This window comes from Peromyscus maniculatus, chromosome 5 (genome assembly GCF_049852395.1).
Source record: "Peromyscus maniculatus bairdii isolate BWxNUB_F1_BW_parent chromosome 5, HU_Pman_BW_mat_3.1, whole genome shotgun sequence".
NCBI lineage: Eukaryota > Metazoa > Chordata > Mammalia > Rodentia > Cricetidae > Peromyscus > Peromyscus maniculatus.
In genome coordinates, this window is record NC_134856.1 from 59,284,095 (window position 1) to 59,335,755 (window position 51,661).

At 49.5% G+C, this 51,661-nt stretch overlaps 1 protein-coding gene across 2 annotated transcripts; it reads right to left on the bottom strand.

Moving 5' to 3' along the window:
- Nucleotides 1-14,864: 14,864 nt before the first annotated feature.
- On the bottom strand, nt 14,865-43,394 carry C5H1orf198 (chromosome 5 C1orf198 homolog). 2 transcript variants are annotated; one of them, XM_076572320.1, is made up of 4 exons: nt 43,271-43,394; nt 29,558-29,608; nt 17,957-18,481; nt 14,865-17,304 (listed from the first exon to the last, which is right to left on the bottom strand). In XM_076572320.1, exons 3-4 carry the CDS (start codon nt 18,473-18,475, stop codon nt 17,248-17,250), a joined length of 576 nt encoding a protein of 191 aa, XP_076428435.1. In that variant the 5' UTR covers nt 18,476-18,481; nt 29,558-29,608; nt 43,271-43,394; the 3' UTR covers nt 14,865-17,247. The 2 variants fall into 2 exon arrangements, with proteins under 2 accessions (XP_076428435.1, XP_006992875.3); XM_006992813.4 differs by lacking the exon at nt 43,271-43,394 and adding an exon at nt 42,787-43,158.
- Nucleotides 43,395-51,661: the final 8,267 nt, after the last annotated feature.

A 51,661-nucleotide genomic window follows, 5' to 3' on the forward strand; every position in this document is an offset into this window, starting at 1 on the left:
CTAAGCCATTTTATTTTATTTTTTAAATGAGGCCTGTGTGTAAGAATGTGCACATGACTGCAGGTGTCTGAGAGTCCAGAAGAGGGCACTGGATTCCCTGCAGCTGGAATGAATTACAGGCAACTGTGAACTGCCTGATGTGCATGCTGGGAACTGCAAGAGCAGTATGCACTCTTTTTTTCTTTTCTTTTTAAAGATAAACTCTCACGTATATAGCTCTGGCTGGCCTCAAACTCCAGAGATCTGTTTGTCTTTGCCCTCCCCAGTGCTGGGAAAAGAGCATGTACCACCAGGCCTGGTTAGTGGTATTATTCTTAACCCATGAGCCATCTTTCCAACCGGCACTACTTAAGAAAATTTTTTTCCTCCATTTGGAGAAGTGCCTCCTCAGTGGTTCAGAGCATGAACTGCTCATGTCAGGACCGAAACTAAAGTCTCCACACTCACAACGGTGACTCACAATCACCTGCCACCAACTTGTGTCCCTCAGAGTGGTCTCTAGGCTTGACTCCATCACGGCCCTGTGACACACCTGAGGCATAGAAACTGTCTCTACACGTCCTTAGACTTTCCCCTCTGGGCTCTGCCTGGTGGGACACACAGAACCAACCTCTGGTATTTGAAATTTGGAGCTGGCTCCAAACTCCCCCAAATTCTGTCACCTCAGAGCCTTGTAGTCCACTGGGAGGCCAGAGCTTCAGAAAAACAGGGCATGTGACTTGGGCAAGAGTACCAAGTTCACTGGTGCCAGCCCAATTCAGGGCCCTGGATCTTTTATGAAAACAAAGCGTCATTCTACAGAGAGCCAAGAGTGCCTGCCAACCGCCAGTGTGAGGCTACCCACCACCACAGTTGGGAATCAGAAGTAGGCTGTGCTGGCTACCAGTGTGCCCTGGCATGTTCCCAGCCCCCTGGGCCTTTCAGAATGGAAAAAGGGAAGGAGAGGAGAGAGCTCAAAAGACTTCCAGGGTACCTGAACTGCATTGGAAGACTCCTGGAGACAAAGCCCAGTTCATTGTCTGCAGACTAGGCCGTGAGGGGCGGTTTTGTTCCTTCCAATGAGAGGGAACAGCCAGGCAGGCCCTGGAGCCTCTGGGAACAAACACAAGATAGCATAACAGAAGCAGCTTTGAACTCAGAGTCCCTGTGTGGAGACCTCTGCTGTGCCACTTGCAAGTCCTTGAAGGCCGAGCCGGGGGAGGTGTCTCTTAGTCTAACTGAGCAATGGAGACACTAGAAAGAGGGGGAAGAGAATGGCCCCATCCCCAGACAGCTCAGAGTTCTGACAAGGGAAGATGTCTAAAGAACCGACTCTGCCACACATGACCTAGCTTCCAGAAGCTTCTCAACTTTCTCCTTCCCATCACAATACTGGGAACCGTCATCTTAAGAGTTTGCCAGATCTTACGTACTATATGGTCTTAGCTCTCTTGTCCCCCAGAGTCCACCTCTTTCACTCTGGGATCTTATCCCCATGGTCAGTTCTCAACATACTTCATCAGGACGGTGCCAGCCACTTGCAATAGGAGTGTCACTGAGATCCATGTGAGATCTACAGCCCCAGTCCCTGACCAAGTCTCCTCCTGACACTAGTTCTTTTCACACCCTAGCTGTCCCTTGCCTCCAGCCTGTCTTTATGGTCTCCTTGGCGCGGTCACTTGCCTTTGCTCTGGCTGACTGGGTGCTCCTCTCAGCCCCTCTGCATTCCTGGTTAAGGGTCCTGTAGCTTCAGTCACTATTCTGCTGTTCTCTCTGAGTTTCTGGACTCCTTGTCTACACACCACAGGAGAGGGGGGTGTCTGCATTTCCATCCCTCATCCTGTGGAGTTATACCAAACACCTCTGCCTCAGCCTCTCTCCACCGCGGCTTTTGAGACAGAGGTTATCATTAATTTGGAGCTTTCCAATTGAGCTGGGATGGCAGCATTTGTACGTGTGCTGGGGATCGAACTCAGGTCCTCGGGCTTGCATGGCAAGCACTTTATCACTGAGCCACCTCCCCAGACCCTTCATTTCTACCTTCTTAATACTTTATGGTAAGGATTAAATTTCAACCCCAGAAACCTTGGGGGACACATTGAAACCACAGATTCAATACAAGGTATTACTTTTAGATGGTTCTTTTTTCTTCCAATGTATGGAAGTTGTTGCTCCAGTTTCTTATAGTTCACGGTATTTCCGATGAGAAATCTGTTGTCTCCTTACTTTTTCCTTTGTGTGCACTGTGTTGCTGTGGTCGGGCTTCACTGAACACCTCCACCCTATTGCAGGAGTGAGATTGCTCCTCTGTTCTCTGTACTTGCTGTCCACTGAAGGTCCTGGGGGGTTATTTGTTTTAAATTTGTGGCTCTTATTAAAGTTTGAAATTGGTTATTTCTTTTAAAGTATTTTTTATTATCCCGCTTCTGCTTTGGACAGTTCTGGGTATAGAGATACAGGAAGGCACTTGAATTTATCTGATAGCTTGTAGAGTATCTTATTTATTATTTTATTTTATGCGTGTGAGTGTTTGGCCTGTATTTACATATGTATACATGTAAACAGTGCCTGCAAAGGTTGGAAGAGTGTGTCAGTTCCCCTAGAACGGAAGCGACAGCTGTTATATGATATTTTGTTTGTGTTCTGACAAAGTGTGCTGGGAGTCAGAGGGCAGAGCTAGCCACTAGCTAACCATAGAGGTTTGGAGGACTGTAGAAAGAGGGACAGGAAGTGGTAAGGCGGGGCTGAGACCAGATCTTGGCTCTTTTGGTCAGAGGAACAGAAGAGGTCACTGGTGGCTGCTCCCCTGCTTCTCTGATCTCTCAGGTTTTTACCCTGATCTCTGACTCCTGGTTTTTATTGATAAGATTAATTATATTTGTGCATCAGACAGGTGGTTGCCAGCAACCATGTGCTGGGAACTGAACCTGGGTCCCGTGCAAGAGCAAGTGCTTGGAACCACTGAACCACCTATCTGGCCTTGCATGCTTTTCACTCTTCCTTCCTTCCTTCCTCCTTCCTTCCTTCCTTCCTTCCTTCCTTCCTTCCTTCCTTCCTTCCTTCCTTCCTTCTTTCCTTCCTTCCTTCCTTCCTTCCTTCCTTTTTTTCTGTTGTTGTTTTTTTCTTTTTTAAGATTTACTTTATTATTTTATGTCTTAGTGTTTTGCCTACATGTATGTATGTGGGTGCCTGGTGTGTGCACTTGGAGGTCAGAAGAGAGTTTTGAACCTCCTGGGACTGGAGTCACAGCTGGTTGTGAGCTACCATGTGGGTTATGGGAATTGAACCCCAGTCCTTGGCAAGAACAGCAAGTGCTCTTAACTGCTGAGTCAACACGACTGCCCTCACTTTTTTTTTTTTTCAGGGTTCCATTATATAATCTTTTCTGTTTTCCGTTGTCTTTATCTGCTTCTGATTCCATCCGGTGCATTTTCTCGCCTGAGCCAATATGGTTTCCGTCTCTCCTGGTCAGCTTAGGTTTTCCCTCTTTTCCCTGTCTCTGTTCCATCCTCACTCTGGCTGTGTGTACACATGGAACACTGTAGAACCCTATTTGTGTCCTTGTCTCTTAATCCATGCTCCAGGTCAGTTTAAATGATTGATTTCCCCCTCATTATGGGCTGTGTCTTTCTGCTTTGTCTGCATGACTGAGCATTTTTAATTGATTGTGAATTTTAGCTTGGTTGCTAAATATTTTTGCATTCCCATGAGTGTTCTTTAGCTCCTCAGGGACACAGGTTATTGGAAATCAGTGTGAGCATTCTGCACCTTGATTTTAGGTTTTGCTTCCGGGACCACCACAGCATCTACTGTAGGGTTCATTTCCCCTCTGCTGAATGCACAGAGAAAAATCCAGTATAACCTGTTATTAGTTTTAAGGCCTGTAATCTTCTTGAAAATTATTTTTAAGAATATTTATTTTTTAAATTGTATGTGTATGGGTGTGCTCCTGAGTATATGTATGTGCACCATGTGAGTGCAGGAAACCTTGGAGGCCAGAAGAGGTTGTCAGATCCCCTAGAACTCGAGTTATGGGTATTTGTGAGCCACCATGTGGGTGTTGAAAGCAGAATTTGAGTCTTCTCTAGCATCCCTCTCTCTTTTTTGAAACAGTCTTATGTAGCCAATCTGGAACTAGCTATGTAGCTGATAATGACCTTGAAATGTTGACCCTCTGCTTCTAACTTCTGAATGCTAGGATTACAGACATGCATTACCAAACTTGGGTTCTATGGCATAGGACTCGAACCCAGGGCCACAAGTCAAGCTCTCTCTACCAACTGAGCTACATCTCTTGCCCAAAAGGTCTGTAATTTTAAATCTCTTTTTTCAGGCAATACAACAATGTCAGTGTTCTGGGATTAGAACCTGCGCGCGTGCGCGTGTACACACACACACACACACACACACACACACACACACACACACACACCTGAATTTATTTCTGTCCCCTACATGAGAACCATTGGTATTGATTAGCTCACACTTCTTGCTGCATCGTGAGGAATGGAAACGTCAAACACACTGCCTTTGCTGGGTTCCTAGAGTCCAGACCGGTCCTACCTCTGCTCAATTGCTATGCCACCTCCCCAGCTGTCAACGGCCCCATGGTCAGGTCCAAAATGGGAGCTTTTCTCTGCTTTCTTATTTTTCTCCCAGGGCTTCTCTCTGATTGACAGGCCCTCACAGGGAGCAGGCTGTCAAGGAACCTGTAGTTTATAGAAACCTCACTCAGTCATGCAGAGCATGGAGAGGTGGGTCGGGTTTCGCTTGCCTCTTCTGCCCTCTCAGGAACTTGAAGAGGAATCCACAGACCAAGGGCTGCTGCCAAGTGATGAGCAAAGAGCCGGATGTCATTATTGCTGCGGAGATTCCCTGAAGCACTGTCCAGGTTGGAGCTGTAGAATGCAGCCTCTCTAAAGGAGAAGCCTTCAGGGCGATGCTTTGAGGGCTGAGCAAGCTATGTGCTAGCCTCTGCTACAGTTGTGGGAGAGCACAATGTAGGGGAGAAGAACTGAAGTAGTGTTCTCAAGACCAGCACACGGGCAGGAGGCGGATGGAAAGAAATGAGCCTCCTCCATGGGTCTCTGGACTTTCTTGCTGGTCACTTGATGGCAGAGCCTCGTAAGGGCAACTGGCAAATGGTTTTTGCAGAGAGCATCCCCCACGGGAGCCAGGAGGATATGGAGCTGAGGAAACAAGGCTGAGAGGTGGCTCTTCAGAACCCTCTTCAAAGTGGTGCCTCTAATATTGGGCCTCCATGCTGCTTAGTGTGTCCAGCAAGAACATATTGACCGCCCCTGTATCAGATCAAGTTCCTCCTCTGTTGCCCACTCCCACCAGGGGACATCTGTCCACTCTAGTCTGCTCGCTTCCTTTAGCCAGAGTGCCCCTTCCTGCTAATATTTGCTCTTAGTACTTTTCCAAGTCCTGACCATCCACCCCACTCTACCCCTGGGCTGTGAATGATCCCTTTTCCTTCCCTGAATGCAGAGAGGAGCTCAATGTCCTCTGTAAGGCAGCAGGCCACTGCACAGTCCCTGCAACACCGCCCACATTCCGAGTAGTCTGCTAGGCTGTCTTTAACAAGTGCTGAGGATAGATTTTTCCTTACCTTACCTCCCAGCCAGGCTCCAGCCTTCCCATGCACGTATGTGTGCCCTGATACTGCGCATGCCAGCCTCTCCTCAAAAGAGGAGACACATAGCTGCCTCACTCCTGGACCCTTATTTGTAAAATTTTTGTTTTCCAAACTAAAAGTTTTCCTGAACTAAGCCAAACCCAGACACATGTGGTTTGTTGCATTTGTATTACCATTGTGCCAAAAGGAACATGTAGAGATTTATTGGTGTGTACATGTGACTCGGAACAATCTATATAATCACACTGAATGAGCTCACTCAGAAGGAAGCTGGGACATCATGTGTCTGTTAAATAATGGAAAATGAAATGTGCATTTTGAGAAAAAGCCTTTCAGCAAGACAAATGAGATCATGTCCTAGAAAAAAATTTTGCTGGGGTAGAATGAGGCCCAGGCTTCCTCCTGCCTCTCTGTGTGAGGATGTAGAAAGGCTTAATGGTCCCTTCACCAAGGGTATGGAGCTGGCATCACCCTCTAACAGAAAGAGAAAAGGACAGACATTTGTCTCTTGGTCTGTCCTCCTTACACCTTAACCATCCAGACAAGACAGTGCCTGGACAAAAACTGACCAGTGTTTATTCTGTAAGTCTGGGAATTTTTGAGAGAGGTAAGAATGTCACCAGACTAATGACCCATTAGCTCATCAAAGCCAGTATACAGGAGAGGAGAGCGGGGGAGAATAGAATCTAGGTGATTCAAAGACCAGTGTCTTGGGGAGATGGATGGACTGTTGGCCTTAGAGCTTTACCGTGGGGAGCTGGGGCAGGTGCCTCTAAAGCATGCATGCCCCCCCACCCCCTTTAGCTGCAATATTGCTGTTGACTTTGACTTCTTGGGGCTAGTCCTCAATTTTCTGAAATCAAACATATTACTTCCCATTTTTAGAAAGTACATTTATTGCCAGGCGGTGGTGGCTCATGCCTTTAATCCCAGCACTCGGGAGGCAGAACCAGGTGGATCTCTGTGAGTTTGAGGCCAGCCTGGTCTACAGAGGGAGATCCAGGACAGGAACCAAAACTACATGGAAAAACCCTGTCTCAAAAAAACAGCAACAACAACAAAGAACACTGACTGCTCTTCCAGAGGACCTGGCTTCAATTCCCAGCACCCACATGGTGGCTCACAGCTATAATTCCAGTTCTAGGGGACTGGACACACTCATGCAGACATGCAGGCATGCAAAACATCAATGCCCATAAAATAAAAACAAATTATTTTTTAAAATGAAGATGATAAAATAAGATTAAATAAAATAAGGTGTAGCTAGAGTTTTCCTGCCTTGCCCGCAGTCAGGACAAATCTTTGTCACCCGCCAGTCCCACAGCCACTCAGACCCAACCAAGTAAACACAGAGACTTATATTGCTTACAAACTGTATGGCTGTGGCAGGCTTCTTGCTAACTGTTCTTATAGCTTAAATTAATCCATTTCCATAAATCTATACCCTGCCACGTGGCTCGTGGCTTACCAGCGTCTTCACATGCTGCTCATCCTGGCGGGGGCTGGCAGTGACTCCTTCTGCCTTCCTGTTCTTTCTTTTCTCCTCTCTGTTAGTCCCGCCTATACTTCCTGCCTAGCCATGGGCCAATCAGTGTTTTATTTATTGACCAATCAGAGCAACACATTTGCCATACAGAACATCCCACAGCAATAAGGAACTACCAGAGATGAACAAGAAGGGTCCCAAGGCCTGGGGGCTGGTTGGAGTTGAAGAAAGACATTAAAGCCCTGGTCTATTTAAATCCAAGGCCATGCTTTTCCTTCTCAGCTCCCAGAGTAAAATGGAACCCCTCAACTCAGCTCTTCCCTAGTCTTAGCTAGAGTCTTCCAGAATCTTCAGGGAAAGAACTTACCCAAGGTCACAGACAGGGACCTGAGTGGCCAGTTGTCAAGGCCCAGAGAAAAGTCAAATGGTATGAAGCAGATTGCCTAGTTGTAAGTACATGATTGACAGGTGCTAGCCAGGGACAATGTGAGTCACACATAGTTTCTGGCCTTGGGAGCTGGAACATGGTGGGCAAGAAGGGCCAGGTGTTTAATACTAGGCTGTGCTAGAGGCCCCTCCCTGGGACCTGTTCTCCCTTGGGGCTGTGCATCTGTTCAAGGTGACTTAGGTGCACACAGCTCCACTCTTCATCAGCCAGTTCCTGGGGCTTCCAGCTATCTTAGGAGTAAGCCTGTTCTAGCTCTGGGACCAGCCAGGGGGGCACAGTGGAGAACTGAGGTGGCCTTGTTCTCCCTGGACACTGCCATGGGAACTTGTTCACTCATTTGGCTCTCCTGCCCGGGGAACAGAGTCACCCTAATGTCCCATGCCGGCTGCCTGGATACATGAGCCACTCCAGAGACAGAAGTCTAGTTGGAAGATCCTCAGCCTCTGACCCACAGACAGTGACCTCAATATGCTCGCTTGTTTCTAGCTGTGGGAATCTGGGGGTGGTTTGTGAAGCGCTTTGAGGCACTAGAAATGGATATATTATCTGACTAGGAAGAGATACCATGGTTTCAGTTTATCTCGGAAAGGTAAGAGTGACAAAAACCGGGGGTGGGGAGAAAAGAGTCGGCTTTGCAGACCAGAGCAGGCTGGCAGAAGCGCCAGTGTGCATCAATGGCGTGTGAAGCTCGTGGCCAAGAGGGAAGGTCTGGACGGACCTAGTGGGACTCCTGACTCACCTGGTTCAGGGAACCACAGCCAGCGAGGCTCCAGCTGGCTGCAGGGTATTCGCTGATGGCTCGAGAGCGGAATATGAAACTCCCACCTCCCATCCACAATGGCAATCCAGCAGCCCCGCCTGTTAGAAGTGGGGGAAGCGCTGGCCTGGGGTGGGAACATAACATGTTGTGTATACCGGAATGAGAGCAGGATAGCCCAAGTCTAGTAGAGAGGCTCCCTCAGGCAGCTTGGCCTCAGCTTAGGAAGAGGATCACTGGCCTGTAGTTCTGGAAGTATCCCATGATGAGGTCTAGTATCCCATGATGAGGTCTAGTATCCCATGATGAGGTCTGTGTCTGGGGTCTCACACTTCCCACTTCCCCCCATCCAATTCCAGACTCCTGCCTTTATTTGTCAACACATTCTGTGGCTTGACTCTCCCATGAACAAAGGGGCTGGAGGGAGCCTGGCCTGGAGGTACCGGCCTGGAGGTGCCGGCCTGTCGTTCCAGCTAATCAGGAGACTGAAGCAGGGGGGGGGGGGTCACAAGCTCAAGGCCAGCCTGGATAACTTAGTGAGACCTTGTATCAAAGCTAGAAATAAAAAGAGTTCTGGGAATGTAGCTCAGTTGTAGAGTACCTGCCTAGTGTGCTCCAGGCCCAACAGTCTGCAAAAAACAATGAAGAAAAAGCCATCTGAACTCAAGCCTCATGAGGACAGACTCTTTCCACTGTAGCCACTATGAATAAATCTTTCTCTGCCTTTCACAGGTGTGTGTGTGTGTGTGTGTGTGTGTGTGTGTGTGTGTGTATCTCTGTATGTGTGTGTCTGTGTGTATCCCTGTATGCGTGTGTCTTATGCATGTATCTCTGTGTGTATGTACATAATTTGTGTATCTCTGTGTGTTTGTGTGTCTGTGTGTATCTGTGTGTGTGTGTGTGTGTGTGTTTGTGTATGTGGGTCTGTGTGAATATGAGGAGGTCATAACAGGGTGCCAAGTATCTTCTGTCCATATCTGTGTTATTGTTACGTAACTTGAGGATCACAACCTGTACACCAAGTCAGGTCTGGCCACTCATCCTCAACAAACCAGTTAAAAGAGCCAAATGAAAAGTGGAAAGCAGGAAAAGAAGATGTATTGAAACTGGCTACGCTGGGAAGAGGGACAAAGAGATCCAGCAAGCCCCCTCTCCCCCAAGTCCAGCTTCATGGTCTTGAAATGAGATCAAAGTTTAAACAGAGGGTCTAGGATATGCATGTCTAAGGTGCCCCTGTCAATATGTGGTCCTGCCCACCACTGACCCATCATTGTCCAGATACCAGTCTCGTCCTGTAGGGTGGTCTGATGAGTTATTAGAACTGTGTGAAGCCTCTTTCTGGGAGACAAGCCCTCCTCTAGCTGGTGCCTTTTCTGCCAGGCAGATGACATTATTGCCCTGAGACTCGGCTCCTCTGGCTTGCAAAGCAAGCACTCTTGCCCACTAAGTCAGCTCCCCAACCTCACATCTCATTATTATTGCTTATCTGTTTAATTGGCCTATTGAGGACAAGTGGCTGAGCCTTGTTTATTAGGGCTGCCAGGGCATGGACTGACTGACCTTGACGACTGCCATAGCATTTTGACTCATCTGTGTGGATGATACCCAGGGTCTGGCTGTTACAAGCCTTCTCAAGCCCTAGGTCATAGGCCTGCCTCTTTCCACATGGGCCTTTGACGTTGTCGGGGCAGAGCAGTATCCTGCCTGCCCTGCCTCACGGCTCAGAGGGAAGGAGGGCCAGCTGTATCCCATGTGTGGTCTGCAAAGTGCTGCACGCTCCCTGAGTCACTGGACCTGACACCCTACTAGAACTCTCTCTGGCTTTGGGCATCTCTGAGCAGGGCCAGCTGGTGTGGCATCTACAGCCACCTGTTTCTAGGTACATCTGGCCAAGTTTTGACACCACAAGAGGTGATTGCTGCCAGATCCCCAGGGCCTGTCACAGGGGGAGAAAAAGGCCACTTAAAGCTTTTGTTTTCCACCCTGGTGACACTGTCTGGCTCCTAGACACTCAGGGATGGTTTGTCACTTTTCCCTACAAAAGCTTGTCATTCTCTGTCCTTCAGTACAAGGCAGAAATTCAGGAATAGGCTGTTTGAGGCTGGGAAATTCAGCTTCCCACACTGGGTGAGTTGACATCCGGCTCTAAGGGTGGGGCCCTTGTATTTCTGGGACCTCCCTACTTAAGTCTGTTACCAGCTTTAGCAGCCCTGAAAGACAGGCTCAGCCACCATCCTCAGTTGCCAATGACATGGGCAAGTCATAATGAAATGCATCTAAAGGAAATTTAATCACCATGGCCACATTGGAAGAGGAACAAAAGAGGTCCAGCGACCAAGCCCATCTTTGGACTACTGATGTGAGGTTAAGGTTGAAATTGAGGGCAAGAGCGAAGTCGTCCTGCTCAAGGTGTGGTCCAGCTCATCACTGACCCATCGCTGTCTCAGGCCTAGTCTCTTCCAAGGTGGCCTGACAATTTGTCAGAACTGTGTGAAATCTGAAATCTGTCAAGAGACAAGCTCCCCCTCCACTGGCCCTGGGCTTCATTCAGCCTTTTCCTCCACTTGGCATCAGACTCAGGGAAATGCCAGCTCCTTGGCGTCTTTATTTCAATAGTCTGATAGACAAGAAGAGGGGCACACGTGTCTGTGGAATATCTACATTCCTGCCAACACCAGCAAGAAACCCTTTGAGAATGGGTCCTGTCCTCTGGGAACCGTCGACAGAGAAGCATTCACAGGCCCTTTTTGAGAACTCGGCTGCCCTGACACCCCTGAGGGTGGCAGGTGACCCTGCCTCTGTCCCTTGAGCTGCAGAGAATGGCCTGCTCATCTGCAGGTCAGGACCAGGCCTCGGTCCCCAGTTCTTACCTTTCCCTGCTCAGCACAGGGCTTCAATTGCTTGACTCATCCAGAACCTTCTGGGTCTGGTGACCTGGTGACTCTGACCAGCAGGAACTGTTCTCCACTCAGCTTCAGCCCCTAAGAGACCAGCCATGCCTGCCCCTCCTCCTCTGGGGTCACACTCATGGCTGGTGTACTGAGCCTCCGGGGGGGGGGGGGGGGGCAGCTGGAGGCTTGCTGAGGTCTGGATGCTGGAGGCTGAGACAGCAGCTGTGACTTCTATGGACATCACATCTTAGACAGGCCAAGGGGTTCCCAGGAAGTCCCAAAGTAAATAATAGAGTACTTTTCCGTTTAAACTGAACTGCCAGAGCTGGGTCCCGAGGGAAGCAGAAAAGGGCATTTTTCTCCTCCATTGACTCCACCCCTCAGAGTGGCACTCCCGAGTCCTAACACCTTCTTAGGAGCAGTGACTTGCCTCTCCAGCACACACGGCATTACTCCGAGTATCTGTGAGCCCAGGCACCTTCAGACTCCTGGAATGGAAATGGAGGAGCTCCCTCCCTGTTTTTCCTGCGGCCCCACTGTGGACACAGCCCAGCCAACCTCCACCACACAGGAGGAGGATGGCAACTCATAAAACAGCCTGCAGCAACAAGCCTCGGGACCGTGTGGGATATCATTCTAGTGCCTGATGGAGACCCCAGTCCAGGGGCTCCCATTCCAGTGGGCAAACAGGCAGAGACACTTTTCATCACAGCCAAAGGACAACCATGCCGTCTAACGTGACTCGGTCATTCTGACCCTAAAGCAGAGACGGCTGTCAGTTGGTTTGGGTTAAAATCCAATCCAGAAAATTCAAAAATAGATGCATGAGTCACCCGCGATGTTTGGAGGCAGTTTGCTGAGAAGAGACCCAGATGGCTGGTGACAGGGACCTGGCGAGTTTTGTCCGGCTGCATCGCTAACAGCAATCTGTGCTTCTCACTCGCGCTGGCTGCAAAAGGCGGGTTTGGCTGCAGTGATGCCGTTTCTCTGAAGGCTACTAAGATGGCTGTCACAGAGTCCCAGGGGCAAGAAAGGCTACAGGGAGCCTGACGTCAGGCTGTCTCAGCACCGGGCTGCTCAGGTTGACGTATGAGTCCTACTGTGTGCTGGCCCTGTGTCTGCATTTTAGTTTCATTCCGGTTTCTCATCCTGTCCCATGTCACAGAGCTACTGTTTCACGTGGACTTCAGGTAGGGAGACTAGGGAAGGGAAGCTGAGAGATGGCCCGGGTGACTTACCGAGAAGCAGCAGTCAGAGACCAACACTCATCTATGGGCCACTGAACTCACACTGGCACCTAATGAGGACACGGCCCAGGGCCAGGGCTTTGGTGAGTGCTGAGGTTCCAGCAAACAGAGAGCTCATGGACGACATATTCTCCAAAGTGGCTTTCCAGAGTGGCTGGGCCAGAGTCTCAGAGACCTGGGTCACTGGTGGCAAGGGGTGAAGAGGGAAGTGTTCTAGAAACACAGAATAAATAAATAATAAAACACCCAGTAACGCCACTCATCACAGAATACCAAGTCAGCTCTGGCTGCCTCCATGTAAAGGAGGCTGGCCATGGGGTTCTGAGAGATGGACAGCTTGGCTTGCTTCCGGGGAGCCGTGAAGCCTCGCCATCTCACAAGTGTGTGACAAGCAAGAAAGCCAGGGGTCCCAAGCAGAGCAGAGCTGGAGCACAGGGTTGGAACCCAGACCACAATCTCCCCGAAGCCCTTCCAGCTGCCTGAGGGTCAGTTGGGGCTTCTCTACACTGTACCAGTCCCTCCTTTTACCCTAGTGCTTCAAGGTACAGATATTTTCCTAGGAAGAGCCAGTAGACATGGGGGGACTTGAACCTGGAACCTGTATCCCTCTATATATAGAGTCAACCCTTGGGAAGTCAGGTAACAGAATGGCAGAATGAACAACACACTGCAGGAAGCCTGCAGCCAAGGCCTGCAGAAGACAGCAGGCCTGAAGTAGGGATCAGAGAAGCATGAGTGACATGAACTTCTGAGAGGGGCAGGCAGGACCCTGGAGATGGAAGTGAGGGCTGTCTCATTCCATCTGAGGTGAGAGCTGGACTGTGCATTAATTTAAGTTTATTTGAAAAGTGGCATCTGGCCCGGTGTGGTGGTACGTGCCTTTAATCTCAGCACTTGAAAGGCAGAAACAGTCAGAGCTGAGTTCAAGGCCACCCTGGTCTAGAGAGTGAGTTCCAGGACAGCTGGGGCTACACAAAGAAACTCTGTCTAATAAAAATAAATAAATAAATAAATAAATAAATAAATAAATAAATAAATAAATAAATAAATAAATAAATAAATAAATAAATAAATAAATAAAAAAGTGACATTCAAAATTTTTCTATCTACACTCGGCAATTTACCATTCTGGGTCAACAAACTGGACAAGGCTAGGCTAGTGAATTTCTTCCACACCAAAACAAAGACTCACCTCAACTGTACTCACTCAGTAGGGAGAGTCATGGAATTCAGCATTTGCTCTGGGGTCACTGCACTATGAACCTGTCTTTGAAAAGTCTTTCTGTAGCTCTTGTTCCCTGAGGGCCCTATGACCCTCTGGAAGGTCACAGTGACGGACAGGGGCACTTTGGCTTTCTACATGAAAGGAACATGGATTCTTCATGTGGTAAGGGGGATGTGCATGTCCACATCGTCAGTAGCTCAGCGTGTGCGCACTTCTCTGGTGTGTTTGCTCTGAGTCAACCCCAAGTGTCTCCCTGGGAGGAAAGCAAGGCTCACAGCTGTGGGAGTGTGCAAACCCAGCTGCACAAAGACAATAAGTAGGACCAAGGGCAGGAGACACAATGAGAGGCGCTCCAGCACATGAACCTCAGGGCTGTGGCTGACCGCCTGGCCGGGGTGAAACTAAACATTGTAATAATCGACGGCCTTTGTTCCCACTCCCTCCAAAGTCTGTTGCCTGGAGGTGAGATGGAGGGCAGTTTTTATGGTGTTGGTGCATTGCCTTCTTGGCTCTCTGAACAAGACTCAACTTCAAGATTCATCCCTGCCTCTGCCCGCTGGCATCTGTGATGATGGGCAGCATGAACTCGAACGTTCTGGTTACATCTCCAGGACAGAGTCATCTGTCTGCTGGGCAGGTGCCCCTGAGCCATCACCTCTACTAGCTACACAGGGGATGGTGTAGACTCCGATGGGCTACCTCCACTAGTGACTCTTTCTTTATTGCATTTTGTAGTGGAGCCATCACCTAGGCATGATACGACCATTGATGTCCCAAATCGGAGTTACTGTGGTGCAGAAGACCATGGCTACAGGAAACTAGAACATGGTGGGAGCCAGATACGAGGTCATGACAAAGGGGCAAACTGAGGTTCCCACCGCCACTCCCTCCTGACGCACTTGGTCCTGGAGGTGGCCTAGGATGTATAGGAGGGAGAGGTTGACTTGGGAACTCTCCAGTGGTGGAGCTGCAAGATAAGCCACCATGTTGAGGAAGGGGAGGGACCTCCTGGTTGGAGGGCCCACTTTGGTAAGTAGAACTGGATGGAATCTTCTCTTTGGTCTATTAGTGACCTATCTAGGGTGAGTAGATATTTCATGACATCTTCCTAGGAAACACATCTTGGCATTAAACTCCCACCACCCTGATCAGCTTCCTGAACAGGGCAGAAAACGAAACAGATCTGACTCTCATTTTTAAAATGGCTTTATTAAAGGCTAGTAGTATAAAATAGGACCAAGTTACAAGTTGTCAGTAAGAATTTACCATTTTGAAAATACGTATCAAAGGAGAGAGTGCTGTGAAGAACAGAAGGCCACTCCTGGCCCCGGCATGAGGGGTGCACCTGGCCAGGAGGCCGACTTTTGCCGCTGCTCCTAACAGAAGCACATCCAAGCCTGGAGGGCCTGGGATTCAGGGTCAACCCAGACAGGCAGAGCCTGGGCTCCTGGGAACTTTTGTCAAATACAGCCGCCAAGAGCAAGACACAGAGCCCTGGAGCTGCCTCCCAGGTGTTGAGCCTGGGCATGTGGTGGAGTCCAAATCACACACAGGCTTCAGCCAAACAAGTGCTTTAAAGGAAAATAACGAACGTACTTCATCATGATGACGGAGGGAGGTGGTAAGTAACTGGTCAGTCTGGTCACTGTCACACAGTCCCTGGGGGAGACCAAGAAGCCAGCTTGGTGTGGATCCTGCCCAGGGGCAAGGACAATGCCCAGGTCAGGTGGGTCTGTTAGGATCTCCTAGACTCCTTAGCTGTGACCTCCCACCTGCTCCTGGGAGGTTTCCTTGAGAAACACCACGGTGCCTACACTCAGCCCCTCTCCATGTTTTCACTGGAGAAACAAGAAGGGAATTAGGAGAAAGGGGGGAAATGAAAACGTCGGCAGAGAGCAGACAGGTCACCCTGGTCAGGTGGGCAGGGCGAGGCGTCTGCTTCCTGCTCTGCTAATGCTATGGACCATAGACCTACAGAGAGGAAAATGTGTGCACAGGCTTGAAATCGACCCACCGCCCCGGGGTGGGAGGAGGCCCCTGGTAGCCTGAAGAGTGAGTGCCAGCCTGGGCGGTGCCCATCGTGGCTTGCCTGTGCCAACGGTGACTCGGAAGTTATTTCTTCCTTGTGCCAGAAGCCTCTCTTCCCTTCCCCGTCACCTGCTCTACAACAAACAGTATGGAGAGATGACGGGTCAAAAGTTGATAAAGGAAGGCAAACCCAAACCTAAGGGACCAAGGGAGGTTCAGGACATAAGCGAATTGGCAGGTAGCACATCAATATTGGCTAAGTACAGCTTTGGCATGGTTTCCTAGGAGAGAGGATAAGGGTGGGACAGTTATGTGTGCTTTACCTTGGTGAACGGGGCCTAACAGGATATTCCAGAAGCTATTTCAGACGGTCCTATGACACAAGCATTACACCTTTCAGTACTGAAACCAGGCGCTCGGAGGAGGGGGCTCATGGAGATTAAGGCTTCAGGTGAGGAGAACGGAGTATGGTGAAGGGTAGACCATACCACCCAGAGCTCACAGGTCTGCTTGGCACCTCCGGCAAATGCATGTGGTCTGGGGGCCAGAGCAGGGCGGCAGTGAGGACAGAGCACAGTGGGTCTGGGTGAGGCCCATGCTCCTCACCCAGCCTTGCTGCTGTGAGCTCTCAGGGCTGCAAGGGAAAGTTTCTGGAACCACCAGGAAGGCCTCTTGCACTTGAAGGTGGTCAGGCCCCTGGGGAGAGGCCTTCATGATCCAGCTTGACCAGACCAAGGTGAAGAATGGCCCAGCCTGCCAGTCTCCTACCGGAAGGTTCGAACACAGTGACTCAGCAGTGCCCTGTTCTCCAGCATCGCTGTCACCACCCTGACTGGGACAGCGACCAGGACGGGAACACTAGCAGGACAGTTATAATAACTTCCGGAAGAAAACTCCTACAAAAACCAAGGGAGCTGCTGCAGCTACGTATAAAACAGTGAGAAGCTGAGAGAAAACCTGCCAACAGGTGGTTGCTTTTAAACCATCAAAGCTCTGAGTAAGTCACCAGGCCACCTGCCACCTGCCACGGGTCTGTTTCCTAGAAGTGGGGGAGGGGAAGGACACATAATGCCAACTGTGGCTTCAGCAAAGGAAGGGTACCAGGTGAGCCCATTTTTAAGGATGACTCTCTCACAGCGACAGCCAACAGCCCATATCCATCCCGCCCCCTCCCCCACATGAAAAGGGGTGGGGAGGGTGCAAAGAGAAGAGGGACCCCCCCTTTGCGACCTTTTGTGACTTGGTCAGAGAACCTTCTTGGAGGGAGTAGTGGGGTGGAGTTTTATTTACAAGGCTTACTGGATTCTTAGTCTTTAAAAATCCCAAGTGTAAAACTTGTTATCAAATCCTTGAAAATAGCATATTTATCTATTTGGTTTTACAAAAAAAAAAAAAAAAAAGGAAAACCTGGCAACATTTCCTAGTTCCCCAAAGACTAAGAAAAGAGCAGAGAAAACTGGAAAACACACAGGCAGAGATGCCTTCTCCTCTGAACACCACGTGGGCCGCGCCGGGGCTCTCGGCTGTGTTTCCGGGTAGCACCGTTTACCAGTTGTCCAGAAAATCAAAGCCCGTCTTCAAGAGGGTGTTACTTGAGCTGATCTGCAGAGGGACAGAGGTGACGAAATGAGACATGGACCTCCACTCCAGCCACACACAACCTACCTACGGCACTTCGTTTAAAACGACCCAGGTGAAAGCAGCTGCTTCTGCCTCAGGGGCCCCTGCCCTCAGTTTACCTCAGTGCCAGGGACCAGAAAGCTGCACAAAATCCAGTGCAAATCCCTGTCACATCCAACGCCAGCATGCACAGAGCAGAGGAAAGTGACCTGGTTCTCTACGAGCACCCTCCTGCTTCTGACAGCATTATAAAGTGGACAGACACGTCAGACAATCCATCCTCACCCCCACTTGTGTGTGTGTGTGTGTGTGTGTGTGCTCACCAAAAGACAAGTTTGGGTGTTATATACTTTTTACAGACAGGGTCTACCCCTGGCCTGGAACTCACCAAGTGCGCTAGGTTATCGGGCCACAAAGCCCAAGGATACACTTATCTCCAACTCCGCAGTGTTGGGATTATAAGCATTGCACCATGCCCAGATATGTTTTAACATGGGCTCTAGAAATTGAACTCAGTGGACAGGAAGGAGACCACGGGGACATTGGTGGCTGTCCCATCCTGTGCGCCCTCCTTGGGTATCCATGAAAGAATGTGTACCCCACTTCTGATGTGGGACGTGGCTCCATCACCCACCTGCGCAAGTACAGGCTCTGAGAACAGAGCATCATCTTCTTCATCCTGCTGGGCAGCGGGAGGTGGTGGCTTCTCTGGGGACTTAATCGGGGTGGCCTTGGGCAGCAAGCTGGCAGGGGTTTGCACAGGCTGGGGTGCCTCCTGCTCTGTGCTTACACTGGAGAGGGTTTGCTGTTCTTGGGGCACAGCCTTGACCTCTCTGTCTTTTGTGGTGGGCTCCTGGCGATAGCACGCGGGCATGACTTTTTCTCCCTTCTCCATGGACTTGATCTGGCTGGGTGTCAGCGACTGGAACTCGGCCTCAGGCCCCTCCCGAGAGCGCTCGGCGTTAATCTTCCAGAAGGATGCTTCCTCCTCTTTCCTCGAAGGTCCCAGGGCATCCAGGCTAGAGGATCTGCTGCTTTGGGCAGTCTTGGCAGCCTGTGTGCCCTGAGGAGCCTTGGCCAGGGGCCTGGGATCACTGGTCATGGTGGCAGTGCCGGGCTCCTGGATGGATAAGGATGAGATGCTGAACTCCATCTGACTCTGTGGGGAAACAGAAGAGACAAGTGAGAGCAAGCCTTAGAACCCCCTGGGACAGACAGTCGGCTCACGCATACTCTTCCTCACGCATGTGCAGACACTGTAACAATATAAGGTGATAGCCGTCTGTTGGTTCCAAGTGACGATTGTCACAAAGGTCCTTACTATGTACCTGAAATACACTAGGAGCTATGAGGCCAAGCCCCGTCACAGTGTGCCCTGAACAGCTCTAAGACCAGAATCATAGCAATGATCAAGGATCCCTGTTGGCTATTCGAGCACATGGCTGGGCCCAGCATGGTTCTGACTTTTCCTAAAGGGCTGCTGGAGGCAGGTGAGGAAGGATGTGTGGGCTCTTCGGGGCATCAGAGTCCTCAGAGAGGAGGGAAATCACACAAACACAGTCCATACCCCACGCCACTGTGCACGGACTGACCACTTTCCTGACCCACATCCAGTCAACCACGGTGACCTCTAAAACACTGCCACTGAGCAGTTGTGACAGGAATCATTACCAGGAATTCGGAGCCTTCCATCAAAGGAGAGCTAACTGCAGGCCACATCATCCCCGCTCTACAGAACTCATCATTCTCCATCTCAAAATCAATCCCGCAAATTTCACTTCCCATCACTTCCACCGCTTTCTTGTCAAAATAAAATCACAAATGATATTATAGAAAGATGGGAAAGTAAAGCTCATGAAAATCAGTCATCACCCCTCCCCCCGTAACTGTAATGTTTGTGCCACATTTTCACACGTCAGCTGTGGTCTTGCCAGGTCTGTAATGTGGGATGTCACTTCTTCAATGCATTATGAGCATCATTCAGCTCTTTCTTGGTCTTTACAACTTCTCTCTCTCTCTCTCTCTCTCTCTCTCTCTCTCTCTCTCTCTCTCTCTCTCTCTCTCTCTCTACACATATATGCATGGGTGTATGAACATGTGTAGAGGTGAGAGGATTCCTTCAAGCACATTCCTCGGGTGCCAGTGTTGTACAGTAAATTCCTCTGAGATAAAAGAATTCCATCTTGGAAGGATTCTTCTTGAGACTCAGAAAGTAAACAACTCAATAGCTTTAGGAAATCCCTGAATCCAATCAAATTCACGAGGCTCTTCCCTCCCAAGCATATATAGGCAGCGAGGACTGCTGAGAGACGCTAACCAAAAAGCCCAAGTGGCTCAGACCAACTGAGCTCCATGGAAGACACGTTCTCCGATCCGCTGAGCTGCCTGCGGGCTGTGCAGCATGCTTCCGGGTTCCAGCTTTGGTGATCTGTCACCTATGTCGGGATGGGCTTTTGGTAACGCAGCTGTCTGAGTCATTTCTGCGCTTATAAGTGACCCCCCTCTCCACCCGTACTCCTGTAGATCACCCCCAGTGAAACACACTGGATCACCAAGTTGGACTTTGGTGGTGTCCTGACTCTGTCTGCTGTTGGTTTCCTATCTGGGGTGAGCAGACATCTGTTCACAATTCCCCAATGATAATATTATACAACAGCCGTCCACTTGGTTCTTTGATACAGAGTCTCTCTCACTGGTCAGGAACTCACTTAAGAGGCTAAGCTGGCTGGCCTGCAAGGATCAGTCTGATCTACGCCTTCAATGCTAGGAAAACAGGTGCCTGCCACCATGTCAGAGTTTCTTTCCTGTGTTCTAGGGAATTCCACTCAGGTTCTCACACTTGCAAGGAGAGCAATTTACTGACAGCCATCCTCCCAGCCCACAGCCACTGTGGCTGTGAACACCTCCCTCGGTAGCTGTCCCACAACCTACTTTAACATTCTTCTTGAAAAGTTTACCCCTGCTGACCCTCACTCCTGCAATCCGGATCACTGGGACTATCTTTGTGCACATTAGCTGCCCTGTTCAGGGTTAATTTCTCCAGACTTGCAGAAACAAAATATCAAAAGGTTTAAGCTCTCCATGTGTGGTTTCAGATGCACACTGCCATGCTGCAGATCAGAGTCATTTCTGGTCAACTGAGTTGATCATTTCAACCTGTGTTGACTCAGAAAACACTGGGCACACATGGCATCACCTGGTAAATGGGCCAGTCTGTTTTCTTTTCTTTCTTTCTTCCTTTCTTTTTTGCAGGGGAGGAATGAAGCAACAAATCGTAAATTAACACGGATACTGACACCCCGTGAAAGGACAGGGGAGAGGGAGTGGGGAGAAGATGATCAGTCAGGCTTCCTGTTCCCTAGACACTTAGGTTTTGAATGGCAGGCCCCCAGCAGTCTGGAAGCAACTTGTCTAGCCTCCCAATGAAGCAGGAAGGAGTCAGGGATTGGAGATCAGGATCTTGAAACTCCCAAGATGGCAAGCTAAGAGATGGTTGGCTCCAACAGGGGGACAGAAGGCTAGGAAACCCTAGCACAGGTCTTGCTCAGTGAACCTGGACTGTGCAGAGGTGGTATCCTGGAATGCTCCATGAATTTTCATACAGTCTTGCAAGTCCTAAGACTCTATTGGGGTTCCTATCCATATGCAGGGACCTTAGGACAAAACTCAACACAGCCCTTCTTCCATATAAACTTCAGGCTCAGGACAGTATACCACGTGTTCTCTGAATGTGAAGCCAGCAGCTAGCTGTCTTTTGCCTAGAGATGAAGAACACAAGTCCAAACCAAGAGCCTAGGCAGCCTGGAAATGCAGATTCCCTAAGAAATATCCATCCACACTTCGGCTCTGCAAGGAACCATGGATCTAACATGGTAGGTACATAGGATGGCTGGCCATACTGGTATATGCATGTGGTCCCCGGTGAACTCAGCAGGTCAAGGGAAGATTTTAAGTTCCAGCCTGGGCCTTTATATATTGCCACTTGCACCCTCTCAAGGAAAAATAAAGAAAAAAGGAAGAAGATGGAGATGCCCTGGGTCACTAGTCTACTAGGAGACCCTGCAGCTGGGATTTCAGCTGGGATCAAGAGACTCCAAGGTCTGGGTGCAGGGCTAAAGTACAACGTCATGGAAATGGCAGGGTCCTGTCCATCACATGACCCATCTGTATCCATTCATTAATCTATTCAACTTTTTTGTTTGTTTGTTTGTTTGTTTGTTTGTTTTTTCGAGACAGAATTACTCTGTGTAGCCCTGGCTGTCCTGGAACTCATGCTATAGACCAGGCTGGCCTCAAACTCAGAGACCCACCTGCTGCTGCCTCCCGAGTGCTGGGATTAAAGGCAAGTGCCACCACCACCCAGCAATCTATTTAGCATTTAAAGTACTTTTTTTTTTTTTTTTTGAGACAGAGTCTCACAAAGCCCAAGGTAGCTTCAAACTCTATGTTGCTGAGAGTGCCTTTGAATTCGTGATCCCCCTGCCTCTATCTCCTGAGTGCTGAGATTACAGTGCCACCTCACTTGCCCTCAGGCTCATTTCTAGGTCCAGCATTCTGAACACTGCCTGTTTCCAACTTCCCTAGTAGGACACAAAGGCACTTGGTACAGACAGGCATGATGGTCTCCTTAAGTAAGCAAACTGCTAAAAATAGCTTGGAAATGCCCAAGACAGAGATGGGGTTGACTTTGATCTGGAAATTATCCAGTAAGACACATAGAAACCAGTTTGCCATGCCCAGGCTTTTTTGGGGGGTGGGAGTGGGGATCCCCTCTCTGGTAGGGTCTTTGCTTAGAAAACTGTGGATTGCAAAGCCCGACATCCTGACATGTGGGTGGTCAGATGCTGAGGAGGGAAGCCAGGCTTGGAATCCACAATTGTGTCACTGCTGGAGGGACAGCTGCTTGAATCAACTCAGGGGTAGCCAGATGCTCTGCAGCTTCCCAGTGGGAAGTGACATCAACTTAGAAGGGGCATGCTGCCAGGAACCTGTTTTGGGGACTTTGAAGGCAAACACAAGAAAACATGGTGGTACACCCCTTTTATCCCAACACTAGGGAGGCAAAGGCTGATGGATCTCTGGGAAATTGAGGCTAGCCTGGTCTATATAGTGAGATCCAGGATAGGCAGAGCTACATAATAGAGAGAACCTGTCTCAAAAAGCTAAAAACAAAAAGAAAAGAAATGTAGCCGGAGCCTTTTCTCTGTCCCACTTGGTCCTGCAGCAGCTTGTAAAATAATCATTCAGAAGCTTAATATTAATTACAAACTGTTTGGCCTATGGCTCAGGCTTATTATTAGCTAGTTCTTACATTTTAAATTAACCAATTTCTATTAATCTATGTATCGCCACATGGACAGTGGCTTACAAGTACTTGCACATCTTGCTTCTTGGGTGGCTTGCTGGTGTCTCCCCAACTCCACCCTCTTCTCCCTGTATCTTTGCTTGGATTTCCTGCCTGGCTATATCCTGCCTTACTATAGGCCAAAGCAGCTTCTTTACTAACCAATGGTAATAAAATGTATTCATCACTTAGAGAAAGACATCCCACAGCAAGGAAAAGGAAAAAGAAAAGGAAAAGGAAAGGAAAAAGAAAAAGGAGCACCCCACTACCCCTTCATGCCCTGGGCTCCTGACTTCACTACAACCTGGTCAGTCAGCAGAGTAGGGCATTCCTCAGCCCATGTGGGGAACAGGGCTCAGCTGGCCATGTCCATTCTAAAAACAGCAAGACCACAACAGAGCCCAGTGTCTATTTTTATGTCCCACTCATTGGAGAGGAATGTGTGATATTCAGCAAAGGGGGGGTACATGCCGCTAAAAAGGACTGTTTGGCTTGGCAGCCACGGGCAAAGCTAAACTATTGAGACAAAGGCGCACACGGTCAGAAAGAATCAGAAGAACATTTCCATTAACCCGCCAAATGCTTAGCACGTCTTCTTCCCTCTTGCCCTCCAAAAGACAAAGGGGAGGACCCTGGAAGACTTTAAGAATCACAAAATTAGCAAAGGGGCCATCTTATAGAGATGAGCCAGCATGAACGGGCAGGCTTGAGATACAGCTGGGCAGTGCCTTGAGTCCACTCACCTTACATCTCAAGGAATTGGTCCAGATAAATCACACATGCCCCTTGTTTAGAAGCTCTGAGGTGGACAAATAGTCATCCATCGGTCAGGCTCCAAGGCTGGGAAAACCCAGTGTCACCAGAAAGTGGCAGGCAGGGAGGGAGGTAGCCAAGGCCCAGGAGTCAATGATAGGAACACATGAGTCTTAGCCCTCAGGCCTTGTCCTGTGACAAGGACACAGACATCTACGCCTTTCTCAAGAGCATAATGTGGAAGACAGACAGTATTGGCTTGGGAGCGTAACTTAGGCAGAGAACTTCTCTGTTCTTCCCTGTTTCTCCTTTTAAAAGGAGGTGATAGGCCAAGCAGAGGTGATGCACGCCTTTAATTCCAGCACTGGGAGGCAGAGCCAGGCAGATCTCTGTGAGTTTGAGGCCAGCCTGGTCTACACATCGAGATGCAGAACAGGCACCAAACTACATGGAGAAACCCTGTCTTGAAAAAAAAAAAAAAAAAAAAAAAAAGGAGGTGATGGACGATGATCAGAGGTATAGCCATGTGCCCAGCACAGTTCTCACATGGGTGTGGTTGGGACAGTCAGAAATGGGATTTATACAGCAGCTGGGGGGGAGGGAGGATCTTCAAGAGAGGGTGGGTGGAATCCAGGAAAGACAGGTGGTAAGGAAAGACAGACAGTGGAAAGCAGTGAGGGGCTGGGGGCTTCAGGGAGACCTGCAGGAGTCTGGGTTTCAGGGGCAGCATTGGGGCCACTGAACTAAAGGAACTGCACAATATTCCACTCAGGGAAAACGTGGAAGGGTCTAGGGCAGAAGACCACAAAGCTGAGCTCTAGCTTTCAGGAGGGTAGCCCAGAAGGAAAGAGGGAAGGGAGGTGGGAGAAAGACAGCCATTAAGCAGGGAAAGGGGCCTTCCTAAGGAAGACGCATGGGCTCCAGCAGTGCAGGGGTCCCATTTGTGATGGGATTGGGTATAGCCTATAGGGCCATGTCCCTCAAAAACCAACTAACATTGAGGAGGTACACTCAAGGCCATGGCTTAGAACTAAGAGGTCCCTCCATCCTTCATGGGCAGTGACAGCTCTGAACCACAGCCAGCGGGCACTCCACTCTCTAGCCAGATGGTTATGTGACCTGCTCACCTATGGCAGGACAGGAATTTAGATGTGTGCGTGAGTTCAGGGGAAAAACCTGGTCTGGAGGATGGAGGGTGTGCTAGTGTGTACATGGGTGAGTATGTGCTCACAGGGATGCTTTTTCCTTCTGAGGAAGGCCTAGAAGGCTCCCTGCTCTGAACGGTCCACCCAGGCTTGGACATCAATGATCTGACTCCCCTTGGCCTCCTTAGGACCTGGAATGGGTAGCCGAACATTAGTAAAAACAGGCAGACAGAGGCCAGACAGCTTGGAGGAAGAGGGACCTTGGGAACGGGTCCCAAGGGCCTAGCCTCCCCACACATTCTCCAACTTGTCTGCAGCCCAGGCAGCCTGGGAATGCAAGGAATCTTCTCCGTTCCTTCCTCCCTCCCAGTCTGGGGCCTTTTAGGTGCTGGGTTTTTCCTCTGGAAACATAGGGGCCTGAGAGAGGAATGCAGCGGTCCCATGGGATCCCCCCCGCTCAGCTTGCCTGCCAAGCTGACAGATGAGTGGAAGGGATTGCAGTGGTGACCATATCCCTTCGGGGTTGTACAGGGGCAGGGTAGTAGACGGGTGCTGGGAGTTACTGTCAGAAGCGGAGGGATGTGTCTTGCGTGATGGAAAATTTGGATATGTTCATTAGCTTCATCCAATTATCCTACAACCTATGGAAATAGGAAAACATCTTGTGCTCCATAAACACACGTAACTATGTAATAAAATGACAGTACGGGAGATGAACAGTGATGGATGCACCGCCCTGTGAGGGCACTAAAACCTTGCGAGCCACAGAACTGCACACTCAAAATGTGTGGGGTTAAAGAGATGGCTCAGCGGTCAAGAGCGTGGACTGCCCTTTCAGAGATTCTGTCCCCTGCACCTGCGTCTGACATGACAGCTCACAACCACCTGTAACTCCAGCTCCGTGGGGTCCAGCACCTTCTTCTGGCCACTCTGGGCAGCTGCACACACGTGGCATACATACATATACATTTTTAAAATGTTTTCTTGGGGGCTGGAGAGATGGCTCAGCGGTTAAGAGCACTGGCTGCTCTTCCAGAGGACTGAGTTCAATTCCCAGCACCCACATGGTGGCTCACAACCATCTATAAGGGGATCTGATGTCCTCTTCTGGCCTGCAGTTGTACATGCAGATAGAGTACCATAAAATAAATAAATCTTAAAAAATGTTTTCTTAAGTGGTTAACTGGGGCTGGAGAGATATCTCATCATTAAAATATTTGCCTTGTGAGCACAGAGACCTAAAGTAGATCCCCAGAACTCATGTTTAATGAAAGAAAAAAAAAAATGGAGCTAAAGAGACGGCTCGAAGGTTAAGTAAGAGTACATACTGCTCTTTCAGCGAATCCAAGTTTGGTTCCCAGCACCCACACTGGGCAGCTCATAACTGCCTATAACTCTAATTCCAGGGGATCCCAAATGCTTTTCTGGCCTCTATAGGTACCTGCACTCACACTCACATATGCATACACACACACACACACACACACACACACACACACACACACACACACACACACACACACACTTAAAAATAAGCTTGGAAAGAAATAAAGATGAGTGGAGTGGTGTATGCTTGTTATCCCAGTGCCAGGGAAGGAGAGACAGGTGGATCCCTGAGGCTCTCTGGCTGCCCTGAATCTGCAAGTTCCAGGTCACCAAGAGATCTTGCCTCAAGAAACAGTGAATGGTACCCTGAGGAAGCACACTTGAGTTTGAGTTTGGCCTCTGGCTTCCATATGCATGAGCACACACACACACACACACACACACACACACACACACACACACACGTAGTAAATGGGCTGGAGGTGCTCAGTGGCAGAGCATGTGCTCAGTATGTGTGAATCCCCAGGTTCAATGCCCAGCACTCCTCAAAAGCTAGTGAAATTTACATTATGTGAATTTTATCATAATTAATAAAAACAATAGGCTGGAGATACTGCCCAGTGGTAAGCTCACCTAGTATCTGGCCCTAGGTCCAATCCCCAGCACTATGAAAACAAATAAATACGCCAGGAGTGGTGGCCCACCCACACCTGGAAACCCAGTACCAGGGAGGCTGTAGCGGAGTGTTGCTGAACTTGCCAGGATCACCAGGAGTTGGAAGCCAGCCTAAGCTACATAGTGAGTTCAAGGCTAGCCTGAGATATATAGAAACTATGTCTCAAAAAAAAGGCTGAGGCTGAGGCTGATGAGATAGCTCAGAGGGTAAAGTTACTTGTAGCCATGCCTGATGCTGATTTCAATACCCAGAACGTATATACAGTGGGAGGAGAGAACCAAGTCCCCCAAATTGTCACCAACCTCTACACACAAGCCATGGTGTGCATGCACGCACACATAATAAGAAACAAACAAATAAATATGGAAAGAATCAAAGATCAACAGATAATAGAGTTAGAGTAGCAGGAAATGCCTCAGGATGAACAGTGGAGAGGGGACCACTCCAGTGCAGACCTTGCACTGAACATGCTACATGGTGCCCCTCCTCCTCCTGCTCCACGCCTTCATTCCAGCTGGCTAGATGCTGGCCAGGCCCAGGAACAAAGCAAGTTCATTGCTGAGCAGTTTCCATTCTGCCAAGGGGGCTCATGGGCACCCCCACAACCACAAGGGCCACTGTCACACTGTGCCAAAAACACAGGCTGGCTCACTGTGGCTGGCACCACCCAGGTATGTGACCAAGGCTTTCCTGGGGTTTTGGATGGCAGGGATCAATCCTAGTAGGGCCCAGCTGAGCCCTGCTCCCACCCACAGCCTCACAGGTTAAATGGTGCTGCTTTGGGCCACTGGCCTGGGGAAGGTGCTTGGATCAGTGACAACTGATAAAGTGAGGTCAGCATCCATAAGGGTCTGATCTCCAATAGGCTCTTAGAGACCAGGGTCCCACCCTCACTAAAGCTGCCTCCTGTGTGAGGCTCTTGATCAAGGTCCCTGGTCACCTTTAAGTCCCTAAGAGGATTGCAGCCCGTTTTGTAGAAGCTGAGGTTACAGTTCTCCAAGGTTCTGGCTGAGGAGCGAGTGGTGAGGCCTTCTTCAACTCTGCACTGACTGAGGAGTGGAAGGGGGCAGTCCTTCACATCCCCACACACCCTGCTCTGCCTCCAGAAACTTCAGCACCGAATTAGAGTAAATGAGAACGTGAGGGCAGAGACAGCATCCAGGCAGCCTCTGCCGTGGAATGATCCCCTTGTACACTGAAGAGATTTGTCTCTCGAATTGGTTTAATAAAACACTGATTGGCCAGTAGCTGGGCAGGAAGTTAGGTGGGAAAACCAAACTGAGAATGCTGGGAAGAGGGAGGGCAGAGTCAAGGGGTCACCAGCCAGATGCAGAGGAAGCAAGACAAGGATGCCATTTTGAGAAAAGGTACCAAGCCACGTGGCTAAACACATATAAGAATTATGGGTTAATTTAAGTGTAGGAGCTAGTTAGTAATATGCCTGAGCTACCAGCTGAGCTTTTATAAGTAACATTAAGCCTTGGAGTCAATTATTTAGGAAGCAGCTGCCAGGTATTTGGGATCAGGCAGGCAGGAGAGAAACTTCCACCTGCAAGCCTAGATCTGGTTGCTGTCAGTCACTGGACAATCTAGAGCACTTACAGCTCCCAGCTGACTGCCTCCATCCCCAACCCTCTGTGCAGACCTGGGTTCTCCACTAATCTACAGCAGAAATTTAAAAAGCCCTACAGGGCCTGGGCATGGTGGTACCCACCTGTGATCCCAATACTGAAGAAGCAAAGGCTGAAGGACATTAGTATGAGGCTAGCCTAGGCTACAAGGCGAATCTCAGTCTCAAAGACCTACGTGATGCAGAAGTTGGCTCCTTTATTTAGGATATTTAGGATCTGTAAGGTATACGTTTATGGAGGGCTAAAAGAATCCAATTTGCTATGTGAATGTGTTCATGGGAATGGAGGCCTGTATCCTCCAACCACCTTTCACGTCAAACATGAGAACAACCTCAAATGTCATGGCATCAGTGTCAAGACTGGTCACCTCCCTTAGGTCAGCCACCCTGTACTAGATGCAGTCCACGGCACGAGGTGGTGTGGCTGTCCCTGCCCTCCAAAGACATGGTGCATCCGAAGACATGGTCTGCAGGAGAGGCCTCTCAAGGTCCCTTGGAACTCCATCAATGTTCCCTGACCTTGAGCCTTCCTCTCCACAGGTCCCCTGGGTACCAGGGTTAGCTGGGATAAGGGCTGTGATCAGAAGCAGTGGGGGAGGGGCGCGGGCGGGGGGTGGGGGGTGGGGGGGGGGAGCGCGAAAGACTAAGAAACAAAGCTTTTAAACTATCTGTGCCTGAAAAGCCCATTCCACACACAGCTGTCTCCTCTGCAGCATCGTCCACTTCAGAGACAACACCATGTGGAGAGTTTGAAAATCACGACTGTTGACCTCTCCTTGGCTACAGAAGATTTGCTTCCTTGTGGTCATGCCGCTTGCTAAGGTCCTTCTCCTGGACAACAGGGGAGATGGGGACATGCTCTAAAGTCTGGCTTGATGGTCTGGCAGTGATGACAACCAGTACGTGAGTGACTGGGAGACCAGGGTCCATTCCATGTGTCCATGTGTGTCTGTGCATGTGTACACGCAGCACACAAAGCAACCAAAGTCAGCTAACCAGGAGCTCTAAGCTGTCGCAAAGGGCATCCACCACCACAGTGCCAAATATTGGTGGGTTTAAGTATGAAGAAGGAGACGTCCCCTGGCAGGGCAGCCCTCACCCAAGGTGGCTGGAGTTCACTAGGGAGCTCATGGGCCTGGGGGATACTATGGGACATTGTGGGACTGATAGACTCACACACAGATTCAGTTCCCCAAGCCCCTCCCCACCCCCGACTTTGTCTTACCAACACGGGCTGTCAACTGTAGCCCAGCATTAAGGACCACACATAGCCCTTTGTATGCATCAAATGTTGAAAGAAATGTACAGGTACTCAAATATTTTCAAAAGGGACAAATAGATCTAAATTTCATTCAACTTACCCTTGTTTCCCAGGAGAATGGGGCCGAGTGCTCATCTTGCCAAGTTATGTCCTGAAACAAAAATTCAAGAATAAGTCTGAGGCCGAACTCTGACAACCCTGTGTAGACATCAATCCAAGACTACGAGGGACCCACACACAGGACAACTCAAGCTCTAAAAAAACGGATGTCTTGAGAAGGCCAGCACTGGGAACTGCTGCAGCCCAGGCTGCTGGTCCTCTCCTGCCAAGCAGGCATCTTAGCAAGCACCAGTGAGACCTCAGCCGAGCCAACCCAAGACAGGAGCTTCAAGACATGGGACGGGGCTACTGTCCTCAGCAAACACAGGGTCGAGTCTCGGCCCGACCAGGGCAAACTGTATGATCTGGTGCGAGGACACAGCCTTCTGAACCTGCTTCCTTGCTTCTGTGAGGGGCTCACACACCCTGCAGGCTTGCTGTGAGGTTGTAACCTGGCCACTTGTGCAAAGAACACAGCCAGCAACACACTCGTGGCCCCTCCTCCCGGCCGCTGAAAGGCGCTGGCAGCAGAGCCCGTGGACAAAGCATCCGGCAACGCGAGTGTCTAATCCTAACAGCGCTGATCTTGCTCCCGACTCAGCACACACAGTGCGGCAGGAGACCTCTTCGGAGCACTCACTGGCCTCAGACCCTGGCTTGCAAGTCCTGTTGGCTAGCTTGAAGAAAGGGCTTGGGCCTCCTCTCCACCCCGACAGAGTACCTGTCTGTGCCCGGCTGCTCTAAAACATGGGACAGATTTTTGTCTTTTTTTTTTTAAGACGGTCTCATGTCACAGTCTGGCTTCAAATTCACTATGTGTCCAGGGATGACCTTGAACTCCTGATCTTCCTGTTTCTACTTTCCAAGTGCTGAGATTACAGGCACATAGCACCATGTCTGGTTGATGTAGTGCAGGGGATTGAACTCGAGGCTTTACGCACACTAGGCAAGCACTTTACCAACAGAGCTGTGTCTGAAACCCCAGATAAAATATGTAAACCGAGAGTGACGTTAATCCTATGTTCATCTCCCACTGTCCCCAAACAACTCCTCAGTGATTTATATCACTTCATGTAGTACCCAATAAATTATGTCCCTTGTCACCTAGCAGCCAGGTGACCTGGCTCCAAAGCGCCACAAAGAGAGCTGTTGTGCCCAAGGCTCCTTCTGCAGATGCTGACAGAGCCCTGCTCCAGACCAGCCTCACAGATGGCAGGAACCCCAGAAGAATGCTTGCAAGTACAATAGCCATCTAGGCTGCAAGCCAGCTTTCCCCAGGCACACCCCTGCTGAGTGAGCAGCAGCTGAGGGACAGTGAAGAACGATAACAGCAAAGGCATGGTCCCTCTGGGCAGTTGACCGCCCGTTCCTAAGAAGACACTGAGCTTGACAAGGCACAGCAACACAGTAAGCCCTTTCCCCACCCTATCCCCAGAGCTGGAGAAGCCCGGGTTCCACAGTTATGAGCTCAGGACCTCTGCACAAGATAGGTCCTCACATACCACAACTCATACACCTCACACATTCCTATTCCCACAGCATCACAATGTGGGGAGTGGGGGCCTGGGTCTTCTGGGATGAAGGTACCAAGGGTAAAGCTGCTATTTATAGGTGACAGTCTCCTGCACTGGGGGATGAGTAGTCGGTGGCTGTACAGTAAGGGCTACCCTACCTTGGCTCCTGGGGCTTGGGGCTGGGCTCAGGAGGAGGGGCTGCAAGTTCATGCTTAGGCCCTTTCCTCCAGTGGGTGTGCAGAGGGTCCAACAACTGCACACTAACACCAGAGAAAGCCTGTTCACGTGGATACATGTTACACCAAGACTACATCGCAGAGCCTATATCCTCAGAGCTGGATAGGCTAAGCAGTAAAGTGGGACCAGGCATTAAGAGAGCCAAAAGGCACCTCAGCTGGGCAGCTAATACAGTCCACCATAAATAGCCACTGATCCTGCACAAGGGTAACATCTGTTGAGAATCTTGGCTCCAGAATGGACTGGCACTGCTTTTTAAAAAAATATTTATTTATGTGTATATGTGTCTGTGTATGGATATGCACACATGAGGCCAGAAGAGGGTGTCAGCCCGGCCTGGAGCTGGAGTTACAGATGGTTGTGAGCCACCGTACATGGGTGCTGGGAACCAAACCCAGGTCCTCTGCAAGAGCAGCAAGTGCTCTTAACCACTGGCAGCCTCTCCAGCCCACTTGGGTTATTTTGCACTACACAGTCGTCAGGCAAAACTTCTAAAAATGAGAACAGGGTCACTGCATTCCACTCTGGAATTTCGGCTAAATCCCAGTTACTTCCAATGTCTAAATTCTGCCCCTCCAAAAATGGCCATGGCTATCTGGAGGAATGTGAGCCAATGCCTGGGAGCGACAGCTGCAGCTGGGACCTGTCCTCATCTCTGCGGCTGCTGGGGGTGGAAACATCGAGTTAATTCTGCAATTCTAGGCTCCTGGGACACTGTGCACTCCTCTCAGCGGCAGTAAGGCAGACAGGCGTCAGTGGGAAGCGGAGCAGGTCAGTGGAACAGATACTGCTTATTCTAGATGTGACTTGCGGGAGAGGTGAAGGGCGTTGTCTGGCTAACGCAGTTTTCACTGAGGCCACCAGCCCAGGCCACATTAGTGGACAGAGAAAGGAGGTAGGGATCACAAGGGTGGGTGGGAGCTGGAACCACTCATGTGTCACCTGGCCTGACTCCTAATGAGTTCTGTCAGGTCGGTCCCTTTGAATCGTCGATGATAAGTCAGAGGCTCCAGGCTGTGGGAGGCAACTATGACCAGGACTCCAGGAAGCAAAAGCCAGGGCCCAGTGCTTGGTGGGTCGGAGTCCCAGGGTCGCTGCCCACGCTTCCTGGAATTCCATGGGGGGGTCACAGGGGTCACAGGCTGGGAAAGGTCACTGAGATGTCCCCTTAGCGTCAACAATCTTCTGTTTGCTTCAGCAAGAAGCTTAATCAAGAGGCAGATTCCTTAGATTTCTGCAATTCTGAGCTCATAAAAAATAATAAAGCACTTAGCAAAAATAAATCTGCCAAACAAAAATGTGATGGGAGCTCTGTCGTCAGCTGGCAGTGGCTGTGCCTCCAGCCATAGACTTCGCTGGCGTTAGAGCAGCCTGCCAGGCTGCCAGCACAAATGGCAGCAGATTCTCAAAGTGGTAGTTCCTGCTCCCACACACAGAGACACACTCACTGACACAGACACACTCGCACTCACACAAAGACATTCCCATACAGACATATTCTCATACATAGATACACTCTTACACATAGACACAGTCCCATACATAGACTTCTACACACTCCCACACAGACATACTCAGATACTTAGATACTTGCACATAGATACACCTGCATGAAGACACACACAGACACATTCATGCATACACACACACACACACACACACACACACACACACACACACACACACACACACGACGAGTGTTTCCCCTTTTTCTCCTGCTTCCACAGTAACCAGCAGGCAAACAAAATACAGGCAGGTGCAGGCCTGGAGTGGGATTGTGCACTCTCACTCTGGGATTGCTGGAACACCCTCTGCCCACCTCCCAGGCACCCAGATCTGTAACAGTGGAAGTACAACTCACTCATGTAGCAGGAATCTTAAAAGTTCTTATTAATAAAATCAAACCCGGAGCCAAGTATTGGGGTGAAATGCTGGAAGATCAGAGAGACAGAACAAGCCACAGCTATCTCACCTCGCCGGATCCTCAGCTGGTCTTGTCTCCTCAGACTGGAGGCCTCTGAGTCCTCATCCAGAATGGGTCTCAGCTGAACTGCTGCTCAAAAGCCTGAATGCTTAACCAGGCCAAATGCTTAACCAGGCCAAATGCTTCTAGTTCCTGGTCCTCACGCCTTATATATCTCTCTGTCTTCTGCCATCACTCCCTGGGATTAAAGGCGTGAGTCACCATGCCTGGCTGTATCCTTGAACACATGGATTTCTGCCTCTGGAATGCTAGGATTAAAGGCGTGTGCTACCACTGCCTATCCTTTATGTTTAATATTGTGGCTGTTCTGTCTCTGACCCCAGATAAGTTTATTAGCATGCACAATATTTGGGGGAACACAATACCACACACTCATGTCCTTCAGACCTCAGGACAACACAGGTGGCCTTCACTCTGGCCAACCATCCCCCTCAGCGTCAGAATCCCATGTGAAAGAGACACAGACCCTGTAAGTTTGGCTGGGCCCCTGTGGAGCACAGCGTAAGAATATGCCAACCACACACCAGCAAATCAGAATGGCCAAAGCAGAACGGAAGCCACAAAAGACACAACTATGAGGACACAGAAGCATGGAAAACCATGGAAAACCACGGAAAACCACGGAAGGCAGCAATCAGAAGCAGGTACGTACTACAGGAGGGGCTGCTGGTCCTCACAAGGGCTACACACACACACACACACACACACACACACACACACACACACACACACACAGAGTGTCTCCCCTTTTTCTTCTGCTTCCACAGTAACCAGCACTAAAACTAGTTATACCACTACCATCTCAGGTGTATTTGCTGCCTGCAAAATGTTGATCCAACTCAGTGTCTCCAAAGGAGAGCAGTATACGTGTAATAAGCATATTCTTCACAATATGCTAAGTGAAACAAGCCAGACACAAGAATAAATACTGTTTTTATGGTCCCACCGACATGCAATACTGGAGTATGAAAAATCATAGTGACAGAAAACAGAAGCTGCCAGAAGCTGGAGGTGGGGTGGGGAGAATGGCAGTTATAATTAACCTGTACTGTTTTATTGATTAAAGGATATAAAGTTTCATTTCAAAACAACACAAATAGCTGGGCAGGGCAGTGGATGGCTCGGCATGACAATCTGAATTCAATCCCCCAGAATGTGTAAAGGGGGAAGGAAAGAACCAACTCCCAAAGCTTCCTATGAATGCCACATAAACACTGGCACACATGCTCACATACATATATCACGCATATACACAATAAAAAATAACAATTTAAAAACAAACCAACAAAACATGGCTGGCATCGAACTTGGTGGTAGCTGGCATCAGCTTTTAATCCTAGCACTCAGGAAGCAGAGGCAGGCAGATCTCTGTGAGCTCAAGGACAGGCTGATTTACATTATTTCCAAGCCAGCCAAAACTACAAAGTGCAACCCTGCCTCAAAAACAAAACACAAACATGGCAGAGCACACCTGTCATCCCAACATTCAGAATGCTAAGGCAGGAGGATGGTGAGTTCCAGACTAGCCTGGGCCCCTAACAAGACTCTGCCAGGAATAACTAAATAATCTGGAATTGGATGGTGGGAATGGTTACACACACTTTAAATACGTGGAATGACCTTGTACACTCAGAAATGGTTGAAATGGGGTTGGGGATGGAGATTATCTGGTAGAGTGCTTCCCTGGAATGTACTAAGACTCTGGGTTTGATCTTCAACACGGTATAAACAGGGTGTGATGGTACACACCTGCAATCTCAGCACGTGGGAAGGGGAAGCAGGAGGATGAGAAGTTCAAAGCCATCCTCAGCTACATAGAGTTGGAGGGTATGATATGATACACAAGATCCTGTCTCTTTAACATAAACTGGGTATGGCTCATACTTGTAATCCCAGCACTCAGGAAGTAGAGGCAGGAGGATCAGAAATGCAGTCATCCTTCGCTACATAGTGAGTTCAAGGATTGCCAGGGAATCATAAGACACTGGCTTTTTTAGTTTTTGAGACAGGGTCTCTCTCTATAGTCATAACTATCCTGGAACTCACTCTGTAGTCCAGGCTGGCCTAGAACTCACAGAGATCCACCTGCCTCTGCTTCCAGAGTGCTGGGATTAAAGGCATGCACCACCACACCCAGCCAGAGTCTTAAAAAAGAAAAAAGACTCGTTACAATGGCAAGTTTTGTGCTATGTATACTGCATAGCAATAAAAAGGTCTTGGAAAGACAAGGAGGAACTGAAGATGCTAATTACTAACTGGGAGCTGCCAACCGGGCAGATTGCAGTCTGGGATTTCAACTCTCCTGGGAAAAAGATCAGATATAGTGTGACCAGGTGTGTAAAAGCCACCTGTGTGCAAAGACCCTCTACAGACAACTGTCTAGCTTCCTATGGACTCACTCTACACATCCCTCCAAGGCAGTTCCAGGGTAAATGAGTGGCCTCCAAGCCCTGCCAGGGCATCTTTGTTCTTGGTAGCATTTGAAGATTACACACTAACCATTGCAAAGCATGTTTAATCACAATGTTTCAGAACTACAGTCCCTACTGCTTGCCAACTGGGCACACCCTGACCACAAAGCAGACACCTTCTGTCAGGACTGCCTGGTTTCCAAATAGATGGGAACCCCATCTATTAAGTCCCAGAAATAGGGCTGGTTTCCTTGGTGACTCAGAAGCAGGGTCTGCAGTTACAAGATGCCTTGGGAGCCAAAAATGATCACTATGCCTCTAAAGCCCAGGATCAGGAGCTTTCCTGGGGGACAAGTAGTGGCATTGTAGCTCAGGCTAAGAAACGCTGTCAACCAGAGAGAGCAAGATCTGACGGCAGAGCCTGTGCAAAGGAACAGAAAATCCCCTGTGCTGACAGCGCTCACCCCAGGGTGGATGCTGGGTGGCCTGGCCACTCAAAGACGCTGAGTACTCAAAGACACCATGACTGTCTCATGACTCAACTGTAGGTAGACTAAGGACAGCTCACAGCTCCTTTCAGGTCCAGCAATTAAGAACACTCGCTCCTCTTCCAGAGGCCCTGGGTTCGATCTTGGCATCCCTGTATTGGCTCACAAGCACCTGAAACTCCAGTTCCAGGGAGTCCAACACCCTTCCCAGGACTCTGTGGTCATGAACACACACATGATTCACAGATACACACATGCAAGCAAAACATCCATACATACACATACAAATAATATAAAATAAAAACTTTGGGAAAAAAAAGCATTTAAATGAAAAAACAAACAAACAGGAATGAGGGCCAGTGAGACGGCTCAGTGAGTAAAGGTACTTGCCAAACTAGCCTGGCCAACCTGAGTTCAATCCCCAGGACCTACACAAAGGCGGAAGGAAAGCCATGACTCCAAAGCTGTCCTCTGACCTCCACACATGTACTGTGGCATGTACATACATCCTCCTCCTGTGCATGAGCACACTTGCTTGGACACACACCACACACACACACACCACATACACACCATACACACTATAATAACACATTAATTTAAAAAAAACAGGAATTAGCTGGGGATGTAAGTGACTCAATGGTAGAGGGTTTATGCATTATACAGTACACACATACATGACTCTGGGTTTAATCTCCAGCATCATAAGTAAATAAACAAATAAAGGAACAAGGGAATGAGGTGGTCGGTCTCTCTGATGTTCACAGTGGTAAACCACATCAAGCCCAGTATGGTGGCCTAGGCCTATCAATAGTCCCAGCTACTCGGGAGGCTGAGACAGGAGGATTCTAATAGTCCAAGGCCTGCCTTGAGTTCAAGGTCAACTTGGGCAGCCTAGCAAGACCCTAAAAGATTAGAAAAAGTAAGGGCTGGGCTATAGCCTGGTGATAGAGCACTTGCTTAACATGCAGGAAGCCCTGGGTTGTTTCTCCATGTACAGAAAAAAATAAAAAGGATGGGATTTTGAAAAGAACAATTAAAATACGCCTTTAAAAAAACAACTGCCGCCGGGCGGTGGTGGCGCACGCCTTTAATCCCAGCACTCGGGAGGCAGAGGCAGGCGGATCTCTGTGAGTTCGAGGCCAGCCTGGGCTACCAAGTGAGTTCCAGGAAAGGCGCAAAGCTACACAGAGAAACCCTGTCTCGAAAAAACCAAAAAAAAAAAAAAAAAAAAAAAAAAACAACTGCCTGTTTGCAGCAACTGTGCATACACTTACAGCAGTAGCTTTGGTCTCTTAGACTAGCAGTATATTTATCTCTACTGAAGTCAGGGTCCATAACTGGGAGTTCAGAGCTGTAGTTCCAAAGACAGAAAGCCCTGGTGACTTACTTAGCTTGTGACACAATCCACTAGGGACACAAGTTCAGAATCGTGGGCATGGGCAGGGCTAGGGCCATCTCTCAGGGTGATGAGAACAGGGAACGGACTGGGAGGAGGGAGGTCAAGGGACCAGCAGGAATGTGGTCATTACTCTTTTTTGTTACTTATGTATTTTTGAGAAATGGCTACATTCTTCCAGCACCATGGGAACCTCTTCTTTGGGGTGTGAGTCCTGTCAGTCAAAAGATGACTCCAAGACTGTCCATGTGCTTCTTGCCCTCCCTGAATGGCACAAACTGATCCTTTCATCTCTGCAGAACCAGTTTCCAGGCTGCCACTGGGTCACCTCCCATGGAAGCCAGCACTGGAGGCGCCCAGAAGGGAAGCCACGTTTGCTGGCTCAGCTCCGGGCACCCAGCCAAGTGCTATCATGCTGGGGAGCCATCAATCTGCAAGGGGGGCAGGAGGGGCAGGCCCAGAGCCTCGATCACAGCCTGCTACATCTGGACCATTCTCAGTGCTAACCTGGCAGCCCAGCACAGGGTCCAGGCAGAGGGACGCAAGAGGCCAAATTTACCTTGTCCTCATTTCTAAAATACACATGGATATGCCAGACAGGAGGGGATGGTGATTCACACTTTCCACTTTCCTTAAAAACCAAGTCCCCAAATACTGAAAAATCAACTCTCAAATCACTATCCCCACCCCCCAAAAGGCTGAGAGCGAGGAACATAACTCCATTGAGAGTATGGTTGCTACAGAAGCAAGAGGACCTGGTTCACTCCCCAGTACTCGGGTAGAGAGCAGGGAGGGCATGGTAGTGCACACTTATGATCCCAGAGCTGGGTTAGTGCACACTTATGATCCCAGAGCTGGGGTAGTGCACACTTATGATCCCAGAGCTGGGGTAGTCCACACTTATGATCCCAGAGCTGGGGTAGTGCACACTTATGATCCCAGAGCTGGGTTAGTGCACACTTATGATCCCAGAGCTGGGGTAGTGCACACTTATGATCCCAGAGCTGGGGTAGTGCACACTTATGATCCCAGAGCTGGGGTAGTGCACACTTATGATCCCAGAGCTGGGTTAGTGCACACTTATGATCCCAGAGCTGGGGTAGTGCACACTTATGATCCTAGAGCTGGGGTAGTGCACATTTATGATCCCAGAGCTGGGGTAGTGCACACTTATGATCCCAGAGCTGGGGTAGTGCACACTTATGATCCCAGAGCTAGGGAGGGAGAGACAGAATCCCTGGGGCTCACTGGCCAGCTGGCCTAGCTGAATAGGTGAACTACCAGCAAGACAGAGTCTGTGTCAAAAAACAAGATGAATAGCACCAGAGAAACACCCTAGATTTGGCCTCTGCATGCACACATGCACAAACACACACACACACACACACACACACAGAGAGAGAGAGAGAGAGAGAGAGAGAGAGAGAGAGAGAGAGAGAGAAAGAGAAGGTAAAAAGAAATGGTTTAAAAAAAAAAAAAAGGCAAAGCCGAGTTTTACATGGGAGAGAAAAAGCCCTCTAGTCTCAGAAGCCAAACATCTGGCCAAATTCATGCCCAACAAAATAGAATTCCAGAAGGATCTAGGAAGGGTCTCAAGCAGAGAGGGGTAAGAGCACTAGGAAGGCCTCAGGCCTCCAGGAGGAGCTTTTGGGAGACAGCTGTCAACTAAGCAGCAGGCAAGGTTCAGAGCTATCTGGCTCCAGGGTCTTAAAAGTCCAGTTTCTAGAATCCAGGTCAAGGGGCTGTGGGACTGGCTGACCCACACCAGCACTCCTGCCCAGGTCCTCCTACTCCATGGAGAGGTGGCAGAGACAAGCAGATGCCACAGCAGCAAGATTCACCACCGCCGCAGGAGCTCCAGCGTCTCTGCAAGGGTCTGTCTGGAGCTAAGACAAAGGCAGTGCTTAGAACCCTGGGACTCACCAATGTGCCCGGGTCCTGATGGGTGTGGCAAGGAGTTGGAGTTGGGGACAGGAAACCACTTCCTGAAAATTCAGAGTTCTGGGTTTGTTGGATTGCTGCCTATGACAATAGTAGAGTATACAGGAGATCTCCTCTCAATCAAAAACCTTTTAGCTCTCAAAGAAGCCATTCCCAGAACTTCACTGCTGAAAGAACAAACCTTCCAGAGAAGGAAGGGAACTGCCAGCCTGAGAGAAGCTTCCATTGAAAAGCACGCCTTAATGTTCTCAAGAAAACTCGCAAGGCCGAGGGAACATCCCCAGGGTCCTTGCCTGTTCCGAACCATTGATTCCACATTATGCTTCACCCTGCCAGAGTGGCATCCTGCTGATGACACAGCCGGACTTGAACCTGGACCCTGGGGCTCCAAGCCCTCTTTTTGCTGCTGGAGAACAGCAGTGAAGGAATTAAGACAATACTGGAGTTGGGGTAGTCAATGGTGGAGGCTGGCAGGCTTGAACAAAACTAAGTTCTCTGCACATCTCCACTGAGATCAGTTCACAAAGCAGGGATTTTTAATGGAGCTGGTAAAGGCTAATTCGGGGGAAAGGGAGGTTTAAGCACCCTAATCCAGGGTGCCTCTAGTTTCTATGACAGCCTAGAAAAACACTTGCTTAGCTGATTCCCAAAGCAGCTAGAATACTGACAGTCCCTTCTTTGCCACAGCACCAAAAGCAGAGACCACTATCTCTGCAGAGGACCAGGCTACATTAGCAAGACAAGAGGGGATCTGAGTGTGCCCAGGCCATCCAGCTTTCTGGAGATGAGGGTAAACACACACCTACACACACACACACACACACACACACAGAGGTGTCATGTTGCTGCACCTGTCCTATGCACACAGGCAAAGGAGCCCCTACAACATCCAGAGTCACCAATATCTATGGTCACCAGTCTATAATTAGGGTCCCATTTGTTCCTGAAAGACATAAAAATGAGTAGATGATACTGAAAATAATGATAGTAGATGACAGTAAAAAAAACAAACAAACAAACAAAAAAACTAGATGGTATTACTATGGGGGGCACAAAATTTTATTGGCAACAGATAACATGATTCAAGAAAACAGGCAGCATCCTTTGGGTGTAGAACGAGCTGTGGAGCCCTAGATTTTTGGGTTTTTTTTTTGCTCAAATTTGGGGTCACCTATTTGGGTGTCATATCACCTAGCTGGGAGACACACACACACACACACACACACACACACACACACACACACACACACACACACACACACTGTATTCCCATCTGTTAGCCCTGTGGTTAGACACTAGTCCTCCTCCTTCATGCATGATCTCCTGGGTGCCATGATGAGACCACTGATGAGACCAAACTGACTTCAATTTGGTGCCAACCTCTCACTCAGTCTGGTGGAATTTATGGTCCCCTGTGCTGTTAAACCTCACACTACTGCAGGCAAAAAGGAAACACTCACCCTGGCTGACGTCCTACAGACCCTGCCCAAGACTCAAGGTTGCTTGTCCCTCTGCCACCTGGGCTGAAGCTGCTCAGGGACTTTGGAGGTGTGTGTGTGTGTGTGTGTGTGTGTGTGTGTGTGTGTGTGTGTGTATTCTGCCCACTTTGCACTGCTGAGATTGATGTTGGGTGCTACTGAAGGGCACGTGGACAGCTAGCTCAGCACAAAGTTTCATTGCGTGCAAACGCTGGAGTATGAGTGTAGGTCAGAGGTCAACATTAGGTGTTGTCCCTCCAGACGCTGTCGACCTTGTCTTTAGGGACAGGATCTCTCATTAGTCTGGATCTTGACAAATAGGCTAGGCTGGTTGGCCAGTGATCCCCAGGGATCAGCCTATATCTACTTCCCGGCACGGGAATCACAAGTGTGTGCCACCTCTCCATGGTTGCTAGAGATCCTCATTCGGGCATGGCAAGTCTCGCTGTTGGAACCATCTCCCAAGCCCCTGTTTGCTTTAACCCACACCGGTACACAAAGGCAGAATCAGGGCAGCCTGGCACCAGATGAGGAGCTAGAGTAAAAAGAAAAGTGGCCACATCTCTCCTTGTCAGCGACCCTGGCTCCAGTGTGGCTTGGCCTTTTGATATTCTCAGGGCCGGTGACAGCCAATCTCTGGCATTTGTTAAGTACTGACAGAGCTGCTTCCTCTTAGATTTATTTACCGGAGACACTGCCAAAGAGGAACTGCTTGCCTGCTCATCACCCAGATCCAAGCGCAAACTCTGTCCACATGTCTTTATGGAGATGCATATTTTCACAATGAAATGTTTCAGCTCCAGGAATATATTTTAAGACTTATATTTTCATCTCCTACCACACCCTTGTTTTTCCTGGCAAGGCCCTCAGAGTTTCAAGTGGGATGGAGAGCAGAAGGCAACGTTGGTGGACGGCTCTGCCTTCACAATTCCCTGCCAGTAAAGTGGGTTTGTGACCACAAGCGTCCTGTAGTAACAAACATCGACGAATACCTGGCCTGAAAAAACCTTATTCTTAACTGGTATTCCTTCCACTCTCGACATAACTTCCCCACGGGAGGAGAGGGGGAAAATCGCTCCTAGCCCCTCCTCCCTGCCTCCTAGAAAACTGCCTCCACCCAAAAAGTCTTTCACAACTCCGGTTGCTACTGATTTTGTCCTTCAAAACAAAGTTGAGTCCCTGAGGTCCAAGTACATACTCTCGTGGCACAACGGGCTTCAGAGAAACCATCTCCAAGTAAAACACCAGGTTTCTGGGCAGCGCAGACTCCGGATCCATTGTGCCTAAGAGCAGGGTCAGGCCGGAGCAATTTCAGTAGTTTCTCTCTTCCCTCAGCGTCTAGAGCTCAGGCTTCGGGACTCAGGCTTACTGGAGTTATCTCAACTTCTCCGGTGTTTGGGTGGGAACCGGGACTCACATGTCACACCCAAACACAACCTCCATTGTGGTCTCCCGGGGACATATCCCGGGGCGGCGGTGCCTGGCAGTCCCACCTCCCCCACTGAGGTCCTCAGACATAACATTTGCCGGCCCCTGGGTGCCTGGTGTTCGGGAACGGTAGACATTATTCCCGATTCATACCCGGAAAACTGAGGCTCTAAGTCGTAAACTCATCGAGGGCCAGGCTGCTAAGGGGCAGAGCCTCATCAAAACCCAGGTTCGCGTGATTTCCTCTCTACTGTTTCCACTTTGTCTTTAAATGTTCCCTTCTCCCAGAGATTTCTGAACTCCCCCTCACCGCCCACTCCGCCGTAAGTGGCCAGTCCCGCCGCACCCACCTCGTCGCCGAAGCGCACCAGCTTCTGGCCCGTGGGCCCGCGCAGGCCGGGGAAGCGCGCGGGGTCCCCCACGTCCCCCGTGTCCGCGGCCCGCGGGGCGCGAGGCCCCACCAGGCAGCGGTCGATGATTTCGTCCTGCTGCGCGGGCGGCAGCCGCGCCCACTCGGGCCCATACTTCTCCCGGATCTTCTCCTTGTCCTGCATGATCTTCCTAGCCATGGGGCTCAGCGACGAGAAGTAGGTGAAGCGCTTCCGCTCCCGGTCGTCCAGCGGCCGGTTCCCGCTCATGACGGCCGAGCGCGAGGCCGCGATCGCCGCCGCCATCGACGCCATGCCCGGCCCGCGCGTCCCGGCCCGAGCGCCGCCTCCCGGGCCGCCCGCGCCCCGCCCCGGAGCTCCGCCTCCGTCTCCGCCCGGAGCTCCGTCCCTACCCCACCCGCTGCGCCTGCCTCCCTCCGCCCCTGGCTGAGCACCGCCCGCAGACCTTGCCGGGACGTCCTTCCTCCGGGCCACCTATGCCCCACCTGGTACCGGTCCGAACCACGAATCGTCCCCGAGCCCTGTCAGCACCTGAAGTCCCGCCCCCACTCGGAGTTCCATCCCCACCTGGAGTCCCGCCCCCATCCTGGGCCCCACCCCCAAGCTCCTCTTCTCACTGCCCTTTAATTTCCTCGCTGTGGGGGCGCTTTCCAGGACCCCGGGGCATCTCTGGGGCGGCTCCTGCGTCGCCAGTACGCGCGCCGCGGTTGGAGACGGCTACTGGGGTTAACTCCGGGCAAGGACCGCCATGGCGCCACGTGGCACTGATGACAAAGGAAACTTCTTCCTGCACGTGCCCAACCTGGCTCTCAATCATCCTCGCTCCTTGGAGCTCTTGCGCATTGCATTTTCGAGTTTACCGCTTTGTTTGCTGGGCGATCTGCCACGCTAAGTTGGGGTCCAGGCGAGGACACTGACCCACCACCATCGATAAGGAGTCTAGACTCCTGTCCCTTGCAGACTTCAAGAAAACTTCTGTCAAGCCTGGCATCGAGGCATTGGCTTGTAATACTGGCACTGGGCAGGCCTTGGCAGGAAGACCATGGCAAATCCAAGGCTAACCTGGGTTATATAGTGAAATCCTCACTACCACTATCCCCACAAAAAGAAAGAAAGCCCCCTGCTTAAAGCCGGCAGCGTGAGGGAAGTGCCCCAAGCTCCAAAGGTCTTTCCCTTTTCTGGAGAGCTACACACAAAGCCTCTCCACGCCCGCAGAGGTTTTGCTTTCTGTGATGCTTGCCACTACTGAGATGAGGCGAGTGCGCGCGCACACACACACACACACACACACACACACACACACACACACACACACACACTCACCACACACGTTAATTAAATCTCAGGACTATGTCTTTAAACATCACTCAGGGGCCTAAACAGGAATTAAAGAACTCTAGTCAGCAGACGCTGGTCAGTTTAAGGAACCTATATTCAGTCAACTTAAGTGAGGGGCAACCCAAAAGCTTAAACTTCCAAAAATGGCCAAGCGAACGAATCCTGGAATCTCAGAAATCACAGGAACTCCGGGAGGTTTGCTATCTGCAAACAAACTGAAGAGGATGGAAATTTCCACGGGGAAGCAGAGGAGATGTATCCCCAAAGGGGGCCAGGCTTACCATGGTCAAGTTTCTTTGCAGACCACACAAAGTTATACAGGGCTGTGGAATGTTTGTGTGCCCACCCACACTGTCTGATTTCCACAAGACTGTAACAGGTCTCAGGTAAGCATTATGTCCACTTTTGAAAAACAGCCAAATACCCACTGTGGCATAGTTGCCTCTAAGTGTAGCCCAAGTGCAGAAATAACTTCAAAGGCCTTGATCTAAATGGAATGTCACAAATGCATCAGGCTCTGTAATAAAAGATTTCACAGTCAAGAATGTTATCAGGGTAGTGGGGATGTGGCTCAGTTTGCAGAGTGCCTGTCTAGCAAGCATAAAGATCTGAGTTCCATCCCCAATACAACATAAATCGGGCATGTAATCCCAACACTTGAGTGAGGTCTAGGCAAGAGGATCAGATGTTCAAGGCCATTCTCAGCTACGTAGTCAGTTCAAGGCCGGTCTGAACTACATAACAACCTGTCTCCAAGTGTGTGTCTGTGTGTATTTGGCATAAAATAGGCATGGTGGTTCACACCAGAGACCCTAGCATTGGGGAGGTTGAGGCAGGAAGAGTGCCATGAGTTTGAAACAAGCCCGTGTTGTACATTGAGTTCCAGGCCAGCCTGACCTACAGTGTAAGATTATGTCTCAAAATAAATAAATGAATAAATAAAAATAAAAATCTTGCTGGAGGGACGGCTCAGTGGTTAAGAGTACTTGCTGCTCTTACAGAGGACAGGAGCTCACTTTCCCAGCACCCACATGGCAGCTCACAACTGTTTCTAACTCCAGTTCTAGGAAATCAGATATCCTCTTCTGGCCTCGTAGATGATGGTCGCATGCATGTGGTACGCTTACATGCAGGCAAAACCAGACCAAACATTTCATCAGTATAACACACTGAAGAAATGAGGAAAGCAAAGTCATCCCATGTTGGCTGAGTCTTTAAGAAGCCACAGACCTGGGATGCTGAGCTTTGGTTATTTTATCATTACCTATTTAAATGGGACTGTAACAAGTCTCACTTACAGGCTCAGTACACTGGCCCCAACCCCCTGGTTTATCTCCACTAACCCCCTTTTAGTAACACAAATGGTGCTTAAAGACGTGTTCTTGAACTGTGCGTGCTCAGCTGTGGATGAATCATCTCTATTAACCTCCCATATGCAAGGCTCAGGGAACATTGCAGAAGAGCAGACAGAAAGAAGGTTAAGAGAGAGATGAGGAGAGCTGCAAAATGCTTGCTTCTGGACATGGCATGGCTGTTGTTCAAATCAACTCAGCAGCTGTGATTACCTGCACAAGACCTACACAAGATCAAGCCAGTCAAAATGCCAGTGTGAATGGGGGGTGGGCCCCCGAGGCCCCACGATGGGTGGGGAGACCATTAGCAATTAGTAGTTGCTGAGGGAGGTACAGTCACTCTCCTTTAGGGAAGAGGCTGCTAGTGGGTTGGCCACGCCCCCGTGGATAGTGGCACACCCATTCACATCTGGACAGCATTAACTAGACTCAGGTAAGGAAGACATGAAGTTGACAGGGACACAGGTTGGGGTCACTGAGAAGAATTGGAGGAAGGTAATGGTGGGTAAATATTATTAAAAATACATGATTTAAGCCGGGCGGCCGTGGCACACGCCTTTAATCCCAGCACTGGGGGGTGGGGTGGGGTGGAGCCAGCAAGATCCAAGAAAGACACCAAAACTACACAGAGAAACCCTGTCTCAAAAAGCCAAAACAAAACAAAAAATACATGATTTAAACGTATAAGAACTTTAAAAAATTAAAATTTTTTTAAATAAAAGAGGAAGCATCCTTTGTTTTTTTTTTTTTATTTTGTTTTCTGTTTGTTGGTTTTTTTGTTTTTGTTTTTTTCTGAGACAGGGTTTCTCTGTGTAATTTTGGTGTCTATCCTATATCTCACTCTGTAGACCATGCTGGCCTCAAAGTCAGAGATCTGCCTGGCTCTACCCTCCGAGTGCTAGGACTAAAGGCATGCACCACCACTGCCCGGCTTTGTTTTGTTTTTTTGAGAAAAGGTTTCTCTGTGTAGCCCAGGCTGTCCTGGAACTCACTTTGTAGACCAGGCTGGTCTCGCTCCTTGTATTTTAATTAACATTATGTGCTTACCTTGAAACTACACAGGAAGGGTCTTTGGTTTCAGAGAGTTGGCCTCATGCTCTTTTCAAGGCAGTTGTGGGCTGTAGAGACAGCTCCCTGGCTGAGAATATGGGCTGCTCTCGCAGAAGTTCTGAGTTTGGTTCCCAGCACCTATATGGCAGCTCACAACTGTATGTAACTCTAGGGATCTGACACCCTCTTACGACCTCATGTGGTGCACTTACATACATACAGGCAAACACTCAGACACATAAAATAAAAACGAGCAAATCCTTTTTTTTTTCTTTTTTAGAAAGCAGTTACAAAAATAAGTGGTTTCCAAAACAAACAAACAAAACAAGTTTCATTAAGTATTTTTGGAGCAAATATAATTTATTGCCAGACAAGTTTCTACAGTATTATAAATCTGAAGCCATCTGTAATGGCATAAGCCTTTAACCCCAGCTACTCAGGAGGCTGAGGCCGGAGGACTGAAAGTTCAAGACTGCTTAGGCTACACAGTAAGCAAAGGCTGAGAAGGAGAAAGAGGAAGACCGTGGATCTGAGGCTGCTTTTCCCACCAAGAACTCAGGAATTTAAAGGGCCATGCTTGGCTGTATGGCCGTCTGAGCCCAACAGTGTCTGCTTTATTCTTCCAGGTTGGGAGAAAAAACAACAACAACAAGAAAACCGTGTTGTGGTCTGTATGTGCACAGGCTTATCCATCTGGTGATGCTGTTTGGGAGGCTGTGGACCTTTAGGAGGTGGGTCATAGCAGAAGATGGGTTACAGAGGTTAGCTATCATGTTTTACAGACTGACCTGCTTCAACTTTCTCCCGGCTCCTGACCAATCAAGATGTGAACAAGCAGCCTCACTCACCCTCCAGCTCCTCTGCTTCCCCAGCCATGATGGGTTATACCTCATATACGGGCCTTAAGCTGCTTTGTCATATACTTGGTCGCAGTACCGAGAAAAGCAACTGACATAACACACAAACACGTGCCAGAGAAACAACCAAACGCACAGCTAGTTGATTCACAGGGTAAGGGGACCTCTACAGCAGTGCAATAACATGAGCTGAGTGGGACAGATGCACAGCCCCAGCCAATATGCTCTGCTCTTCAGGGCCAGGTACAGCCAGGCAAGGCAGCTGCGCTCAGGATGACCAGGCCCAGCACAGACGGGCACAGTGGTGTTCTGTTCACATTAGTTGCAGTTTTCACCACTAAGATTTTTATATCACATGCTTCATTTCCCCTTTTTGTTTGAGCGTTGAAGATGAGGATCTCATTATGTAGCCTAGGATGGCCTCACTCATAATCCTCCTTTCTCAGCTTCTTGACTGCTAGGATTTTGGGGTACACCTCCATGCCCAGCTTAAATTCCTTTTTTGACTTGGTCTTCTTGCTCTGTAGCCAGGATGGCCTGGAATTTATGATCATTCTGCCTCAACTTCCTGAATTCTGGCATCTACATCTTAATAAGAACCTTAGCTATCAAAGAACTTTCTTTTACTTACCTACTGTCCATGAACTAGAGGGTGCAGACAGCGGTTAACATGTGGCAGCAGACACAACATCTTTACATCTGAAAGCTTCTCATGCTTGCAACTGGCAGAATTTCACTGTCAAAGTGAGATCTGGGCCCACCTGGGCCCAGATTTCTGAGCAGACCAGTCTTTAGTAAGAGTCCAACACCATCAATAAGTTCCATGCTGCCGCTGGTCCAGTTGCCTAGGACCACACTGAGAAGCATGGCCCCAAGCCTCCAGCAGTCCAGGACAAATAAGGAACAGTTTGCTTCCATTTCCTGGGTGTTCTCCATGACTCACCTGGAGGACACCGACTCGAAGGACACAACTGGTGTTACTGCTTTTCAGTGACACTTAATGCCAGGGTCTGCACTGCATCTGAGTTGTATCACCCCAGGAGCTAGGCTGCTAAGAATGAGACAGGGTACCTCACCTCTCACATCTAGCCCTTACCTCAGCAGTGAAGAGGCAGAGAACCCACCTCTTACTATCTTTCTGAAGCTCTTAGGGTGTCTTCTCCGTGACCTAATCAGACCATTCTCGCTGCCCTGGACCAAGGCAATCTGCCATGCATACTTCACCACTGGAAAGATCCATGGAAAGAGGCAGGGCCTCCCTCGTGGGGCATGGAATAGTCTCTTCTATCTTGCTGACCTAAGGAAGATGAGGTGCCCACTTATCGTGTTCACTGAGCTACACCTGCATTTTCTAGGTGGATGTATTTTGCCACCAGAGCTTGCAGGGGGTGGGGGGCACAGGCCAAGGACACAGAGCATTTTCCTTTGAAGAGTCTGAGGCCTGGGTAATTTTCCTAATGTGAAGTAGGGCTGTTCTACAGGCTGTAGGTATCTAAGCCAGCTTGCAAGGAGGCAGCAAGCACATGGCCCTGCTGCTCTCATGCAAATACATTTTTAGAATCAAATGTTGGGCCCTTCCTTTCTGGAATGGCTCCTCTCTGGAAAGGAGGTGGCAGAGAAGATCTGCCCAAGGTTCCTAGTCACACCTTCCCTAGACGCCACAGACACTATGTCTGAGTATCTTCAGACTCAGAGTCCACGGTCCACTTTGATGTTTCCGTCATCTGCTGCTTGAGTTCCAACCGGCTTTTGGCCTAACAGCTGGGCTCTCTGGCCTGACAACAAGGCAAAATTAAGTGATCAAATCTGACAGGTCCACTGGGCGCAAGCCACCTTCCTCAGTGATATTCAGAGTGGAAGTTCCTGGGCAGCTTCCTCTCAGGCAGTTGTCAGACATCTGGGCAGCCTCTTTGGCTCAGAGAATCAGGAAGTACCTTCCCTAGGCCCCAGGACTAACAAGTCCGAGTGAAGGACCCAAGTGGCTCCAGTTAGGACTGCTCAGGGGGATGCTTGGGAAGGGGTATTGGTTGCCCAGAAGTCTTACTGGCCCACACCACACAGCTCCCTTGGAGAGGGACGTTGAGCATCTTACTGCACTGATTGCACTTGCTCATTTTTTCTGGAGGCAGTGTTTAGAGTTGAACACAAAAATGTGGTATGCATATGTATGTGTATATGATATATATATATATATATATATATATATATATGGATATGATTTTTTAAAACAGGGTTTCATAGTGTAGCCCAGACTGACCTAGAACTATATAGCTCTTATTGTGCCAAACTTGCAGTAATATTCCTGCTGGCTAGGATAATAGCTATAAGCTACCACAACTAGCTTGGACTCCTTCCTTTTCATTCTTTCTGGCAGGGTCTCAAGTATTCCAGAGAGGCCTTAAACTCACTACAAAACTGAGGATGACCTTGAATTCCTGATCTTCTTGCCTACAGGGATTATTGGTATCCTGTATTCTCCTGTCTTATTTTTTTAAGCATGTGTGTAGTCTATGTGCACTCGTGAGTGCATGCATAAACCAGGGGAGGGTGTCAGGTCTCCCTTGAGGCATCATCTCACACCAAACCTGGAGCGGTCAGCTTCCTGGTGGCTGGCAACCAACAAACACCAGCAACCCTGGCCTCTGCACCCCAAAGACTGGTTTTGAGGCCATTACAGCCATATTGCCTCTTAGTGTGTTATGAGAACTTGCAATCAGATCCTCATGATTGTGCAGCCAAGTGTGTTACCCATTAAGTCATCTCCCTAGTTCCTTAATACGAAGTCCTAAGAAACAGATTCAAGTTGGAGAAATAAAAGTTCTGAACTACTGTGTCAGAAGTGTGGCTGGTTTCTAAAGGGACTTCTCAAGTTGATGAGAGAACCACACAAAAATGTATTCCCAATGGTCTTCCTGGAACAAGAGTCCTCAGGGTACCCTAGGATGACACCTTCTTGGCCACTAAACAGAACTGCCTGTGATGTCTTGGACTGGGGGATTTGGCCCACCTATTCAGGGAGCTTCTGGCCATTGTAGACACAGACCCACTGCTTCTCAGGACTTGTGACATCAAATCACATCACCTGCACGGGCAGAAAGTGGGCTAGTAATTAAATTAAATGTAGTAATCTGGAGTCAATGGGCTGAGTTATAAAGAACCACATTCTAGTCTGCGCTGCTAGAATCTAAGTGTGTATGTGTCCCCAAGATGAACATGTTGGGGGACAAAGTATGTGACAAAGGGAACTTAAGCATTTGTTTTGTCTCACAGTTTGAGGGTACAGTCATCATGGTGGGAAGGTGTGGAGTGGCTGGTCACACTGCATCCACAATCAGGAAATAGAGTGCTCAGCACACTTTCTCCTTTTTATTCAGTCCAGAACCCCAGCCTGAGGGATGCTGCTGCCCAAATTCAGGCTGTATCTTCCTACACTGGATAAACCTTTCTGGCAACATCCTCACAGACTACCCAGAGGCATGTTTCCATGGTGACTCTAAATTCAGTCAGTGGGGTTGGTAGGGGCATGAAGAGTGAAGTAACGTGTGTGGACCTCAGGGATGGGGACTAGAGTTCCAGAGCAAGTAGCATGAGGACCCTTCCTACCATGTGGAGACAAGCTGGACCATGAAGTCGGAGGAGCAGCCCTCACCACACATCTCAATTTCCAATCATGATGGTTTGGTGATAATGGCAGGCAAAGTCTCTGATGAAACCAAAGGATTTTGACTTTAAGCAGAAGGGAAGTTTAAAAGCCCCACGTTTTCTGTTTCCATCTGTGGTTCCTACCCCACCCTCCCCACCACTGTCAGAATCCATCTGCAGGCAGCCCGCTGGTGCTTCAAGTTCATCAGGACTCTGGGGAAGGATGAGTTAACTTGGACAGCACGGGGTACCACACATTCCTCAGAGTGCACTCGGCCTGTCTCTGAGGACACAGGTTGGACCCTGTGTGGCTCTGAGGCACCCTTTGTCCAGCATCCTATCCCAGCATCACCACACAAGCTGATTCAGGCCCAGCTTCTTTCCACTGGGTTCAGTGGTTCCTCTAGGCCCCACTTCTGGTTTTGGACCATTTGTCAGAGGGGATGAAGCCAAGAGGGCAATGTAACCAAAGGAGCACATAGAGATATGGCTCCAGACTGTGCTAGGCACTGAGAGTTGAGGCAGTGGGAAGTTTGAGTCCCGGGTCCCCAGAGAGTCCCTGGTAGGAATTCCCCAGCACCATCCTGTAGCTTATCA

Coding starts and splice junctions, on each gene's coding strand:
- C5H1orf198 (XM_006992813.4), bottom strand. CDS start 43,119: ATGGCGTCGATGGCGGCGGCGATCGCGGCCTCGCGCTCGGCCGTCATG. Junction 29,609..42,786: donor TGGTGCGCTTCGGCGACGAG/GTGGGTGCGGCG, acceptor TTTTTGTTTCAG/GACATAACTTGGCAAGATGA. Junction 17,305..17,956: donor CAGAGCCTGTACTTGCGCAG/GTGGGTGATGGA, acceptor GTCCCTCTGCAG/ATCAGCTCAAGTAACACCCT.